This window comes from Ixodes scapularis, unplaced genomic scaffold (assembly GCF_016920785.2).
Source record: "Ixodes scapularis isolate PalLabHiFi unplaced genomic scaffold, ASM1692078v2 PGA_scaffold8__174_contigs__length_109621045, whole genome shotgun sequence".
NCBI lineage: Eukaryota > Metazoa > Arthropoda > Arachnida > Ixodida > Ixodidae > Ixodes > Ixodes scapularis.
The window spans coordinates 36680218-36752306 of record NW_024609883.1 but is presented as its reverse complement, the minus strand read 5'-3'; the positions used below and the strand labels follow the sequence as shown (position 1 = coordinate 36752306).

At 46.2% G+C, this 72089-nt stretch overlaps 2 protein-coding genes across 2 annotated transcripts in view; one reads left to right on the top strand and one right to left on the bottom strand.

The window, feature by feature from the left end:
• The first annotated feature begins 20721 nt into the window (after positions 1 to 20721).
• LOC121045875 lies at positions 20722 to 57037 on the top strand. Its single transcript, XM_040499280.2, has 6 exons — positions 20722 to 20907; positions 44300 to 44456; positions 46863 to 47004; positions 48289 to 48463; positions 51423 to 51547; positions 56914 to 57037. The coding sequence occupies exons 1-6, from the start codon at positions 20722 to 20724 to the stop codon at positions 57035 to 57037; spliced, it is 909 nt and encodes a 302-aa protein (XP_040355214.1).
• A 9462-nt stretch (positions 57038 to 66499) lies between these two features.
• LOC121833555 (SCY1-like protein 2) overlaps positions 66500 to 72089 on the bottom strand; it is a 97649-nt gene continuing 92059 nt past the window's right edge. The window contains exons 16-17 of the mRNA XM_042286958.1: positions 69301 to 69413; positions 66500 to 66590 (exon numbers count right to left, since the gene is read on the bottom strand). Coding sequence (XP_042142892.1) covers positions 66500 to 66590; positions 69301 to 69413 — 204 coding nt within the window. The remainder of the gene's footprint in view (positions 66591 to 69300; positions 69414 to 72089) is intronic.

The following is a 72089-nucleotide window of genomic DNA, read 5'->3' as shown; positions in this document are numbered from 1 at the left end:
TGTGCACATTACGTCTGCACCGTATCACCCGTCGACTAACGCATTGGCAGAGCGATTCATCCAGACCATGAAGAACCACTTAAAGAAGACAACGTCTGAGGCGTCTATTGACACCAAGGTTTCAAGGTTTCTTCTATCCTACAAAAACAAGACTCATCCAACAACCAAGAGTCTCCGGCCAATCTAATGATGCGGAGAAAGCTGCGAACTAGACTAGATCTTCTGAAACCCACCATTTCGGACACAGTGGCGAGGTCTCAGTTCAAACAACAAACGGCGAGGCCGGAACACGAATGCACGCTGACAGAGGGTGATGATGTCTACGCGAGGAACTATCGAGGATCGTCAAAGTGGACGCGTGGTACTGTCGTTTCTCAAACAGGACCGGTATCCTTTCAGGTACAAGTGTCCCCCGGCAGGATATGGAGACGCCATCAGGATCAGCTGATCCCGGCTCAGCCGCAACGAGAACAGTCACCAGACAGTACTCACATGTACAAACCGATGTGTGTCCCGACATCTTCGGAAGAGACTTCAGTGGCCAACAACCAACAAACGCGTCCTAATCCTGGAGCGTCAGCGGTCATTGTCGAGGCCGAGGACATCGAGACGCAGACTCCCACAACAAGGTCGGGGTCGAGCGATGTAACGGGAGAAATGACTGATGAACATCTCAAAGTGGGGCGGTATCCTACTCGAATCCGACACCCACCAAAGCGTTTTGCAACCAGTAACTACCTTTAGTGGTTGCTTAATTAAAGGGGGAAAAATGTGATGTTCGTGACATACGCACTCGTAAATAAAGAAGAAGTGTTAGCGGAGCTCGAGAGATCGAGGCAGGATCTCGGGGCACAACGCTTATGGAATGGCTATGGTTCTGGTCTCAATCATTGACGTCCTAACATAACACTTATATTGACGAGAAATGCTAAAATTTATGTGACAGGACCTTGGGCCCTCTAAGGCGCTTGTTCAGGTTGATCAAGGTGTTGCTCAGACATTGTTAGGGCGTCTCGTGCTCAACGTTTAAAAAACCTCCCGAAGAACGGCGTACAACTGACGTCCAAAAATGTCGATGACGTCAAGGCGTTGCTCAGGACATTGTTGGTACGTCTCGTGCTCCACGTTCAAAGAACTTCCCGGAGAAAACGTAGAACTGACGTCTATTAATGCCAATGACGTCAAGGTGTTGCTCAGACGTGATTGGGACGTCTGGAGCACAGCGTTCAAAGAACCTCCCGAAAAACAACGTTGAACTGACGTCGAATAATGTCGATGACCTCAAGGTGTTGCCCACGACATAGTTGGTACGTCTCGTACTCCACGTTAAAAGAACTTCCCGGTGAAAACGTAGAACTGACATCTATTAATGCCAATGACGTCAAGGTGTTGCTCAGACATTGTTGTGCCGTCTCGCGCTCAACGTTCGAAGAACCTCTCGAAAAAAACGTAGAACTGACGTCAAATAATGTCGATGACGTCAATGTGTTGCTCAAGACATTGTTGGGACGTCTCGTGCTCGACGTTCAAATAACTTCCCTAAAAAAACGTAGAGGTGGCGTCGATTAATGTCGAAGACATCAAGGTGTTGCTCAGGACACTGTTGTGACATCTCGTATTCGACGTTCAAAGAACTTCTGATACAAGACGTCGAACAGACTTCGACTCCTGTTTGAAGGCGTCGAGGTGGAGCTTATGACGTCGTCACTACGCAGCGTGTTTGACGTTGTCGGGACCTCTCATGTGGACGTACCAATGCCGTCGATAAAACGTTTGTTAAGGACTTCGACGTCGCCCAACGTCCAGGACCTTATTTCGACCTCATCTCAACGTCTTGTCCTACCTGGGTAGCGACCACATCTCATTGATGGCGCGCAGATTTGATCCAGCAAATACCGCAAGAATTTCAATCTATAAGCATGCGCGTATCGGAAGCGTTCTATTACTACTTGCAGTGATAAACTGCGCCAGTACGAGAGTGTGTTCTCAAGTGGTCGCAAGAGAACATAACGCACTCGGTTAAAAGTCCGCTCAAATAACTTGAGACAGGTTAGGACATGTGCCTCAAGAGCTCTTGCGACAAGACAATGACACGCTGGCGCCATGCACGCGGAGACTCTGTAAGTGCGCTGCACAAGAGCGAAGATTTGACAGTATTTTCGAGTGCAAATGTGCGTTATAGGTGTGAGAAATGATTGTTTCTATCATTTACGAACGTTAAATACTTTCGGCAGTTTGCATAACATTCAGTTAACCGTCCTGAAAATGTTCATTCCTTTTGCCTCTAAAAATGCCTTTACTAGCAGTGTTTCACTGTGCTATTAAAAAAAAAAAGAAATATAAATCCCAGGCCAGACCAATGCTATTTTAACACGTCTTAGTACGTCTTGTTCTGAGACTTTAGTGTATAAATGCTGGTTTTTCGGTGTTGACATCATATGTACGAAAAGAAAGCGACATGCAGACACTACTACCACTCTCAGGAAACCCAACAATGGTCCATCGCGCACACGTCAACTCGACTTTACAAAAACCTGGTAGGACATCAAACAGCTTGGTTTGTATCACCGTTCGAAGAAAAGTCCCGGACTGATTGCATATAAACATGAAACGAGAAACGACTTGACGAATAAATAAATGACAGAGTCCTACGCCGTCCGCTGTGGGCGGAAGAAAAACATTCCCTCGGCTTGTTCTTTCCAATCGAGAGGCCAAGGTAAACACTGGAACAAACGCGGTTGATACGTTGAATATTGACTCGCGAACAATGTGTCACTTGGAGCATATACCATAGATTTGATATAAAAAAAGAAATTACAGATTTCGCTCGAGCGAACATGGAAACATCCTTCCCCACATGCTGTTCAGCTGATGCTTTCAGTTTAACAGTTTCCTCCCGCCAATACCCAGCAGTATCGCGGTAATGTTCAAAGGGAACGCCCAGGTACTTGCGTGGCACAATAGACCATCAAACATTTGCAAAGAAACTTGGCGCAGTTGCCCACTTGCCGTGCCAAAGCCAGTAGCATTTAGACCAGCAGACGGCACACACAATGAGGTCGCAAAACCTCCTCGTTACTGCAACGGCTTTCGAAACGCTCTGGGCGTCTGAACAAAAATCGCTAAGTCATCTGCGCATGACAGAAGCTTAACTTCACTTTCATTGAGAATGAGGACTTTATGCCTGCACACTGATTGAAATATTGGCAATAAGGCTCCAAAATAGATTGCGAAAAGCAGTGAAGATAAGGGAACATTGCCACACCGATGAACGGCATTTATATGAGAACCAACCTCTTTATTAACAACAAGCTTTGTTGCGCAATTTAGGTGGGCCATCTTTACGCCACTGTGAATCGCTGTACCAACTCCAATGTATTATAAAATACAAAAAAAAAAGCAAAACAGATCATGGCCAACCCAGTCGAAAGCCTTTTCTAAACCTATCTGGTGCATTGCTATTTGCTTACACTCCGTGTCATAAACTTTAAGGATGCTTCTAGCAATCTTTATGTTTCTACAAAAACTTCGGCCCTTGATTCCTCAATTCTGATGCGGCCCTACAATTTCCCAAACTAAACACTCCGCAACCTCCCAGCTAACAATTTCAATAGAATTTTATAGTCGACATTGGCCAGGGTAATTGGCCTATAGTTGCTACTACAACGGAGCTCAGCAGAGTTATCCTTGGGGATCGGGACAGTATGTCTGGACAGAAACGATACGGGCAACTCATGGTCCTGATAAGACTGATGAAAAATGCGATGCAGCAAGGGCGCAATCTCCAACTTATTTTCTTTTTGTTTTTTATAAAAATGCTGTACTTAGCTTATCCGGTCCCGGCGACTTGTCGTGTCGATGCTGAGTTCATCTACCGCTCTCTCGATCTCAGTTACGCTAATTGGTTCTTCCAGAAACTGCAAGATGTCGCTAAGTGGCTTTGGTAAAATCGGCAAAACGTCTTCACCAAACCTTTTTTCCTTTGGTGCTTCTTTATCGTGTGATGCCTAATAATATTCAACAAATGCTTGCTGTATAAGAACGCGATTACCAGTCACTGCCCCTTGGTAGTCTATTTCCGGGATTTAACGGTAGCGTAATACTTTTCTAGGGCGAAGGCCCGCTTCGTGGGCGTTTCTCCGACCAGTAACTTCTCAGCGCGGCCACGGACAATCGCGCCCTTTTATTTTTCTTCATCAATTCTTTCAAGATTCGCCTTAATCATGCTGAGTTTACCTTTAAATACGCTCGGTGTATTTTCTTCTTCGACAAGAAGCCTTTGTAAATCAAGGCAGAGTCTGTTTTTTACTTTTCACTTTTCCCGCTTTTTGGACATGCCCTTTCTATTGCGTCTATTTTTACTTGTTGTGTAAACTATTCCCACTCTCCAAATATAGTTCTCACGCACGTTTTTCTTTTTTTGTGTTTTACTTTCCACCCTGTCAATTAGTTTCCTATCGTTCAGAAACTTTGCATTGAACTTCCACAAGTCCCACAAATAAACACCAGGCTTCTAGCGTCGACCCACGATAAACGCCACCAAACTATGGTAACAAAACGATACACCTTGAATGCCATAATCACTACACTGGGAAACTACCTCTCCTGAGATATAGGCCCTATCAAGACTCGCGTGACTGCTCCCTTGACGAGTGAAGATTACACGGTGCCCACTGAACAAGCACTGTGCAACATCTGCGAGCTCATTATTTTTAATTAATTAGCATAGCAATTTTCCGGTTTTATCTGTAGTTCGCGTTTGACGTGAATGATCCTCATTCGTAAAAAAACACAATTAAAATTCCCAAGTAGTATAAATAGTCTATCCATCTCGAGATAGTTCGAAATATACTCAAAAAACACTCACCACTCACTTTGCACATTTGGTGCGTAAATACATATCACCCTCCACTAGAAACTGAAAAGAAAAAGTCTCAGAGGACGAGCCGTCATTTTTTTAGGATATAACGCGTTCTTCAATGACTCCAGTTGCCTGGTTGAAAAATAAAAAAAACACCCCCTGACCTGCCGACAGAATGGATCACGTACATGAAGTACCGTAAAGTAAAAGGGTTTCACCATCTGGTCGGTTGGACTCTCGCTTTCCACTTTGATCTCCTGAACTGATAGAAGATCCAAACCGCTCTCTGTAAGAATGCGATTAAGCTGACACTGTCTGCGCTGAGCCGCGAGACCCCGAACGTTCAGAGTTCCTACGCAAATGCCAGAAGCTAGCAGTATCATGGAGTCGGTGTCATCAGTCCCGCCTGTAGTGGCTTACCTGTTACTCTTTCATGTGGAAGCACTAATCACGGGCAGGGGCTCACTGCATGTGGTAGACAGCGTTGTTCGAATCGGCGTCCCAAGAGACGGCGTTCCTGGAACGCGTTCTTTTTAGTAGGAACGAAGGAACGCCGCCGTTCCAGTTTGCATCCATGAAACTGGAACGGGAAAGCGTTACATTTTTACTAAAATGAAAAAGGAAATGGCGTTCCTTTTTCCGTTTTAGTAAAAATGTAACGCTTTCCCGTTCCAAGCACCCGATTGAGGGAAATTCTAAAAGTATAAAAAATATCCTTAAGAAGAGAAGGATCTCGATAACGTTTCTACTACTTATCAGAGGGTTCATTTTGTGTGGTCCTCGCTTGGTAACAGTCAGGTGCAAAAAAGCTAGTGGACATCGATTCTTTCTTCAGTGACCGAGACTGCGGTAAGATAAACAAACCTTTTAGTCGAAGGAAAACAAACAGAAAGACGGCGTTTCAAACTCAACTACTTTCTTTGCTTCCACGTAGCCTCATACAACCAGAAATCTGAGGCCGACTACATCATCACTGAACTTCCACAAAGAGACCTACAGTCGTGCGGAGAAAAACAAGCGAAGGACAAGGAATGTCAAATTCAGGATATAGAAAAATACCTTACTGTATCGAAGCGCCACCACACACGACTTCTCGCATTGATGTACGGGTCGGAAGGCGATCCCACCGTCATCTGTTGGTTCAGAATCACACTAACCAAGGGTGGGTTGCGCCGTAACAGCTCCGCTGTAAAAATGCAGTTTACGGTTGCAGCGTTCCGTTAAACATTCCTTTAGGTTTAATGTTTGTATTGCTTTCTTTCATAGCTTCCGCGAGCACATATGTTTCACTTTTTGTGATAGCGAAGCCGAAACTTGCAAAAGTACGTTCGCCTGAACGATGCTCGCACTGCACGAGCGCGCGTGCTTGGCTGACACACTGAAGGCTTGGAGCTTGCTCTTGTAGCCTCTGCTACGCTGGCAGTTTATGGAACGGAGTACGAAAAAACTGTAGTGGGTAAGCGTAATGACAAACCTTCGAAACACGAGCCGCACATACGCGCATATTCTATTTTGCTCGCTTGGAGCGCTGCTTAAAACTTGAGAGCTACGGCCTCTGGACACACGCCGGGATCTACGCCACGCCCCTTGCACGAGCCGTTCTGATCCCACGCTACCCCACGTTTGATATTTGGAGTCAGGGCTTTTCCTGGCTAATGAAGCCAAGCCTAGGGTTCCCGCGCGCTCACGCACATCGAGCTCCAATCGAATTCGTGCACGTGCGGTCTCCTCTTCTAAAAGGCCAAAGAAAAGTTGTCTCCGGAAATATTATACTGCAGTTTGACGGCTCATAGCAATACCGATGGATATAGATGAACGTATACTCGTCTTCAAGCGTCTCTGAAGGTTTATATTCACAGCATCAGATCAGTTGAACCCAGGGAGTGGAGAACGTTCCATCCAAAAGACACAAGCATCGCTAAAGGTGAGTAATTAGAATGATCCCAGAGCAGCGACAGCTCATTAATTCCACGTCAGCTCAGGTATTCTACGCTGAGTTGATGGCAGGCACAGAGGCGAGCGCGTGGCTCCAGAATATGCCGTGTTTGTGCTTTTGCGCGTGAAAACAAAATATTCGAATCTGTTTCGCGTTCTCACATCGATACCAATCATCCGTTGAACTCGTTCGGAACTACAATATTCTGGAAAGCGAAATAATGACAGCCGATATTTGACTAGAGGCACTGCCGCTTTGCTCATTTTGTTTTACGTCCGAAGGGCACCCTCGGTCCACGCGAAAAAAAAAAAAAGTGCCTGTGAATATGCTTAGCTACCGCAGATTAGTTTATTGCGCAAGTGTCGGCTGTTCTTATTGGGAAGAAGATCCAACCTTTGCTTCCCTAGTGGATAAATTGAAAACTACGTCGATAGGGAGAACAACAACATAGACTATTTGTGTTATTACGCGCGATTGGCCCACGGAGCCGAACGTTTCCTCAGCGCTAGGCTGGGATACTGCCCAATCAGTGAAGCCGAACGCGGACGCCGCACTCATCGGCATCATTAGATTAGATAAGTTAGGGAACTGCTCATAGACGCTGTTTGTACGAGCAGACGAGCAATGTCCGTCCCCATCGACTGCGAGTCCGCGCGGCTGGAGGACAAAATGGGCAACTTTGGGAAGGCTTAGCCACCGAGTGATTGGACACTAGAACTGCGTCACAGTTCGGAAAGGAGCTCGGACATTTGATCTCGACATCGGGTCCAATGATTGAGGCCGCGGGCCGTCTCAGAGTTACGAAAAGATGGCGCCGCCTGTCAATTCAAACTTCATTCCCGGGTGGGCTTTTCTTTGATGCTTTGGTAAATTGCAAAAGGGCTACTACCATGCTCAGTCACAATTTTCCGAGATATTAAGCTAAAGCTATATTGGCTATGTGGGCAGGTGTACTGAGCGCTCTGCAGTCGTAGGTAGTTCGACGTGCAGCCGCTTCATGACGACAAAAGTGGCACTGCAGTCGTGTCCCGATCAGAGCCGTTTATTGGGAGTTTGGCCACACATCGGTTTGAATAGGCGAGCATCTCGGGGCCAACTACAAGCCGCGAAACAGCCCCTATTGGTGGTCGTGTGCTCTAAATATGTGACACGACTAATGTAAGCCGTTTTAGCGTCGCTGGAGTGAAAAAGTTCAACTTTCGGTGACTGAAAACGTTGTGCATGTGAGGTTTTAGTCACGCCAATATTCAAAAGTAGAATAAACGAACGTGCGCTCCAAATCAGGGCCTACTTGCTAGAAACAGCGTATCAGCTGAGACGGGGAAAGAAAGCACTGCCAAGGCCAGCGCAGGAGCCGAGCGGGACTCCGCGTCTCAAGACGCTCGCGCGCCCCACCCTTTGCACTACCTTCTTTCAGCCAGTCTCAGGACGCTGTTCTAGCAAGCCAACATCAGCAGTGCAGACAAAGGCATGGGCACGAGCGCGTGGCTTTGGAAAGTGCCAAAGAAAAGCGTTTTGCTGAGCTAGGCTCACGCTGAGCTGAGCTAGGCTCAGCCCCCTCCCCCCACTCAAAAACAAGATGGTACGCCATTGTCAAGGCTAGACAACGTTCAACCTTAGCTAGACAACGCTTCCAGCTGCTCCTCGACAAGATGATGCGCATAACCCACGACAGTAGCCAGCGCCACTCAAACAATGCGCGCGCAAAAATGTAAGGCTTTATTTACTTTTTTTTAAAAATTGAATACTTACTTTAATTCAGCTTTTCAAATTTTAGTATAGACGCTTTGCAGCAGCTGTGCATGGACGCCGCCATAACTGACCTTCAGTTTTTGTTTCCTCTTATTTCGTTTATTTCACTTCATCATTACCATAGCAGGCCAGGTTATTGCCATATTAGATTCAACTGTGTCCTTTTCTGAAGCATCGGCCTTTGTTGAGATTCGTCAACTACCGTTTCAGTTGCTCGGCATCTCGGTAAGACAAGAGAAGGTCAGCAATGGCGGCTGTAATTTGGCGCGTGTGTAAAGCGTCTATATAGACTGTAGTGGTTAATTACGTCTTCGAGAAAAGTGTCAGCAGTGTGCATTATCAGGGCGATTCCTGTAACTTGCGGAACCGCAGTGCTTTTTCATCGCATCGGCAAAAAGCAACCGGGACCCTCCAGCATGGCGACATCGAAACGCGTCAGGAACAAGCGAAATGCAATCGATCTTCTGCTCTGCACACCTGAGCCTATGCGCCGAAAAACTTAGGTAGAGGAAGAGACGAGAGCGCGCGGGGACTTCAGAACGCCGAGCTCTGATTGGAGAGATTAGTGGGTAGACCGAAAGCTATAGTTGCCTTTGTCTCCAATGCACCCGTGGAACGCGTTCGAACGCCGAACGCAGGCGTCCGGCGTTTGTTCCTCGCATTCGGACGCGCTCGACGTGCGCGGTGGAGACAAAGCTTCAGGTCTGCCCACTCATCATTAAAACCACAACTTGGCGTTTTGACGTTCCCGCGGACTCGGGTATCCTCCTCTTCGTTGCTTTCACGGCCCATAGCCACCTTACGAAAGCTATGGGCGTTCGTGGACTCCCGTTTAGGAGTGTTGAGGCGCCAAGCATAGTTGTTCGGACGCGCGTTTTACTTTTTCCAAGATTCAGCAGAAAGTTTTGAGGGGATTCTGACCGCTCATATTTGCAGCGTTCGTGCATATAGCAAGTGACTTGCTTGCTTTCTTTACCGACAAACTCGCTCCTGTAGCGCTGCGGAGACTTCACGTTGGGCTGTGGAGTTGTAAAAGCTGAGGTACTCTTTTAACTCCATATATCCCTTATTAGGACAGAAAAACCTATTAAGAATGCGGAAAATAAACACCACCACGCAGCAGTCACGGCATGGGATCCCTCCGCGGATTAAAGGGATACTGAACCAAAGAATTTAGTGCCCATAATAAGTGGCACACGTTCTTTCCACGAGCCAGCAGCCGCCGGTGTGCGCAAGCACACGCAACGAGAATGACGTCAGAGACCTCCATTCGCGCTTGAGAGGAGAGGGAAATGCATGGGCTTCGGGCCAAAGGAGAATAAAGACAGGCTTTTCATCTCTACAAGTGAAAGCTACGTACTTGTTAGACCAATTAATCGCTTACCTTTTACACAAGACACCACTGTGTCGTTGAAAACTTGTCTTTATTTTCCTTTGGCCCCAAGCCCATAGATTTCACTGTCATCTTAACCGCGAATGGAGGTCTTTGACGTCATTTTAGCTGCGTGTGCTCGCGCACACCGGCGGCTGCTGGCTGGTGGAAAGAACGTGCGCCACTTATTATGGACACTAAATTTCTTGGTTCAGTATTCCTTTAAGCATAAAAGGCTGTAGCCATGAAGAGTTAAGTGACGCGTAAGCTTGTGCAAACAAATTGCCGCAGCCCAGAGTACGCGTGGGAAGCGTACTTAAAGGGGTACACCCTTTTGAGTATGCTTCCCTCCTTGTTGGTGAATGTTTGTATTGGATAAATGCGCTAAAAAGACGGACAATTAAACGGCGACCAACACTACAGGGCGTTTAAGACAACGGAATAAAGCAGCTCAATAGGATAAAAGCGCTCTATGGTTTTTGTCGTCCTTCAAAGAGGCGGTGCAACGATTTTCAACTGGAATGTCTTTTTTTTTTTTTTTTTACTTTACACGAGCCTACTGGCACTAGTGCCAGTAGGCTCGTTCTGGCCGAGAGTTCAGGGGTTGAACGCTGCTATTTATTCTTTAATTTTTTCTGCGACTTTGATTGCGTGTGGTCAAAAACGAATGCGTGTTTCACACGCCATGAATGCCGGCGATCCGTTCTAAGCAGTATTTGCGCAAAGTACAAAAAATCCTTGCATCACCTCTTTAACTTTTTCGTTTTTTTAGCGCTCTTATTTTATAGACATTGGCAAGCATGGTGCCCCGATTAGTGCCCCGTGATAGCAAGCTTCTGCAGCTTGCGAGTGAACATAGCTTTGCAATCTTGAAAATGCACGGGCTTTTCCGCACGAGCATGAGACATGATGACGGCCGGTGCCCTTGCTTGCAATCGTCTCTACAATGAAGTGTACTCAGTAGAACAATCTTACCGAGCGGTCGGCGCATACGTGGCGCCGCCATAACTTATTTCGCAGGAGGTGCACGAAAGGGCTCGTGCCGTCTCGTGCCCTGCTCGCGCATGAGCTCCAGCGAGGTTGCCGCACCTTCAGAAATGCGTTCCTTCGACACATTGCCGCAGTGTTTGAGCAACCAAATTGACTGGTGGGATCGGTCTATATGAAGTATTCACTGGCGGCCATATCCGTGTGCGCGACTGCCGAGCGCGTGCTGATGACGAGCTTTCACAGTTCTTTTGTAACGTGCATTTCGCACCCTCAAGATTGCCGATCTTTGGAGCCTATGAAGGTGGGCTCGTTCACAGCATGCGCTCTAGACATCACCCACAAGTATGGCGCCCAAGGAATACTCCTTATTCATTGAACCCCATATTTGTGGGTGCTGTTTAGAGCGCATGCTCAGAACGAGTTCAGATGAATAGGGTGTTAAGACCGGCACTCTCGATGGTGCGGAATGCACGTTGCAAATAGAGTGTGGAAGCTCGCCATCAGCACGCGCTCAAAATTCGCGCACACAGCTACGGCAGCCAGTGAATACTCCCTATTGCTGAGGATTTTCGGGTAAAGGTATTTTTTTTTTAGAGTGTGGAACCTGTTTATTAGTATATATATGAATTTTTTTTTTCTTTTGTGGTAAGCAGTTTGCGCTGATCTTCCCAGACATCATATTGACGTGCGCTTCGGTTGCAGATATATGCGCATTGCGCAAAAGCCTTGTTTGTTGTTACGGAGGGTGTGGGAGGATCGTCTGGCGCATTTTATAGCTTGTAACTTGTAACTTGCACCTAACTTGCGCACTACACAGCAGTGATGCACAACCGCACGCTGGTACGATGCTCATCTAGATCGGCGCTGGCAGGGGGGGGGGGGGGGGGAATTAAACTCTGGATACCTCTTGCCCCAAGTTGCGGTGCGCAAACATACTCTGTCACCAATCCCCGCTTTCAAGCTCCGATTCCTACGTTTCCCGCAGATGACGGATGATCAGGGCGTGAGCGCCAACATATCGTCCAGGATCGCAGCTTGGCGGTCAACGTTCGCGTCCTGCCTCGGCGACAGAGTCCACTGCACGAGGTCCCCTTGCGGCGGTGGCGGTAGCGCCCACTACGGCGTGTTCGTCAACAACTTGCCGCTGCACGTGAGCCGAGAGGAGCTGTGTCGGCTGTTCGAGCCGTACAGTCGAGTTCAGGAGCTGGTGATTGTACGACGACCCGAGTTCAAGACCCACTGTTTCGGCTACGTGCTCCTTGACTCAGACGACGACACGAAGCTAGCGATACAGCAACTCAACGGGACTCTGTTTGGGGGACTGAGGATCAAGGTGGAGGCAACCTTCGGCAAGGCGAGCCATATCTTCAGTTCAGGTGAGTCGCGCAGTCTAATAATGCTTCCTACTTGGTGCGTGATGGAAGAGTGATTTGACGGCATGAATACTAAAAACCTAAAAAAACAATAACTAGATATAAAAACAAAATGAACAGTGCGTTTTTAGTACTTGTGCTATGTCTGCCTTTCTAGTCCTTCTCTCCTGGGGAACAATAACGTGTCCTCGGTGAACAAGGACTTCTTGGTAGTCCTTGTTCCCCGTGAAACGAGAAGTACCCATCTTTGATTTTTCGCGATATTTCTCCACATTTTGAGACGGTTGCATTATGTCAGGTTAATGGAAGGTAAACAGGGTGGTTGGTTTACATAAAGCTGGTAATACTCTCTCTACCTTGAACCATAGCATCATATCATTGACTAGTGTATACTCGAATTCCTCGAATACATAGTTTCTTATCACCTTATTACTTTTCAAGAAACTAAATATTTTCACTAAATGTCAGCATAGGTATCGAAAGTTATTTTCGTGCGAAACACAGCTCATGTCATTTGCTAATGACCTGTTTTCTGCTACTAATGGCTAAGCTTACTGCTGATAGATTTTTTTTTTGCTGAAGAATTTGACTTTGTTTTACAGGATTTACTAATTTTTAAATTGAATAAAATTAACGGCATTCTCCGGCGATATCCCGAAGTTACTAAGTTTTTTCGCTGGTGACGTAGAGAGGGCCCAATTATAGTCAGAAGTGACTATTATTTTATTAAAGGACGCCCAATATTTGTGAAATCAATTGGGAACATCAATACAAAATTTCACGCCAAATTTCGCAAGTATGAATGCCTGGTCGTGTCGTGACATCATATCAGGCATGGCAACGTCAGAGGCGCGGGCGTTGACTTCGTTCTAGTTTTGATCAACATGGTTGATGGTAAGACTGCTGACTGGGCGAGTTGGTAGTTCATGTCGAATAACGTAACAGCGCACAACGAGAGAAACACTCGCAAACTCAGACACACCAAAAAAATATACACTCACTCGGCGCTGACTCATAACTCTTGCATTTGTATTGTCTTCTGCTTCTACGCAAAAGACCCACCTCCTCTTTTTCGAAACTCTAGGAAAGAGATGACGACCTCCAAATGCAGAATACAAAAATACCCAGTAAAATTTAGGAATTATTTAAAAATAATTATTAAAAATTCAAAAGTAAAGAACAATAAAAAATTCTTACTGCTGGTGCCTAGGAGAACTTTTGGTTAAATACTCCAGCTCCCTTAGTGAGAGAGTTAAAGAAGGCCTGCTGACACACTTGTCAATGTGTCCTTCGATGCTTGCTGCCTCGATAGTCTCCCTGGTTAGCTGATTGCGGCTCCTTCCCAGCACAGTGCAGTTGCTCAAACGAGCCGAACACCCACAGTCCCCACAGTGCACTCCCAAATGTCCAGAGTTGGCGTTGACGACGTTGTTGGCATGCTCCCGAAGGCGGTCGTTCACACACCTACTAGTCTGTCCTATGTACACTCGCCCACAGAAAAGTGGGAAGGAATAAATTACTCCTTCTACACAGGGAACATTCGACTTCAAATACCTCTGTAAGTTGCGCCAAAAAGCACCGAACCAACTATGTTGCCTGTGTAAAAGGAGTAATTTATTCCTTCCCTCTACTGAATGCAAAATCATGGCTGTCTCCCGACTTTTGAAAACCACTGGCCCTATTGCATACGTTTTTCATATGATGCCGTTAATATGTATGGCTTTCTACAAGTAGCTTGGGATTTGCATAACACATAACCTTTCATGGAACATACACATCGACTATCTACAGCGAGTTCCCGAGAAACGAGAACCGCCTTTATCGGCCCAGGTTAATAAACTATTTATCGCAGAAAGCTCAAACTCTGTGAAAACGTGGTGCTTGCGGTTCGGGTGGAACGCGAAAATTTGAGAACATGACGTAACCCGAATAAAAAGATAATTGAGAAAACTTAAATTTATTTTTGAGCCGACGTCTACCTAAGCCTAATATCGTCAAAACAGAACTCAGCATTGTGGAGGCTTGTGGAATTTATATCAGTGAAAACACTTGTCAGTAAAAAATAATATTGTCTTTTTTCTTTCTTACATTTTTTCTACATTGAAATAGATGCTACGGGCACTATAATGCAATTTATCATTTCGACAACATTAATTAGGCTTAGGTTGACGTCGGCTCATAGAAAAATGTCGATTTTTTCAGTTATTGTTTGATCCAGTTAACGTCATGTTATGAAAGGACGAAAATAATCCCCGGAGAAAGAGAACAGGAGGGACAACGGACAAATACAAATCTCCAAACCAGCTAGCTGACAGGTGCGCGACCGAAAAATTCTGCCTGGTCGGTCGCGCACCAGTCACCTAGCTGTGTTTGGAGAATTGTGTTTGTCCTTTGTCCCTCTTGTTCCCCTTCTCCAGCGATTATTTTCGACATTTCTCGCCAACTCACTTGTACCTTTGCATTTAATTGCATTATTAATCATAACGTTCTGAAACATTCGCGTTTTATCACGATCGCTAGCATCATATTCCCACGGGGTTTTAGCTTTCTGCGATGCATAGTTTTTTTACCCAGGCTGAGAAACGCGGCTTTCTTTTCTCGAGGACTCCTTGTATTTAAAAATACTAATCGCATGGTGAGATTTATACGCCGGAACTTTATTTCTACTACTGTCCCAGTCAAACTACAATTATATAAATCTCTAGTTAGGCCTAAACTTGAGTACGCGTGTTTATTGTAGTATCCCGGGCATGTAGCATTAACAACATTCTCGAATTCTTTAAAAACTGCCGTCACGCGTTTTATTCTATTCAATTATCTACATAATTCTAGCGTTTCATCAATGAAATCAACTTCTAATTTTACCTCACCTCACCTTAAGTGGAAAATAGTTTCGTCCAGGCAGCCACGTAGCCAGAATTTTGATACGGACTCGGGTTGGGAGAGGGGGGGGGGGGTCGCCCATGACAAAATGCTGTATGAGGGGGAGGGGGGAGAGAAAGCCCCAGCCAAATAGAAGATTTCGGGGAGGCGGGGCCGGGCCCCATGCCCCCCCCCCCCCCCCCCCCCCCTAGCTACGTGCCTGCGTCCGTCTTTTTCATAACCTTCAAACCCGGTTTTCAAATAGCAATTGTTTCTGCGCGCACCATATGTGTACTCTTGCACCAATCATCTTTTGGAACTCAAGCACATTGTGCGAACACATTGACCCCATCCCGAGAATATCATATGACTGGAATAACCCCTTTGCCGCCACTGCTACTATTCCTGAAGCCGCCTTTTTTTAGAAACACACCACTTTTATTATCTGAAAAAACAAAAAGAGTATTTCATCGCGAATAGAGATTTCTATCTAGATCTCGTTTCACAGGAAACGAGGGCTAGAAGGAAGACAAGTGCACCTTTATTATTCTTGCGATTTTCTAACTTAGGGATCTTTCCATAATACCGTAATTTGGGGGCCTATTTTTATACTGATGAACAGTCGGTAAATATAACTTTGTTCGTGCGGCCCCAATAAACCCCGATAAGTCGGCATACCTACACTGGTGACATCTCACAATCGATGTTGAAGTAGTACTTTAAAGCGGTATCTGCCTTAGGTGCACCCAAGTGGTACCAGCGGTCGGCGTGGCTTTGCTACAGATTAAAATAAAGTTTTACCCCATATACCCGATTCGTACAACAGTTTCATCGCTTCTGACGGTCTGTCAGATTGTTTTGAACCACAGCGAGCTGATGACAACGTATGAATAATTTGTTTTAAAAAAGAATCAACTCCGAGTTAATCGTCACTTGCATGCACGACTCCATCCCGCGCAACATTTTATCACCATACATAGAAATGTTTCGAAGGGGTATTAGGATTGGTTATTCACATGAGAAATTCTTTTGACAGGACATCAGAACTACAGGGTGTTCTCGAGCTGCTTTTTGGATGTAAAAAAGTATAAATAAGCAAATGAATGGGGTTCATTGAAACATTTTGCAAAAGTGTTTTTAGGCAGTTCATTTATTATATATAGATATGCTCAAATATTATGAGTGTAGGTTTAAAAAAAATTAAGCTTAAAAAAAATTGTTTTCTTTTATGCACATAAAGGAAAACAGCAAAAACCTTCTGTTTGATACTCCTACTCACAGATAATACCACACACGCTCGGATCTACATGATCTGTTTTCAGGTATTCATCTCAAAGAAGCTTTCACATTTTTGCTTTATGTTGTGCCATCAATAAGTAGCAGCGTCATGTAGAAGGTTTTTGCTGTTTTCTTCCCTTTAAATAAAATACAACACGTTTTTTCAAATCTTTTTCTAAGGTTAATGTTTTATCCTTAATAAAGTTTGAGTTTGATAACTGTACCCTCAATGATACCTTTGTTAAAACGTTTCAATGCACTTCCCTTATTGGTTTAGTTATAAGAATATTGTTTTAAGCACAAATAGCGCTTCAAAAAACCGTACAAACTCCGACAAAAAAAAATATAAGCACCCGCAAAAGTGTAAGCACTGTTACGTCGTTTATGTGCCTGCACTTTTACGCTTTAAAACATAAAACAATGAGAAAGAGAGAGAGACAGAGAGAGAGGAGAGAGAAAGAGAAATAGCGATTTTTTTTTAGCCGGCTATCTAATGCTTAGGCGATGCGAAGCAGGGCGGGGCACTTTGTTTGCTATTGAGAGCTTTATGCTCACAGCCGAAGGAGAGAATAAATAATATATATTTCGAATTGAACAGGTAACAAAAAAAAAAAAAAAACAGAAAAGAAGTGTAATTTGCTGCATATGTTAATTTTTTTGTCATTCGCGGATCAGCAATTACAATGTTTAAGAAGTGAGCTATATTGTTAGAGCGTTATCAAAGCTCGACAGGCGGTTGGTTTTCTAAAAATGTGAATGATTTATGATAGGGCGGCTTACGTGAATACCGACCTGAAAAAAAAGTAATTAAAATAGGCGTGGATAGACATGTAACAGAAGTTCAATTTCTTAAATGCAAACGTTTTTGCTTTGTCAAAACCAGGTGACAGCAGAGTGATGCCAGTCGGTCAAGACTACAAGCGCTTCCCACGTCGAGACAGCTGGGAACCGGATTATCGCGTTCCTAACATCAGCGGGAGCGGTCACTACGGAAATGGCAACGCCCACTTCCCGATCAATGGAGGTTACAGGCCTCAGCTTCAGGACAACGCGGAGAGCCACGCAAACGGGCGCAATTTCAATCCTAATTACGAGAGACGGTACGGCGGCTACAGAAACGACGACCCTTACAACCCAGGCATCTCAATAGACGCGGCTAGAGAGATAACTCAAAAGATGAGGTATTCGTGGGAGCGCCATCTAGCGTCCGTCCCAGAAGACGAAGAGTGGCCCGCGTTCAACGAGCTTTTGGAGAAAGTAAGGTTCGCACCTAATAGGGTGCCTTTTGTACGTTACCCTAGGGATTACTCCAGCCCGGATGAGTACCAGGTTGACCAGCCGACATTCTGGCCAATATCTGATGACGAGGAAGAAGGGTGCAACGATGCTGAACACCACCAGACAATCTTGGATGTGTTGCGGCGGCGACACGGCGACAAAGAAATTGATGACTTTCTCGCAGATGTGATGCCAGGTATGGATGCGAACAGGAGGGCTCAAGACGAACTAAAAGCAAACGACCGTGGAAACCTGCGTGCAGATTGCACCTTACCAAGCGGAAGTCTTGATACCCAAATCGGCTTCACTGGAAAACATCAGTATCTGCGCACTCGAGACGTAGGGGTTTCAGAATCGATTCCCGACGATGAAAAGTGGGCGGCATGTGATCATTCAAATCAAGTTTATGTGCCTGTTTTTGAAAAGCACGCGCATCCAAACGGTGAAATGAAAAATCTCTTCCACTCTCCGGACGCTAATTGTGAACGAAGCAGCCGAACCGAGAAGAGCTCACCGCTGAAGCTGTCAAACCAAAAAGAGAGTTTGCTGGCGCAACAGAAACGCATACTTGACGAAGTAGAGGAGCGAATTAGTCGTCTTTTGGCAGGACAGGCCAAAAAGTTGGCTGCACAGGATGATGAAGTTATTGGGGACCCTTTTTCGCACGTGGAAAACCAAGTATGCTCCCAAGAAGCGCTTTCTGGTGACGACTGCGGTCTTGAAAATGATGCAGGGTACCAAGCAGAAGATGGCAACAGTCAAGATTCAGGGTGTGACGAAGACTACAAGAATATGAACGCATTTGAAAACTCTTGTACCATGGAGGAAGTAAACCCGACCGGTGAATAAGTGAAACCAAGGGAGCTGCTTAGACGGCTCCCCCAAGAAGAGCCGGGGCATTTATCGCAAGCTTTTGATATAACCGCCAGTTGTCGGGATTGTCCCATGGAAAATGGGGGCTGTCCCGTGTACGAGGATGTCGCATATGACAGCCAAGCGGAGAAGGTAGTCGCCACGACTGAAATTAGGCAAGCAAGCCAGTGCTTGGGCAATGGCGAACTCTAATCTAACAACGGCCAGTTTTAAATCAATTTTGATTGGGAATGTCTGGACGTTACCACCCAGGACGACTTGTGAGTGGTTCAGTGAACTTACTTTAAAGTCGTGGCCGTTAAATCTAACCATAAAAAAATCATCCAACAGGAGAAGAGGGTATTCAAGGACACAGACTTTTCAAAGAATCAGGAATTAAGGGTGCAGATGACACCGTACCCCTGACATGAATAATACGCACTGCAAAGGCTGAAAAAGCTAGACATGTTAGGGGAAAGACATCGGGCTCTCTCCACGTCTACCGAAATGACTTATGACAACGAAAATATTAAGCAAATACGAGAGATTTTGGAAGCGATTACAGACCGCGTGCGTAACTTTACTCAGCATGCTTCATATGAGACCGCACCGATAGATTATTCTAAAGAACATGACCATTATCAAGGTATAAACGGGGGCGAGGAAAACGCCCAGAAGGAAAACAAGAGCGACCTGCTGTAAAGAGGAGATCTGTTATCAAGGAATAGCTGAGGATGCTGTTAATCTTGAAGGCTTTTTTACAAGTCTTGTGGAGCTTCAAGTGGTGTCTGTGCATCAAGATAGAGCCTCTAATTTATAGATAAGGCCAGATCTGATTAGATGAATAATGCATGCGACGTCTGCACGATGTATTTGACGCCTATTGAAAGCGAGCTGCCCGCTTTTGATCTCAACGACGAAAATTGTGTACTCGAGGCGAACCCAGTGACAAGTTAAAACGGCGCAAAAGAAAGCAACGCGTGAACCATTTGTTATGAGAACGAAGTAAAAACAAGGAACACAGTTCGCAACTTACGCACACATAAGTTCGTTTGTTCGTTGTAAAACTGTAATGTTCGAGGGTTAACCAACCTTTTCTTTTAAATTCTTGGGATGGTTTCAGATTTTTTGTTTATTCTTAATACCGAATTATATTTTTGTAGTTGGCCGAGCCTCATTGTTTTCGATTTTGCGTGATCATTCTTCTTTGTGTGTTTCTTTGGACCACTTTTATATTCGGATTGTGAGATATGGATTATAAATTGATTGAATAAAGAATATTCCCTGACTCGGGCGTGGGTAAGATTGTTTTTCTAATTAAAGACTACTGAATTTATAAGGTTATGGGATATCTTCTTATTGCGTTTTTTTGCCGCCTACTCGTTTTAAGAGTCATTGACTTCTACAATAAGCTGATATATGATTTCTGAATTACTTTATTTTTTGAACATTTACTGCGAGTTAATAACTCAGCGCACATGTAAAAGGTAAGGGACGTAATACTTAGTGAATAAAATACAGTAAACAGAGATGGTAAAATATTCGTAAGATCGCTGGTGATTAGGCGAAAAAAAAGCATAGAACATGCTATAACACCGCGCGTTCCTAGGTTTCAGATAGTGTCAGAAAAAAGAATAAAAACCTTGAAGAAGGAGAGGTGAATAAAAAGGGAGGACATGGGAGACAGCAAAGTGCGATTAATTGGAAAGAATTAACGCAACTTCTGTACACACTTGAGCACTTCATGTCACGACATTCACCCCAGCTCAGGTTATTATTGATCGTGTAGTTTTAGCAAGGCGAGAAGACAAACTTTGAGGCAACCCACCCGGCGGACGTAGTCCAACAAAAGATGCCCGATCAATTGAATCCGACGGCGCGTACGGAAAGCGGGAAAACATATTGACCACCGGCCGCGGAGTTTCCATGGAAAACGACGATGGTCAACAGATTGCCATCGACTGCTCCGGTATACAAACGGAGCTGTGGCGGCGTCGTTCATTCACAATCAATGCCGAACCACGAGGAGCCGCGGTTCACCGACTTGCCGCGTCCACTAGGCCTTGCGGGGACCACGGGCGAGCCATGGTAGTTTGAAGGAGGCCGGGCGAATGCCCAACCTAACCGAAAGTCGAGGGGTTTGAATCAAGGTTCACGTTTCTTGCTTATGGGTTGTGTTCCTTCGAAGAGGGTGCCATCGGGAGTGAATGAGGTGAAGAGCCTGATTGTTAACGATACCGGGTCTCTTCCAACGACTCCGGTACTCACCTCTCCAGTTAAGGCAGCTCAGAAGACTGCGTCTGCGCAGGAACTGGATGGTGACGCTTTGGATAGAACGGCTGAACCATTTCAGGTGAGAATAAAAATTATCAAGAATGGAACGCTTACACGCAACTTGGCAGGCGTTATGGTTAGTTTTTCAAGTATTTATATATACAACTGGGAAAAAGAAAACCTTGGTGAAAACAGCAACAACGGACGATTTATTCTTCGACATTTCGGCCGGAGTCCGGCCTTCGTCAGCAAGATTGACGAAGGCCGGACTCCGGCCGAAACATCGAAGAATAAATCGTCTGTTGCTGCTGTTTTCTCCAAGGGTTTTTTTCTTCCCAGTTATATGCCCACGCCTTCTGCCTCCCGCCACCAGGCCCGTTGTATATATATATATATATATAACGGGCATTGTGGTGGGGGGCCGAAGGCGTGGTTATAACTGAGAAAAAAAGAAAACCCTTGATGAAAACAGCAACGACGCAAGGTTTATTCTTCCATGTTTCGACTGGAGTCATGCCTTCGTCGAAGGCCGCATCCGGCCGAAATAGTCCCGTTTTTTTTTTATGAAACTGTCGGTACAGAGTGCCATTACTTATAATTGGTGGCAGGTTAAGAAGATGCTCCGCCTTGAACGTGGGCTTTTTTCCTTTCATAATCGCATTTGCCGCCAAAGTCCCGTGGAAGGAAGCGAGCTCCTGCCGGAGGCGGGGCTTATACTAGGTCTTTAACCTATCTCCGACTATACATAGCTTGCAAGTGTCGCCATCGCTGGGTACTGAAGTGACCGAGAAAAGGACGACTGGAGATTCTGGAGCGACTGCTAACTTGGAACGTATGATCTGCTACCCCTTGCCTTTTTTTCCCCGGCTGTCGTCTCATGGACACACGCGAACACCCGCGCTAAGCGTGTTGCAGGGACGTAGCATCTCGCTGTGTGCACGTCACACGCGCCGGTTACGATGACGTTGCAGGTGCTAACGGTTATTTCTACTTACTGGTTTCTTTGAACTACAACTCCACCGGTGTGAAACCACGGCGAAACGAACGCTTGCGGCGCATAAAACGCTGGCATGGCCGCGATTTACGTCACATGCAACCTATGTACACGTTATTTGCTGCGCTAATGGTTACTGAGTTCACGTAAAGATGTCATTTTGCCTTTTTTGGTATATATTTTATCTGCGAAGATATTTTGGGTTCTTTTGTTTGATGGGTCATCGTTAATATCGTGTGAACTCTTGTGAGGTTGAATTTTTTGCGATTGCTGCTGATGCAAACAGCTAAACTATTTAAGGGCACACTAATGAACTGTAAGTAAAAATTAACAACTTTTTAAAGTCTGACGTCGCACGACCAAGTCTTGTTATGTCATTATTATTTATCTCAGGTTTTGGTACGTGAAACAAATTGTGTACTGTCTTAGAACATTCATATCCCCAAGGTGCATTCACTGGGGGTCATGTTAGGGGGCGCTGTTTAGAGTGCATACTCAGAATGAGCTCACATTATCACGCTGCTAAGACCTGTGACCTTGATGTTGTAGAATGCACCTTTCAAAAGTACTGTGGACGCTTGCCATCAGCACGCGCTCAGCAGTCGCGCCCATAGCTATGGCCTCCAGTGTAGGAACCCAACTCCAGTGAATACCCCTTACACAAATACTGGAGCAGTAATACCAACAAAAGTGTATTAAAGGGGCGATGCAACGATTTTCCACTTTCAATAAATAAAACTTGCAATTATTCCTTGACATTTATGACCTGTGAAACACCCGTTGCTTTTTTTTCTCTGCGCAGTGACAGTCGCAGAAAAAATTTGAGAAAAACAAACATCTTTTACCCTTTCAACTCGCAGCCAGATAAGCGGCCACGTGATCTGGGGCCGATTACATGCTGCCAATGTTTTTAACATAGCCACGCGATGGGATCGGCAAAGCACAGGGCCCGTGCTGAGTTCCACTCATGGTTAAAGGGATCTTCCGGTCAAATTTCGTATTCAAGAAAACATTTAGGCCCCATTGTGAATGTCTGTCGGAGCATCTTTCATGACAAATCTGAATTTTTTGTGCTTTTCGGGACCAGTAACTGTATTTTAAACCAAGCGTAGATAAACGGCATGTTTTTTCCCGCCTTCAAAGCAGTGGAGGCTCTAGCGTAACATAACGGAAAGATCGCTCCCAACTAAAGCGGCCTTCGAATTGTACCTTCCGCATGAGTGCTACGACGAGGTTAACCCACGTTGTTGCGCCAAAAAAGTTTTGGTGAATGAAAGGGGACCCTCGCTGTGCCGTTGCCACGCTCAATACTTCTCCGCGAGATTTACAGTGACGAGAAAAATGGAACGCTGTGGTGCGTCGGGAGCACTGTGTAACCCACGGAGGAATGAGGCATTGAATCAGACAATTGCAAGTCTGGTGTGATGTCACATCAGTCATGGGAGCGCAGCCCTTGATACCTACGTTTCGTATAATTAGCAGCCGTTGATATTGTCACGGGTGGTGACCAAAAAAACAATAAATAAACAGAAAGAAATAAACGTTTAATGTGGCGAACTTGTGCCAAAAATAAAAGGGTACAAAAGAAAACAGCAGAGCGTCGCGGGCGTCGATGTCGGCGAAACCGCAGGATCGAGCGCAGGGGCGAGAATGACTGCAGATCGTCACGCGGAGACCCTTATGTACACGTGTGGGCTTCTGGAATAATCGGCGTAGAAGGTTCGGCGTGTAGAACATTCTGACCTCGAACAAGCTCCCCCCCCAACATGGTTCTCGAATTTACCAGAACATTACTTTACAGAGTCAACAAAAATGCGCCTCCACGGCCAGGAATCGAACCCTGGCTTTCAGCGTGGAAAGCAAGCGCGATAATTGTTAGGCCACGAGCGCGCTGTCTACTTGGCCAGCTGTGCGCGCGGCATTACTGCCCCCTTTAAAAAGTGCATCGTCCCGATGTAACTCAAAAACAAAACAAAACAAAGAACGGTAAACTAAAGAGTCATTTGGAACACATAAGGTCCACAGTCCTATCTATAGTCGGTTACAAGTCAAGAAGGTAGGAGAAGCTCCTCCCACAAGTGTGATGCGCCCGTTTCAAATCTCTCCGCAGTCGAAAGAAGAGTTCACTGGAAACACTCCTTGGTCCGCATCAATGGATTCCCACTTGTCTCCGATCCCACCTTTTAAGAAAGCGACCTTTGTATTCGTCGGAGAGGGAACCGAGCCCCTGATAGCAGCCTTTGTATCCATCGAGGGGGAAGCTAATCCCCGAAGGTCGCATTTGTTTCCGTCGGTGGGGCAGAACTCTAATCTCCCTCTCGTGGCTTCCACAGTGCTAAGTCAGATTCGAAAAATAAAGCAAATATGTACAGAAAGGCAAGACCCTCCTCGCGCGTTGGCCGCAACGTCACGGAAACGGTGGGACGCTATTGGATGCGGAGGTGGCGGTGGGATATGTGATTCCCTTTGAGGGGCATTTGCCGCTACCTTCTTGACCTGTAATTGACTATAGCGTAGTACGGCTTCAGTCGCACAACGTGGACGACTTCCGGTCGTGGAGGGCGGCGTGACGAAGTCCGTGTTCCGTCGGGCATCACCTCGTAGTTCGGATCCCCGAGTCGACGAAGCACTTTATAGGGTCCAAAGCAACGTTTCAGGAGTTTCTCGTTGAGACCGCGGTGGCGAATCGGTGTCCACACCCACACCCTGTCTCCGGGCTGGAAGTGGACGTTCCGACGACGAAGGTTGTAGCGGCCAGTGTCGACACGTTGTTGGGCTTGAATACGGTGTCTGGCGAGCTGGCGGACTTCTGCCCGTTGGGCAACCACTTGGGCGTCGTCGCTTACGTCGACAGCCGGTTCGTGGGGCAGCATAGCGTCCAACATTGTCGTTACCTTGCGCCCATGGACCAGTTGAAAGGGTGTCACTCCGGTGGTCTCTTGTACGGCCGTATTGTAGGCAAATGTGACGTAAGGCAACACCTCGTCCCATGTCTTTTGCTCCACGTCGACGTACATGGAGATCATGTCCGCGATGGTTTTGTTGAGTCTCTCTGTCAGCCCGTTTGTCTGCGGGTGGTACGCCGTTGTGCGCCGATGGCTGGTGTGGCTCAGACGAAGGATTACTTGAGTCAGCTGGGCCATGAACGATGATCCACGGTCTGAGATCAGAACTTCGAGAGCGCCGTGCCGGAGAACGATGGACTCGATAAAAAAAAGTGAAAGCCGTTTACAACTCCCTGTAACGCCGAATTGGAGCGCAGCTCTTGAGGAGGAGGAGTGAAGGGTACTGAGGGGAGGGTAGACCCCTCCTCCTTCTCCTCCTCCTCCCCTCATTCTTTAATATGCTCCGGGGGGGGGGGGTCACGTGACCTCGGGGGGGGGGGGAGGGTGTCACGTGACTTCGGGGAGGGGGGTCACGTGACCTCGGGGAGGCGTGACCTGGGGGTCACGTGACCTTGGGTGTCACATGGGGGTCACCTCAAGGTCACGTGACCCCAAGGTTACCACCACGTGACCTGGAGGGGTCACGTGACCTCGGGGGGTCACGTGACCTCAGAGGGGTCACGTGGGGTCACCTTGGGGTCACGTGACCTTGAAATGACCTTGGGAGGGATCACGTGACCTTGGGGAGGAGACCACGTGGCCTCGGGGGTCACGTGACCTGGGGTCACGTGACCTCAGGGGGGTCACGTGACTTGGGGTCACGTGACCTTGGGGGTCACGTGACCTTCAAAGGGTCACGTGGGGTCTTGGGGTCACGTGACCTTGGGATGGCCTTGGGAGGGGTCACGCGACCTCGAGGGGTCACGTGACCTTGGGGGTCACGTGACCTTCAGGGGGTCACGTGACCTTGAGATGACCTTTGGAGGGGTCACGTGACCTTGGGATGACCTTGGTTATGCCGACGCCGACGCCGACGGCGACGGCGACGCCGACGCCGCTCAAGCCGGGAACGGGCCCCTAAGAGCTGCGCTCTAAAACTTGGCGACTTCCACAGAAGTCCCTGCAGGAAGGGCTTTCGTTTCGGCGTATCCTGTGAGATAATTGGTGGCGACGATAATCCATCTGTTTCCTTCCGTCGATGGTGGGAAAGGACCAAGTAGATCCATTCCGATCTGCTGGAACGGTGCGGTCGGGGGAGCAATCGGCTGCAGGAGACCTGCCGGCTCCGTCGGCGGTTTCTTGCGTCGCTGGCACTCGTGGCACGACCGTGTGTAGAAGTGAACGGTCTTTGGCAGCTTAGGCCAGTAATACGTTTCACGAATTCGGGCCAGCGTACGGCTGTAACCAAGGTGTCCGGACGTCGGGTCGTCGTGGCAGGCTTGAAAGATCTCCGCTTTAAGGTCGGTGGGAATTACCAGCAACCATGGGGTGCTGTTGTCTCCGAAGTTCTCCTTGTAGAGTACACCTTGTCGGAGGACGAAAGTCGGCAAGGCTCTCGAGAAGACACGGGGGACAGCACACCCTCGTCCTTCGAGCTGTTCGATTAGCGCACGCAACTCAGGATCGTCTCTTTGACGTCGTGCCATGTCGTTAGAGTTCACTGCACCTAGGAAGCACTCGTCGTCATTGCCTTCGCTGCTGCCGGAAGTTGTTCCGACGGGGGCTCTGGACAGGCAGTCGGCGTCGCTGTGCTTGCGGCCTGACTTGTAGACCACACTCATGTTGAACTCTTGTAGTCGTAGACTCCATCGAGCGAGGCGTCCTGACGGGTCCTTGAGGTTCGCAAGCCAGCAGAGCGAGTGGTGGTCCGTGACTACGCGGAACGGGCTCCAGTACAAGTACGGACGAAACTTCGTGATTGCCCAGACGACCGCAAGGTATTCTTTCTCATTCGTGGAGTAATTTTTCTCCGCCTTGGACAGTGTCCGACTTGCGTAGGCGATAACTCGCTCGGTGCCTTCTTGGATTTGAACCAGTACCGCGCCAAGTCCAGCGTTACTTGCGTCCGTGTGAATTTCGGTTTCCGCATCTTGATCGAAATGCCCTAGTACAGGAGGAGTCTGCAGTCGTCGTTTCAGCTCGTCGAATGCCTGCTGCTGCTCCTCAGCCCATTCGAACTTCTCGGCGTCCTTCGTGAGGTTTGTGAGCGGTGCGGAAATCCTTGCGAAATCCCCGATGAAGCGCCGATAGTACGCACATAGTCCAAGGAATCTTCGCACGGCCTTCTTGTCTGTCGGCATCGGAAAGGCTGCGACGGCGCGAGTCTTCTCTGGGTAGGGGCGAACGCCTTCGTTACTAACCACGTGACCAAAGAACTTCAGTTCGTCATAGGCGAACCGACACTTTGACGGCTTCAGGGTGAGTCCGGCGGTCCGTATGGCTTGGAGAACTGCTTGGAGTCGTCGCAAGTGCTCATCGAAGTCACTGGAAAACACCACGACGTCGTCGAGGTAGACAAGACATCTTTGCCACTTCAGTCCTGCCAGTACGGTGTCCATGACACGCTGGAAAGTTGCTGGCGCCGTGCACAGTCCGAAGGGCATCACCTTGAACTCGTACAGCCCATCCGGCGTGATGAAAGCTGTCTTCTCTCGGTCCCGTTCGTCGACTTCGATCTGCCAGTAGCCGCTCTTCAGGTTCATCGATGAGAAGTATCGAGAGTGGCGCAGCCGGTCTTACGTGTTGTCGATGCGGAGGAGTGGATAGACGTCTTTCTTCATCACCGCGTTCAGCTGCCGGTAGTCCACGCAGAACCTAAGCGTTCCGTCCTTCTTCTTAACCAGTACGACTGGGGAGGCCCACGGACTGCTTGAAGGTTGGATTATGTCGTCGTTCAGCATCTCTTGAACTTGCTCCTGGATCACCTCCCTTTCTTTAACGGAGACTCTGTAAGGCGATCGATGCACAGGGCGCGCGTCGTCCTCGGTAACGATGCGGTGCTTCGCAACGTTGGTTTGGCGCACCTTCGACGACGTCGCAAAGCAATCCCGGTATTCGGCGAGAAGTTTAAACAGCTGCCGTCGTTTCGGGCCCGGAAGCTTCGGGTCAATGTCGAGCTGCGCTGGCGACGTACTGTTTTGCTGAGGTGGCGAGGATTCGTCAGTAATGGCGGCGATAGCGGCGGAGTTTCGAAGTTCCTCGACCTGGCCCACGGCTGCACCTTTTGTGAGGTGTTGCGCCTCATTTCGGAAGTTCGTAACGAGGACCCCAGTGCGGTCATCCTGAAGTTCAGCAACTCCTCTTGCGACGCCTATTCCTCTTCTAAGAAGCAAGTGGAGGCTTCCTTCGGGCAGAACTTCGCCGGAGGAAGCTTCGGTGGTCCCGACGGGTACGAAAACACTCGACCGCGGCGGTAAGTTCACGTAGCTGACGAGGACTTGGACCACAGATGACGTCGCTTTGGGTTCCTCCGGTGGTGAAGTAGGTTTTTGTAGCGTCAACCGGTTTTCTCCGAGGTCGATGACGGCGCCATACTCGCAGAGGAAGTCCATTCCGAGGATAACGTCCCTCGAACAGTCTTGCAGGACGACGAACTTCACAGGGCACGTCTCACCGTGGATCTCGACGCGAGCAGTGCATCGCCCGACTGGTGTGATGAGGTGCCCACCGGCGGTTCGTATTTGAGGGCCTTCCCACGGCGTTGTTACTTTTCGCAGGCGACGAGAGAGCCTCCCACTCAAGACTCAGTAGTCTGCTCCGGTGTCCACGAGTGCCGATGATGCGTTGTGGCCGTCGATAGTAATGTTTAGGTTGTTGGACACCGATGCAGGGACGTCATTGTGATGCGTAGCGTCGAGAGAGTGGGAGCGCTCCGGCGTTCTTGGAGGCTCTTTACTTCGGTCGACCTCGGCAACGCCACCTCCAGGCGTTGCCGCACTTAGTTTTCCCGGCGGCGGAAAGGAGACAGGCTCTCTCGGCGGGGTCGTGGCGCTGGAGACGCAGAACGTCTGGGCGACGGTGAGCGGGACTCACGGCGGAGCGACGTTGAGGATGGCGAACGTCGGAGGTACTCTTCGATGTCACGAGGGCGTTCGTCGTACCTTGGGCGCGGGTCGTTCGGGTTAAACCCGCGCAGTCCCAGTTGTTGGTAGGGGCATCGACGGTAAATGTGGCCGGCTTCACCGCAATGATAACACAACGGGCGTCGGTCGGCCGTCCTCCACACGTCGGTCTTTCGCGGCGCAGCTTGTTCTGGGCGGACGTACGCCCGATCTTCCTGGCGTCGGGAATACTGTGGCGCTAGAGGTTCACGTCGAGGTGGCGCCGTATACGGGTGAGCAGGGGGCGGTGGTCGTCGGGTAGCTGCGGCGTAGCTCAGCTTCGGTGGTTCAGGAGCGGCGCTGGCGAGAACGTCTGGCTGCAGCGCCTGCTGAAGTTCTTCCCGGACAATCTCGGCGACTGAGGGCGTAGCCGGGGTTGTGGCAGCAGGTAGCAGCTTCTTGATTTCCTCCCGCACGACGTCCCTGATAATCTCGCGGAGGTCCGGGCTGTTGCAGCTGGAAGTCGAGAGGGCCGCGACGCCGGGAAGTCGCTGGTAATGGGAGGCCCGTGCTTGAAGGGCACGTTCAATGTTTGTTGCCTCCGTGATGAATCCTTCGACTGTGGTAGGCGGGGCTCGCACAAGGCCGCCGAATATGTTTTCTTTGACGCCTCGCATCAGGATTCTGAGCTTTTTCGCTTCGGAGGCTTGAGGATCGGCGCGGTTGCTGAGTCGCAGGACATCCTCCACGAAGCTGATGATGCTCTCGTTAGTGCCTTGGATCCTCGCTTGAAGAAGCTCTTTCGCGCGTTCTCTTCGTTGTTGGTTCGTGAAAGTTCTTCGCAACTCAGCTTTGAGTTGCTCTCAGGAGGTGATCGATGCTTCGTGGTTCTCGAACCAGTTCCGAGCGGTTGCTTCCAAGGCGAAGTACGCATTCTGTAGACACTGTTCTGGTGTCCACCCGTTATGGCGGGCCAGTCGTTCGTACTGTTGGACCCAGTCGTCGATATCTTCGTGGCTTTCGCCGTGGAAGGGAGCCGGTGTCCGAGGAGCGACGGGTAGGTAGACGACGGCAGGAGCGGCGGGGTTCTGCGACTGGTTGACCATCGTCGTCGTCTTCGGCTTGGGCGTGTCCAGCAGTAAACCGTAGTCAGGATCTTCTCCCTTGGTGCGGTGGCTGGTCCGAGTTTCAGGTTCCGCGGTGAGTGGTCTTCTCACCGAGCTGGGAATCGGACTTGCACTGCGGGCCCTTGGAGGGGAACGCTGCACGGGCATGCGGTACCCAGCACCTCCACCAAAATGTCACGGGTGGTGACCAAAAAAACAATAAATAAACAGAAAGAAATAAACGTTTAATGCGGCGAACTTGTGCCAAAAATAAAAGAGAGAAAGGCTAGCGTCGCCGGCGTTGATGTCAGCGAAACAGCAGGATCGAGCGCAGGGGCAAGACTGACTGCAGATCGCCACGCGGAGCCCCTTATGTACACGTGTGGGCTTCTGGAATAATCGGCGTAGAAGGTTCGGCGTGTAGAACATTCTGACCTCGAACAAGCAACATGGTTCGCGAATTTACCAGAACATTACTTTACAGAGTCAACAAAAATGCGCCTCCACGGCCAGTAATCGAACCCTGGCTTTCAGCGTGGAAAGCAAGCGCGATAACCGTTAGGCCACGCGCGCGCTGCCTACTTGGCCAACTGTGCGCGCGGCAATATCACTAAGATGGGGTGACGTTTATTAGAATAAAGTGGCCTATGTTAGTCATTACGATCCCGCCAGGTAATTTTCAACGTATCATAAAATCTTCCGGTTTTCACCTGAAAATCCCTTTAAGGTTTGGTCACTTCCATCATCCCAGCGGTTGGGCAGGAGCCACAACTCCAAATGCATGTCGAGCCATTGATTGTCACGAGCCAAAATGAATGCCTACGCAGTTTGTGTGTTAACTGTAGCATTTAAATATCGCCACAGCGAGGATCGCAAAGCTTGATGACGCACTCCAGGGGATCGCATCGTTGGCATCGTCCGCACGGCTCCGTTATCGAGCTTTCCGAGGGAGAGACTGAAAGAAAACGCCCTCTTTCATCGAAAAAACAGTTAGGGTGCAAACGAGCTGGTGAAGGTTTAACTAAATTTTAGACAAACCCCCGAGACTGGGGAAAAGGCGAAGGACAACACAGAACACAGAGTCTCAAACACAGCTGTGGTTGCGGCTCTGTGTGTTGTGTAGTCCTTCGTCTTTTCCCCGCTCTCGGGGGGTTTGTCTCTTTCATCATTGGAATTCCATTGCGACGGAGCCTTTTCTTGGTCAGTGGCGTTGAGCTCGAGTATTCCTAGGTTCCACTAGCGCCAGTAGGCTGGTGTAAAGTGAGAAATGTTCCCACCGAATATCGTTGCACAGCCCTTTTAAATCGATGCCTGACGTCACAAGATCGATGGCGTGTGTCCTTCCTCTATTCGATTGGGGAGGACGTTGTACAGGTGCGTGTTTACGCACAGCTACTAGGAATAACGCTAGAAATGATGATTATTTCGATCGCGCTATATTAAGCGTATGAAACATTTATTTTATTTCGTCAAACACTGAATGAAATTAATCCCAGATTACACAAGACCAGGTCGTTTTTTTTACGCATCTCCCCTACAGAAACGTCCGTCCTCTAGACGTCGTGTTAGGTCCGATATAATTAAACTTATTTGTGAAAGATCTTATGCGAGCGCCTAATAGTGCCGAGATATTTCTGTGGCGCCCTCTTACGGTTTCCATTCGTGACGTCACGGCCAGGATTTGCCTCGTCGTGGACCGAGAGATGGGGCAGGCATTATCAGTAGATAGGAAGGCTATGTCCGACAAATGCTTCGCTTCTCCTAAAAATAAAAAGAAGAAAGATAAAAAGTGAAGTGACGAAATTGCGTTTGATTGGGGAAAGGCTCAAACGACGAAATTCCTTTATGAAAATGAGGGCGCAGACGGCTGAACCGAGCGCGTCGCTCCCAACGGACGTGTCAAAACATGGACGTTTTGTTTCCTTGTTGTTTCGTCTGAAAACGGAACGAATCTGAAAACGGGACAAGATCGATGGGCTCTTTCGGCTTGAGACCGATGGACTTTGTCTCTTTTTAGCGATGGGTGTTTTTTGGTTTCATTTTTTGTACCAAAACCAAGGTTGGTTGTGTTTATTAGTGTGTGTGAGAGATGCATTAAATATGCTTTACGAGTATCTGCCGCTGGCAAAAGACGCTTCAAAATGGACCGTGCTACCGCGTCGTTGAGAGCACAGTGGCGAGGTTGCGACGCTTGTGTCCTTCAGGGTCATGCTCGTTTTACGGTTGGCCCATATGCAAACAAAGCTGTGTTGTTGTCACGCTGTTACCGGATCGATTGTGCGTCCCAGCGAAACACCCAGTGTTGCGTTCACTTCTGTAGTGCGCGTACTACGCCGTTGCCGTGGGGAAACATCCGAGATCGCCGTGAACCGTGCACATGGGTTTCGTACTCGTGTTAACTTCTTCCACTTCTACAAATTAATTACCGGCAATGCAGTGGTACAACCACGGTACGGGAAATTCTTCTCCGTCGTTAGTGCTCTGTTTCTTGGGTGATTTAGCCGTGGGAAGAGATCATATCAAGATTAAGTTTCAAACTTGTCATGTTATTGCGATTTAGAGAGCGACGCATCCTTCGCCATACGTGTAGCCGAATATTTAAAATATTATTTATATAACACTGTTTGTTGATCTGCGATAATTGTCGCGTAACATGGAAGTTTTAGTGTTAGTAGTTTATCTTAAAATAGGTGGGACGCGGCTGTCGAGCTCGCACAAGGTTAGCTGTCGTTGCTCTGTTAAAAAGCGGAAATGCTCCTCCGGTTGCCGGAGAAACGGACGCTCGCGTAGGGAGTATGTACCACGTCGGTACGGCCGGAAAGGCGCAGGTACGGCAAGGGGACGGCGTAGCTCCTTCCGCTCTCCAGGGGTTGGCACTTGACGCCTTTCAATAGAGCGACAGACGCTAATCTCGCCATGTCGTCACGGCATCAAAGAGGGCAGTTTCGCCGTGCGCGCCGTTTTGGGTTACGTTCCTCTTACCGTTACGTGACTTCTGTTTCTAGTTTCTTGAAAGTCGGACATATCTACTCAGGAAGCTATGGTTTGTCCAATCGCCAATGCCGACCACAGCGATACTTTTTGTCGCACGCGCGTGCCGCTAATATATAGGCGCTTTTTTTAAATGGTTAACGATACTCTTATTTTATACGCCTAAAAAGGCCTATAAAATAAACGCAGAGGTAGAGAAACTCGAGGAATATCAAAGATGAAATAACTTTAAAATTAAAGGGAGTACGGTACCACCGATTTTGTTTATCAAATCTGCACTCGCTTAGACCAACCGGCACTTGACTCTCGCATTGGCGGCTGCCATCACGGGTCAACGTTTAAACAGGACACAAAAAACCACCATATGTATTGTTCTTGCAGGAAAAGGAACTAGGTTTAGCAAAAGACCAGAAAGCAAAGATTAACAACTGCGTCTCTGGATTTCGGAGAGACCGCCTGTATTATAGGCGCGAACGCGCACCTAAAGAACATCAACCAGACATTTTCTGGAGAGGCCATCGCACAGAACCGTAGAGCGGGTCAGCGTTCGTGTGGTCGACCGCCGGAAAGATTTACGCGCGCAAAAATGACAAAACTGACGCTGTAGAAATGAGGTGCTTGATTTCCATTGGAAATATTGCTAACGAAAAGGAAAAAAGAGTTGACATTTCAGTTAGAAATATTAGCCTCGATGCATCAATGGCTGTCCCTTCGACTAGATGCACTTTTGTTGATCGTTCATCTTTTAATGATGAATTCGAATGTACCAAACCAAACTTTTCTGTGATGCAGCCAAAACGCGAGAAACATAAATATTAAGAAAGCCAACCTTAATGACATTTTTTGTTTTTTCCCGTTGCCCAATTTTTGATGTTTCTCTTGATCACGGAAACATGGTTAAAAAAATTACATTGCAACAAATATTGAAAATTACGAGTATCAAGGTCTGGCGAGGGATAAAAAGGAAGGAGGAGGAGTGGAAATTTACATGAAACGTAGTATACCGTACGAAGTCATTGACGATTTTTGTAAACTCTAAGTATTGCATGCATGACACTAAAAACTAAAAACACAGTTATTGCTGTAGTGTACCTCCCACCCTCGGGCAGGGTGGTAGTTTTTTTTTTTAATTCACAGGTGAACTACTTCGTAATGTGGGTTTAAACTCTGCCTCATTTAAACTGTGCCTCACACAGCTAGTTGTCTGGTGTTCGACTGAGCGTCATTCTTTTCCAGCTCGCTTGCACCTTTGCATTAATTGCATTATCATCATAACCTTAGAATGCAGGCCGTTCATCCTTGTTGGTGTTAGACTGGTGGCAGCTGATGAAACTTATTTTGCTCTAGTGACGTTTTACGCCTGGTTAGCTCAGTTGGTAGAGGGTTCTTCTGAAATGGAGAGGTCCCTGGTTCGATATCAAAACCAGACGAATTTTTTAGCGCATCAGTTACCCAGTTGTGGTTGGAGATTCGTGTTTGTCCTTTGTCCTCCTGGTTCCACTTCCACAAGAATCCTTATCGTCATTCTTGTCCAGCTCGCATATACCTTTGTATTAATTGCTTTTTCATTAGAGAATAATCTTTGTTGGAAGATAAGTTTATAACCTGGAAAGAGGCCACAGATAAGATGAATCACAACTTCATAGATGTAGGCAAGTATCCACAAGAACAGGAAAACCGAAGTGGTGAAAACACAATTAAAAATTAGGTTTGGTATTAACGGCTGTTTCAATTTTTTTAAACTAATATATGAAATAGGCAAGCATGCTTTTTAATAAACACAGTTATAACGTCTTAGCATAAATTTTAAGAGTATAAATCTATGTAACAAACTGAAATCCTTCACACCAAAGACAAAATAATTGCGAACATTGAGAGTAAATTATGTACTCTCATAATTTTTGCACCATCAAAAAAGTTTGATACTGTGCAGTACGAAATATTATTACAGAAACTTGATAAATACGGCATACGAGGAATTGCACAAAACCTATTAAAGGGTTATTCGACAGATGGGCATCAGTACGTAATATAAATAAAATATCCTCTTCATAGTAAAATATACAGCTTGAAGTTCCACAAGGATCAGTCATATACCCTTTATTATTTTTATTTGTATACAAATGAGCTGACAAAAATAATTGGCCATCAGGAAGTAATCATGCACACTGATGATTGTAACATTCTTCAATGGGGAAAAATATTTTGAACTAGCTGCAAACTCTTATATCTTAACTGTCACAATGCTTACAAAAATAGATTGCAATTAAGCTCAAACAAGACAAACTACATATTTTCAAACAAGTAAGTAAACAAGACGACGATAGTATAACTATAAAATTTGAAGGCTTGAAACTGGAGCAAGTAAGCGGGTAAAAAAAGTCTTGGTATTTGGCTTAGTGAAGAATTGTCATAAAGTGCCAATATTACCAAGCTAATAGGTGACTTGTCCAAAACTATAGGCAGACTGTATAACTTCAATAATTTTATCTCGAGTTCGCTGCCTAAAAAATGTATTGCTATCTTGTTTTTAAACCTAACTACGCAATTATGGCGGAACGACAAAGTTCGGACGTTTATGAAGTCATTCAAAACTACCCATTTTAACGCGCAGTGGCCCGCACCGCACAAACGCGCCTTTGGAATTCGCTTTCATTTACTTCGGTTTGAATCACGAATGAAACTCAAGGAAAGATCTACGTAGAAACCACAAATCAGGTTCGCCTAAATGCAAGCTATTGCAATTTAATAATAGCAATATTACTAATATTGCTAATAATATCAATACTAATAATAATAATAATAAGACGAAGAAGAAGATGAAGAATAGTGTTTATTTTATGAGCCTAACAACCACGCGCGTTCGCATTGGCGCACACAAGAAGATCAAAATAAGAAACAAAACGCGTAGAGAATTAAATTCACAAATGATCATCTCTACAAATAAATAAAATACAAATAATACGTTATTTATTCGCACGTCTCTTAAAATGTAATGCATATTTAAAAAACTGAGCATGCTATTGGATAGTACCGGAACGCGATTTTTAGTTATCTTTCTCTCGTTCTTCTTCGCTGATTTATTAATTGTTACACTATTTGTGCAAGACTTAAAGGGGGGAAACCCACAATACGACCTATGTGATAGTGATATTTTGTTATTGTGACATGCCGAGCACGAGTTATCGCTTCTTCGTAACCCGAGATGACTGCGGGACAAAATGCGTTTTGATCTTTTGTGGTGAGGCGTCTACTGAATATCAGCCTGAGGAGTAACTTCCGGTCATTACGGTATTGTGTGCCGGTAACGTGCTCGTAAAACTAGCACGATATGTGAATACTGTAAAACCCTTTATTTTCGCGGCCCCTATTTTTCGCGAATCAGTCACAGATGACATAATCGCGACCACTAAATTTCGCGAATTCCAGATGCCTGCATTGAAAATCTTAAGGACCGAAATTTTCGCGCACCCTTAAATTTCGCGAATTCTTCAATTCGGGAAATTCGCGAAAATTGAGGGCTCGCGAACATTAAGGGTTTTACAGTAGTGTCATGCGGGAGTGAAACTTCGGCGAAGGCGTATTTTTGTATATTTTGTTCGAGGAGATGCCCCCTTTTAAGGCTCAAGCGTGTGCATATGCGAGTCGAAATTGTGGTTGCCCTATAGACGCACCTTGCGTCCCAAAGACTACGTCATTAAGACCTCCACCCTGGAATGATTCAGCCAGTTTTCATAAACTGATTGGCCTGTCTGCCACTAAACGTCAAGTTATATCACCTCGTTACTTGAACTCGAACTCAATTGGAGTTTAAGACACTTTGTGACTTGAACTCAGATTGAATTGAATTGCATCGAATCGACTTAACACAAGTTACGTTTAAGTCACTTTGCGACTTAAACACAACTCGTCTCGAAAACAGACACTAAAATGTCAATAAGCATAGCGGCAAGGTATGGTGTTGAGAGCCAACTGGTTCATCGTCTACTACTAGAAGAAGCGACAATATAATCAGAAAAAAATGAGCGAGAACAACAGGGCCAGGGGCACTGGCACCTAAGTTTATTGGAAATAAAATGAATAATTATATGCCCCCCCCCCCAAAAAAAAAAAATAATCAAGTTCATGGCTCGAACCTGTCTTTTTGTAAGAAATCAAACTCGAAGCTCGATAAGGGCTCGAAATACTACCTGACGGAGTCTTCCCCTAGTGTTCTTCCTACAAATGATTCGTGCTTGCTTTTTAGTAGATGCACTTCTTTACGGTCATTTCTTGATATCGATATCTTGGCAAGAGGAAAAGAAAGGACTCTTAGGGAAACATATATACGCCTGTACTATAAGAACGTAAGGGGATGACTACGTTCGCAAAGCACCCTTTGTCTTCCCCCCCCCCCCCCTTTTTTTTTTTTGTCTATTCGCTATGCTCCTCTTGTCCTATTGCGCCCCGGGTTTGATTTCTTGAGTAAAAAAGACATAAAAACACGACTCTGTTTTTTTTTTTTTTCATTTTTTCTTGTGAGTGCGTGTGCGTTTTTAATTTTAAATATACTTAGTTGCGAAAAATCACCTTCCGCCTTGGTTGCGTTGGGTTTTTATTTAGGCCGCTTTTTCTAGCACAGTAGACATATGTAGAACTGGTTTATTTAAAATTAAAACATTTTATGTTTATAGGTTATGCACAAAGTAACTTCCTGCAGCGTGATGTGCTCAACAGCACACAGCAATATGTGCGATGGCACAAAAAAAAAAAGGTTGATGTGGTAACTTTTAAATAAAACGATATTTTAAACACGAACGTAGAGAGCTATGCTGTGCACATGAAAGAATAATGGCCTTATTAACAGTTATGTTATTGCTAAAATATAGAAAATAGTGAGGACTGAAACTAACTGTTATCGGCCAATATCGTGTTTACATACAAACTCACAAACTTTAGGCACCCTTTTTTGACCAGCAATGCACGCTTGAAAACGCAACATTTTTTCTGCAGAATTAGACTCTCTTTATTGGCTTGTTTGGAGTCTGCGAGTTCAGCAGCGAATGCACGATTTGACAACAGAGTGAATGCTTCCTCATCGCTTCCACTATGGTTCAAATATTTTGTTCCTCTTTCGGGTCAAAATACTGGCAGTGCCCCGCGAGGCATCTTGCGCTGGAAAAGTCTAATAAAAATTCAGCGTAAAAATTTTGCTATGTATAAAACAACCATCACCTAAACGCTTGCCAAATATACTTTATGCAAGAAAGTGTCAGAATGCCATATTTGTTGTTTTTATGTAGAGCAACCGCACACCGAGCGATGCTCCATTATCACAAGGCTAGAATAATGATTAATGTTTTTTTAAACATATCGACATTACTTTCAGTCAACCTTCAGGAAGCTACTAAAACTAAGAAAAAAAAGTTTGCGCGATATATACATAACACTGCTACCATTCTGTTAAGGCACCTTACACTGAGTGTGAAGAAACTTGAAACAACCAAAAGTGGAAGAGACAGGGAAAGAAGTGAGTCAGACGGCGTCTCATGATAAACTTACACCAGCTGGCCTGCGTTCTCATTGTGTTTACGTACAACAGCTTTCTTGAAAATAAACCTGGTGGGAACAGGTGGGCAGTTACGACGCGGACGGCTAAGGAGTACGTCGCCACCTCGCGGAGCGCGAAGGAGTTTGCGCAATTACGCTCGTTCTGCTGAGGAACGAGCTGGATGGGATAACCCGTGAGGCGTTCGCGGGCGCCTCATCTCGGAGCCCATGCTCGGCGCCGCAGTATGTTCTTATTCTTTGCACTACGGTGGGTTAATCAAAGAGGGAGGTGTGGCGGTATAGCTTGCGTTTCGTAACGCCCGAGAGAGGTATCTCGCTTCATCCGCCAGTGTGACTTAATATCCTATATCACCATGGCATAATTTCAAAACGCTTCCTTATGATGGATTACTCTCCTCTGTATAAACCGAGCCGCCGGACCGTTCTGGCCCACGCAATTGTCACACATCCCCTTTTTAGTCTACCGTATTCACAGGGCCGAAGCTATGCCTCAGCACAGCCACGCGCGCACGCACGCGCCTTTGATAAACACGATCATTCTACGGGTAGATGTCAATTTGTCAGTGCTTGTTTACAACTGCCCTCGAGATAAGTTTTACTCGTTACTTTATTCGCATCTATGCTACCGTTGTTTTCAACTCGGCCTCCCGACATTATATTGCCGTCTTGATTAGTGTAATCGCACGAAGATCGAACGAAGCGAAATTAATATTTGTTTACATTCTTTGTCTTTTTGTATTCGGGGCTGCTTTTTCTCGGTTTCACGTCCGTGGTTTTGAGTGGGTTTGTTGAGGTGGCGAGCGAGGTCCGAGAAAGAACGACCTGAAAGCTTGCGTACCAGATCTCAACTGCTTTATTGTTCTTCCTCGTCGATCTCCATTTTCTGTCTCCCCAAGCGGGAGTGAAAATCAATCATCTCCAATGAAGAAGTGCGCATGGTCGTTCTCGCGTGCGGCGAGCTGTGTGGCATTGAGCCACTACAACACTCCCCCTCTGGTGAGTGCGCGAGCGATTTCACTGCGGAAAAGAAAGAAAAAAAAAATAGGTCAGAAATTTAGACGAAAAAGGAGGGGGGGGGGGGGGGGTTTGGTGCGCCGTTCACAGCGCGTGTGCTGCCCGATGCTAGTTGGCAGGGGCAGTGGGGGTCAGTTCGGGATCTCCGTAGATGGAGCCGGCGGTCTGGCGAGGGGCGTGTTCGCGGGGGGGGGGGGGGGGGGGGGGGGGGGCTGCCGTGGTTCCGACGGGGTCCATGTGGGTCGGTTTTAAACGGTCGACTGACACGACCTCCCGACGACCGCGCCTGTCGATTGTGAACATCTTATCCCCTCTACGCAAAACCTTGTACGGTCCATCGTACGGGGGCTGAAGTAATCGTCGCACCGCGTCGTGTCGAACAAACACGCGCGTGCAGGATGCGAGGTCTGTGCTCAGATGAATGGCTCGTGTCGTTGGCTGACGCGGGGGTGTAGCACGAAGCTTGCCCATGATGCTGCGGAGACGAGACGCGTAGTCGCAGGGGTTGATCTGGGCCTCCCTTTGGCTGGACAAAAAGAACTCGCCGGGGAGACGCATTGTCGTTCCGTAGACAAGCTCGGCTGCGCTGCAGCCGATGTCTGTTTTCAAGGCAGTCCTGATGCCCAGGAGGGCGAGAGGAAGCGCTTCCATCCAGGAGTGCTCCTCGTTCGCCATCAAGGCTGCCTTGAGTTGGCGATGCAATCTCTCCACCATGCCATTGCTCATCGGATGGTAGGCCGTGGTTCTTACACGGGTGGTGCCAATGACCTGAGTAAAGGCACTGAAGAGGGTGGATTCAAATTGGCTGCCTCGGTCCGTTGTGATGGTAGACGGCACGCCGAAACGAGAGAGCCAGTCATGGAGGAAGGCACGAGCGACTGTTTCGGCAGTGATATCGGGAATCGGAATTGCTTCCGCCCAACGCGTGAAACGGTCGACACTCGTCAACAGGTACGCCTGACCTTGACAGGGCGGCAGCGGTCCGACTATGTCCACATGGACATGGTCGAATCGAGCGTCCGGTGTTGGGAAATTTGCCAAGGGTGTCACTATGTGACGGTGTACTTTCGTTCGTTGACAGGAAAGGCACTCTCGAGTCCATTGCCGGACGTCTCTGTTCATCCCGTGCCAGACGAAACGGGAAGTTACCATCTTCTGTGTCGCACGGATTCCTGGGTGCGACAGCATGTGCAGCGATGTGAAGGCATCCCGGCGGAGACTGGAGGGCACAAAAGGGCGGGGGTTACCTGTGGAAACATCACAGCACAGTTTGCCTTGCGCTCCGGTGAGAGGCAACCACTGCAGCTTTAGTGCGTTTTTTTATAGATTGCAGTCGGCTCAAATCTGGATCGCCACGCTGAGCTAGCGACAGTTTTCTTAAGTCGAATTCCGGGGGCAAGTTGAGAGCGTTGATTGGGTTACGCGATAGCGCATCCGCCACGGCGTTGTCTGCCCCTCTGACGTGGCAAATGTCCGTTGTAAATTCCGAGATGTAAGCCATCTGACGCAGTTCACGCGCTGTGTGGGCGCTGCCATCTGAGGTGAGAGAACGGAGGGCGTAGGTCAAGGGCTTGTGGTCCGTTAGTATAAAAAAATCTACTCCTTCCAGGAAATGGCGAAAGTGCCTGATTGCCGCGTAGATGGCGAGTAGTTCGCGCCCGAATGTGCTGTAGCGTCGCTCAGTAGGTGTCAGCTTCCTGGAGAAGAATGAGGTTGGTCGCCATACTCCGTCGTTGAGCTGTTGCAAAACGGCTCCGACGGCTGTATCTGAAGCGTCGACCATGACACAGTGTGGCACCCCTGGCTGAGGGTAGGCGAGGAGTGCAGCATCTGCGAGACAGTTCTTGATTCTTCGAAAAGCGTCTGTCGCCTCATCGGTCCAGTCAAGTGCAGTGGTTGGACTCTCTGGTGCTGCCAAGAGGCTGTGAAGAGGGTGCAGGATGGCCGCACACTGGGGAACAAAGCGGCGATAGAAATTTACCGGGCCGAGAAACTCGCGAAGCTGACGTTTTGAGTTTGGCGGGGGGAACTGTCTAATGGCTTCGATCTTCTCTGGAGTTGGTAGAATTCCCGAGCTTGAGATGATGTGGCCGAGGAAAGCCAACTTCTGTACACCGAGTTCGCATTTCGCGGTGTTCACCACGATTCCGTGTTCGGTCAGCCGCCGGAAAACGGTGCGCATTTGTTCCTCGTGTTCTTCCGGCGAGCTACTTGCAACGAGTACATCGTCGAGGTAGGCGTGACAGAAGTCAAGGCCATGCAGGACGCCGTCGATGAAGCGCTGGAATGTCTGGGCTGCGTTGCATAGACCGAACGGCATCCGGAGGAATTCGAATAGACCAAACGGTGTTGATATGGCCGTCTTCGGAGTGTCTTCTGTTGCCACGGGGATTTGATGGTAGGCTCGAACCAGATCCCCTTTAGAGAAGATTGTGGCGCCGTGCAAGTTCGTGGTAATATCGTGAATGTGTGGAACCGGGTAGCGGTCAGGAACTGTCGCTCTGTTAAGTGCTCGGTAATCTCCGCACGGGCGCCAGTCTCCTGGTGTGGACTTCGGCACCATGTGCAGTGGGGATGCCCAGGGACAGGATGATGGGCGGATTATCCCAAGCTCGAGCATGTGGTCGAATTCCTGACGAGCTACCCGTAGCTTCTCCGGCGATAGACGACGGGGCCGTGCGTGGACGGGCGGGCCTGTGGTGGTAATGTGGTGACGGACTTCATGCTTCACAGCCGAGTCCGCTTGCGGAAGGGGCATCAAATCAGGGAATTTCTGTAAGATTGCCGTGAAGCGGGCAGGGCCCGACGGTCCCAATAGCGTGGGGCTCAATGGGGGGTGCCTAGAAAGCTTGCCTTGCACGGCCGTTTGCGAGACGGGATCTCGGAGCCGTCTGTTGCACACGTCCACTAAAAGGCCAAAGTTCCGAAGAAAGTCTGCTCCGAGGATCGCAAACTTTACGTCGGCCACTATAAACACCCAGCGGAACGTCTCGTTGAGGCCCAGGTCGATGGACAGAGAGCGGTTCCCGTAAGTGGCGATTGTCGTGTTGTTCACGGCTTGGAAGGGGGACGAGTTCGGGTGTTTCCGATCGGCAGACGACGCCGGGATCACGCTCACCTCTGCGCCCGTGTCAACAAGGAAACGGACGCCCTTGTCGCGGTCGGTGAGGAAAAAGACCGAGGGACGGCTCTCTGGCAAGGCGGAGGCACTGGTCGCCCTCAGTGCCGGCCCCGGCCGTTTCCCGACGAGTGCTCGCAGGGTGGTACGCAGTTGCGTGCGGCGTTACCGTACTTGCGGTGATACCAGCATACCTTCTGCTGCTGTTGTTGTCGCGGCTTGGTACTCTGGTTAGACGGGCGGGAAACAGACTCCTGCAGTACAGCTACTGTGGCGGTTAGGCGCGATATCTCGTCTCGAATGTCTTACAACTGGTCAGAAGTAGCTGGCTCTGGTTGCACGGCTGAGACAGAGGAGAGGGCACGGCCATTAGTCTGTCGGCGAGCTCAGCCAACTTGGAGAGGTTCGTTTCCCCGGCGGAGATGAGTACCATCCGCACGTTTGTAGGAAGCCGCTGGAGGAAGAGTTCTCGGAGCATTATGCTGTCGAGATCCGTCGTCCTGGTCCCGAGCAGTTGTTGCATTTGACGGAGTAGCTGACTCGGTGTGCGGTCTCCGAGCTCAGTTTCGCGAAGTAGTTGCTGAAACCTCTGGGGTTCTGAAGGGGTAACCCTTCGAATGAAGGTCTCTTTGAGCGTCTTCTACGCATCTTCCGCGGGTGGAGCAAACAGCAAATCGCGGATCTCACACGCTGTAGCGGGCGGCAGACTACTCACCACATGGTGGTATTTTGTGAGATCTGCCGTGATGCGTCGTGCAGCGAATTGTGATTCCACTTGAATAAACCACAATTCTGGATCAGAGGTCCAGAAGGGCGGTAACTTGATGTTGACGGTGGAAACCGACAGGGGATCGTGCTCTTGTGGCGAGATCATGGCACTGCTGCCAAGTTCCGGGTCACCAATGTTGAGGTAGCGAGCGAGGTCCGAGAAAGAACGACCTGAAAGCTTGCGTACTAGATCTCAACTGCTTTATTCTTCTTCCTCGTCGATTTCCTTTTTCTGTCTCCCCTAGCGGGAGTGAAAATCAATCATCTCCAATGAAGAAGTGCGCATGGTCGTTCTCGCGTGCGGCGAGCTGTGTTGCATTGAGCCACTACAGGTTGTACGTTTTCCCACACCTTGGGTGCTTTTTCGGCGTAAATTTTGCGATTTCGGAGAAACAACCACGCGGCTTTTTAAAAGACGAAAGGGAAATAGAGGGCTCGGCCTTATGAATTTTCCACCTTCAGGAAAAGCGCCCGCGACAGGCATACTGGTAAAGTTCTCGCTATCAATAAGAAACGAAAACGACATAAGGTTTATGGGTTTCGAAAAAAAAAAAAAAAAAAAAAAACAGCCTCAGAGACAGTTTAGTGAGGGCTGTTACCGGGCAAACACAGAGCAGAGCTGTGTTCCAAGATTTGGTTCCATGAAGCCTGGGTGTTCGTTATCCAAGGACAGCTCTAATTCGGGGCTGTTCGTCTTCCCCGATCTTCGTGAACGACCAGCTGGGTGGCCACTTGTCGGGGGTTCATCCCTATTATACCTAAAATTACGGATCCCTAGATATTACCGAAGCGACACGTCACGAATGAACCAGTACTCAGTTTACAAACAACTCGGAGCCTGTCCACGCCAAGCGTGCGCAGGCAACAGATTCGCATGGAGGGAAGAGTCCGCGCAAGCGCCGTGGCGACAGAAGCTTCACCCCCGGAAGCGCAATGACAGAGTCGCGCGTTAGTTTACATTCGATGTCGTCGATTTTTTTTTCTTTTCTTTTTTTTATCTCGCAGCGCACCTCAACGCCCAGGCCTGTGACTGGCCAAACTCAAAGTGAAGACTCGGGTGTGCACGAGCTTTATGAAGAGTACGCCGATGTCATCACCGAGTTTTCAGACCCGGAAAAAGTCCGGGCCGTTGAACTCGACTTCAATCCCCTGAAAGACATCGGTAAGGAAGCGGAGCCGTAAACAACTGTTGGCCCGCTGCTGTTTTGCTAAGTTACAAGCATGCGCTTTTAAAACGGGTCGAAGAAAAGACGGGGCCTTTGAATCCATTAGTGAATATGTACCTGAAACCCAAGTAGAAGGCATTATGTATTCGAGACTAACGGTATGGTATAGAATTTCCCATGTTTGAGACCGTCGTCTGAAATATTTGCCGGCAACAGAAACGTATAAGGAAACGTATAAGGATATTTTCTGTTTTTATAATGAGCACATTTATGCATTAGCACAGCTTGGCATGACATTGGTTTGGAAATGATCTATTGAGCCCAATGTGTTGCTATATGGTAAACGGTAAAATAACTTACCCGGTATTAGTCTGTCACAACTCTGCTTAGTCGTATGGAATATTTCTGTCCCACCTATGTCTCTCTTCTTTTGGCTTTCATACACAGTGTGTGTGAATGTCGCATTCAGCAGCCGGTCTGATTCGTTAATGGAGTGAAAAACACGTTATTGAGTGCACAAAAAAGAAACGTTTCGTCGCCAGCTTGTTGGAAAAGATGCCAGGAAGGCAGTGGGAAGATGCACTATCTACATTGTAATAGAGCTATATAATCTGCTGGCTCTCAGCAACAAACTAAACCGCTGGACATGCATTTCCTCGCCCTTTGCCCCAAAAACGTTCAGTTGTACAAATATGTTGTTTCTGCATTTTCAGGGTTTCTAAGTACTAAAAAAGAACGCAAGATTGGTTCAAAGTATTCTGGCTGATTACAGCGTGGGGCAAACCAGTTTTGCTTTGACAGCTCAACTGTGCTGCAGCGAATTAGCAATATTCAAGTAAATGCTAGCCGGCACATTTGCTTCTGAGTGCGCCCGAGTGCGTTGCATTCACTTGTAACCGCTTACCACCGGTACACCATCAATTAGATGGCCCTAGAAAACTTTCAGCCTCCAAATATATTGTCATATTTTTTACTTATCGTTACTTAACGGTGCGCCTCACATTACACCAACAATGGGTTAAGCGACTATTTGACACAGATAGTGCCCAACGTTTCAGGTTAGGATCAGTTGGGGAACTCCCGGGAGGCAGCGGCGTCATTCTGTAGTGCTTCCGAGAGGCGGCGCTGGCGCCCCGTTGTGATTTGAGTGCGCGCCCCGCGGTCGTGGTATTTATTACCTTGGCGCGCTCTTAAAAGCGTGATTCGAAGGCTCCGATAGTGCACTACGCGGAACACGGTAACAGTTTACTAAACGTCCCTAGTATTTCTTTTCTGCGGCCTACTTTACTTACCGGACGCGCTAAATTGCTCATGGCGAAATTGCTCATCTACAGCTGGGAGACAAGTCGCCCGTTGAGGCGACTTGGCTCCCAGCTGAATCCCAAAGGTTATATGAACATGCACACAACCTAATTTTTCTTTTAACCGGACGTGCCTGCAGAAACTTCCGTTATATGACAGATGCTTTCAGACGTGCCCCAAAGAAAAGAGCTAAGACCACGGATATGTGCACTTCGTGGTGAGAAAACATTGTGCAATATACTAGGATTTTACTTTTTGCTTTGGTGCCCACATCCTCTTTAAATACACTTGGTTCAGCGGTAATTAGTTTCATTTTTTCTACAAGTTGTACGGCGGTTTGGTTGGCCACGGGCCAACACCCTTCAGAGCAGGAGGCTATCAGACGACGCGCAAGGGACCGATCGTAGTGGAACCGGAGCACCACCGCTTCGCCATCTACGGCTCGGATCCGCTCCGGCGCACCCCCGGTCTTTCCCAACTGGCCCTAATCTAAACCCGCTGATAGTGCGTAAATTTTATTTAAAAATAATTCAGCATTCTTAGCCTAGTTGTACTCAGCTCGGAAGTGCCCCAGGGGTACCCAATGGATGGCGCCTATGTACCATGTGTTCAGCAGTGAAACGCTTTCGGCACAGGAAATAATTTCTGTTGGGCCCAGCATTTGCTGAACAGTAGCGGAGATTTCCCCTCTACTTCATGTGCACTTTGGGACGTTCTTTGGTGGTGCTTTCGAACGTTGTTCGTACTTATAGCGCAAGGCAGGACACAGTCGCTCACACTCTGCTGGCTATCGTCAAGGCCCCCGCTGTTGTTATCATCAAAACCTCCCCGAAAAAAAAAAGGAAGAGGAGGCGAGGAGGAAAGCCGTGTTTTTTGTGAGGTTGATGTGTTTACTGAAAACGTAGACGCCCGCCGAAATGGTCACGCTTTTTTGGCGTTAACTGCACAAAGCGTGTAAACTGTTTGTACATCCCATTACTGGGGAACGCAGTGGCACTCGAGCACATTCTAAGGAAAATGTCTGAGCACGACTTATAGTTTAGATAACATTATGCGGAGTTTTCGTGTTGTTGTTAGCCAGAATGTTGTTCGTTTGACAGATTTAGTCGTGGAAGGCAAGCAGTGTCCTCGTCGACTCAGCGGCAAGGACAGGGATCGCCACGAACAGGAAGTCATTCTGGAGAAACTGAGGACTGAAGGACTCGTACTGCGACCAGAAAGCAAGGCGTCCGGAGGAGTAGCGTACGTGGTTTTTTGTTTCTTCACTACCAGGGACAATCATGCTAGATACCAGGAGAAATCGCAGCTAACATACTTTAGAAATGCGAAGAGGGCAGGTCGGTTTTTTTTTTTTTTTGGGGGGGGGGGGGGGGGGAGGGGCGGGAGAATGCCAGAGTTTATGCGTGAAGGGAGAGGGAGACGAGAGCGATAACCATTGTGCATTGAAAAGACGCGTATTTCTAAACAGTTTTTTTACAGCGGAGCTGTTAAAGGCTTGTTTCCCCAGGATCGTGTCCGGTTCCAAACACATGTCGACACCCGTGGCTAACACAACACTCTTGTTGCTGCCGTCGCTCATAGATGGCGATAGCCGTCCAGAGTGTTGTGCTTGCCGATTGTCTGCTTGCCGCAGTCGCTCATAAATGACGGCAACATTTCTTCGGAGGAAGAAGAGCGGGAACGGAACGAGCGGCGATGTGCGCAGCAGCGCGAATGGTTCCGCAACCGCCGTGAGGTCGCTATCGTCTAAAGTTATACTGCGTCAAGCAAATTAGATTCGCTTGCGAAAGAAGAGCAGATCGCTCGCCTGGAAAGCCACCGCCGAGAACAAAAGCGGCAGCTCCGCTGCTCTTCCTTCTTCACCAGAGTGGAAAGGCTGGAAATGGTTTTTATTGGAGTTTTGTGTATATTGTGGTACACCAATGTACACAAAACTCAAAATTTATGAGTCACGTTCCAGTAAGCGTTTCGTTTGAAGCCCAAAAACGAATGAGAGCAACTGAAAAAAAAAATCCGAAGGTTGCCTCGACATTTCTGTCGATGTTGTTATGACATTGGATGGGCACAAAGTGAACGACGGAAAAGGAGACTTGCAGTTAACGCAGGGACTACGACATATTTTAGAGTGTTCAATTACGTAACTTTACGAGGGCAAGAAAAGGCATCATGGGTGGTTGGTGGAGTGGGCATTAGATGAAATTAACATGTGTTAGTGGTCGAGCGTAAAAAGCTGGCGTGGTTTTCATTGTTTCAAAAGATACTCTGTAGGTTACAAGAACCCAACTAACTTCGTACTGTTTAGGAGTTACCTTCGTACCTCTCCATTGTGCCATTTGCAACAGGACAATACATACGCGCCACTAGCCTTCTCAGCAGACATCCGGATCTTAGATCAGGTTGCCGATAACATTGTGGAATAGAAAAATGGATCTACAAAAAACTTCCTATTCTGCCGTAGCAGACTAAATAAACCCGTAATAGAACCAAGCTATAGCTCAACACTTAATGACTATCCTTTTATTCCAGGTTCGAGCTCGTTTCCGCCAGCGCCGCGTCCGACACCGGAGGACTGCGGTCGCAGACGCGACAACTTCCTCCTTTGCTCCAAAAACGGAAGAAGACAACGAAAGGATCTGTCGAACCCGACGTCACAGAGAGAAGCATTCGTGACAAGCTAAAGAGGGCCGAAGACCGCAGAAAGGTATAGGCAACGTATATTCTCCCAGCAGCCGGGATAATGATTTCCCGTAATTCTATCGGCAGCCTCTTCCCATTGGCAGTCTGAAATCACGTGACAACTGCGGGCAGAAGGCTGACTTTCTTGTCAACCCGGCATTTCGTGTAAACACGTTTCATGGACAACTTGTTGTGGATATAGGTTTAATGGATGCAAGTTTCGTTTTCACTAACGTTTCATCAATACTCGTTACGCGAATTACGCGCTGTAGGGACATTTTGTTCCGCGCACGTCACTGGGGCGCGTGTTAACCTACCCTGCCCACCCGTTCACGCCGCTTCGCGGCGACAGTCTGCGGCGGCTAATTAGAAAAAAAAATGTTAACCCACCTGGCCCACCCGTTAACGCCACCTCGCGGCGAAAGTCTGGATCGGCTCCTTACCGAAAAAAGCTAACCTGAGCTGTGGATGCGCCAAGGGGAGGCGACTGCAGGAAGAATTTCGGGGAAATTATTCTCCCTGCTGCCGGAAAAATAGACACTACCAAGGTATATACGCTCGAGCCACACTCCCTTATACACTTTTTCCAGAAATGCGCAGCCGTTTTGAATATCGTAACGGCTGCGGCAAAACATCTTTATAATTTCTCCACGCTGCTGGAACGTGTTTATAAAGAATGCGTGATACTAGCTCATTCTTGTTTCGCCTCACCTATATATTCTCGCTTATCCAGGTTGAAAAGTTTTGTTATTTTTTCGTCGCGCTTACCACATACAGAATCCACGTGAACGAAAGAAAACCGAAAACATCTATTGTTCATATTCACCTCAAGAACCGAAGTAATACAAGTCCAAAACCTCGCGGAACGTAACTCATTTCCTCCCTAATATAATAGAGTTTGAAGGTGGGCGAATCGGTGCATATTGGTAACAAAACAAAAGAGACGAAAAACCAAAAAGAAAAAAATGGGACATGGAATAGAGGAAGAAATACGCAAATACAGCGTTGACTCACAACTTCGGTTACTTTCTCATCTTCCTCAGTAAATAGAATCAATGAAGTGTGCTTTTATTGATTACTATTCCAACTTTATTGCTTCTGAGTATTAAAGCAGATGAGAGAGAAAACGAACTCGTGAGTCAGGGCTGTTTGTGTCTTTCGTCTCTCCCTGTGTTCTGGTTGTTCGGGCTGTTTTCTCCTGTCCCTAGTCATGTGGTGAATTAAGATATTAGTAGGTAGAACTTAGATTATTTTTGTGAAACTTTATCGAGACGTACTATTCGGTTCTAATGAAATGCGAGCACTGTAACGCGTTGCCGTCGAAATATGCTGCGCCTTCAGAAGCGAAACTGAAAGAAACAAAACAAAAAAACTGCGGGGTGGAAAGTAGGGTGCTACGAGGGTGTGCGTCCTACTCCGATGTGTTTGAACCTGGCCCAGCTCATCCCAAGATTCGACGCTTTGCCGGTAGTGCCCTGGAAGCTCCGTCACGATTCGCATTTCATTCGAGCCCCGTGGCAACTCTTTTCGAAGGCCAAAGAGCACTGTTTCTTCTTTCGCCAAGCAAGTAATGTAAGCACTACTTCCCGCAGCGCATAAAGAATGCGTTAAAAAAAAGGTATTTTCTTTGATGTGACAGCGAGCATAGATAACATGTAGGGTTTATATTTTTCATCACATACCGCAGGTCGGCGGGGCAAAGATTGAACACGAATGGTGCGTCAACGTTTGGGAGGGACTCGTGTTCTCTACGATTGGGCACGAGTGCCAGCCGAACGGTGGCGCGGCGCTCGTGTCCGATCGGTAGTTGGTGTTCGCTTACCGTGGGTGGCGGAAAATCCAGCACCACGGCCTGGTTATGTCGTAGATGTTGGACCCAGCCGCCGGAAACGCGCCCGTTGTTTACATGGGAATTCGACTATATGAGTCTCGGTGTTGGTTGTCTTAGGGTGGAAAGTTGGGCGAGTTGGTGGTACATAATTAACAAAAGAAAAATAGCGAAAAAAACAACAACGGAGGACAAGACGACGAAGTGTACAAACCGAGCGCTGACTCTCAACTGATTTATTGGAAGAAAGCAAAAATCGACAAGCTTCACGGATCATCAAAAACATCAAGCCACCGCCGTACCGCAGGCGTCAGACTTGCTCAAGGATGCCAACTCTTTGTCAAATAATGCGATGGAAGGCGAACTGACGCGCCTATCTTTTTGTTTGGAAATATAAACGGCCTCTAAAATTTCTCTAGTCCTCTGTTGACCATGTCGTCCTAAGATACTGGTTTTATCAAGAACCGGCGTGCAGCAGTTGCCTGCTGGCGCTGATCTAACCGATAGAGGTTAAAACCTCAATAGAGCTTGCTCTCTTAGCCTCTCGTGTACATGAATAACAAAAATGAAAACAGCAAAAAAAAAAAAAAGACAAAGTGAACCAACAGAGCACTGACTCTCAACTGAGAAACTTTAGAGGCCTTTTATATTTTTAAGCTAAAAGACAGGTGCATCAGTTCGCCTTCAATCCCATTTTCTTTTTGGACAGAGTTGGCATTTTTGAGCAGGTTTTACACGTGCGGGGAGGCGGTGACTTGATGTTTTTGATGCTTCGTGATTCTTTTCGATTTGTTTTTTCCGCCAATGAATCTGTTGAGAGTCAGCGCTCTATTTGTACACTTCGTCTTCTTGACGTCCGCTGCTGTTTTTTTTGCGCTGTTTTATTTTTTGTTAATCAGTTGTCTCATCTTAAAGTCAGGGAATGGTGCAGTCTTGCTTTGATTGGATCCGAGATTCGATGACACATTTATTCTGAAATAAAGAAGACGTTGCTAGATTGTTGGAAGATAGCCGTAAGGTTGTACCTACATTGTTGGAAGATAGCCTTAAGATTGTTTTTAGATTGTTGGAAGATAACTTTAAGATTGTCTTTCAAGAGGTCTTTATTACTAGGCTAGATCGAAAGTTTTTTTGTCCTTGTATGTTTTTCGTGCAGAAACAAGAACGAGAGAAAGTGAAGAAAACACAAGTATCCAAGGACAAATCCACGCCACTAAAGCCCGTCGAAGAGACAAAGCTTTTGAAGCAAGCGGTCAGGATGGCTGCAACTCTGGAAAGCAGGTAAGCAACGTACCGTTGGTTATTTAAGCTACCCTGCTAATAAAATTAATAAAACAAAATTAACAAAAATACATACAATACCATCCAGGAACAAACTAGAAGCCGTCCGTGATTGATGTAGCTACCTCAATGGTACGTTTGTTACCACGCTGTGGCTTCCAAATTACTCCTTTCCGAGTTTTGTTTACAGTCGCCAAAAAATTATTTCCAGAAAGACAGGAAATGTGGACAAACGATATATTATAACCGCACAAACCTAGAAGAAAAAGCGAGGTATACAAAGAGAATTGAACAAAAGTTGGATTGATAGGGTTTCCGATGTTTGGCATTTATTCGTCAAAAGATTCGGCGTCAACAAGGAACGGATATTTCACAAGAGTAAAAGCTGCATTTTGACTAGTGTTCACGCTACATATACACATTGGTCACGACGCCAGAAGATGCACAAAAGCCGAGCGCAAGAAACGCGGCATTGCGAATAAAAACAAAACTCTCTTTGATTACGTTTAACTGGTCTTTCATGATTTGATAGCCATCATTATTACAAACGGACGCCGCATTACATGAACAGAAATAAGTAAAATAAAACGCCGAAAGGTATCTTTCATATCTGGTGAATAATTGCGCCGCTTATTTGTCTAAAACATTGACGCCATTTTATTACTCTTTTTAATATAAATACTGAAATCAATAAACTGGTGTGTATGATCTACCGCTTTACTTCCGCTAGATGACCAAAGCTATCGGTGTGTCATGAGGAAATTGAAAGTAAGCCGCTTACCTGTGTCACAGCAGAATTGTTAAGTTCACCATGTAGTGTCTGGCTTATTTTCCGCGCATGAGCGACATAAATTGTATTTGCATAGTGGCATACTACCTCAGCATTTTCAGCAAAAGTAAAGTTAATTCTGTACTCTTTTGAAGATAGTAAAACCACTGCATTTTCTCCATAACCCTATTTCTTCAGTCTTGCCGGCCATGGATATTTCGGCTTGAGAAATAGAAGGTTAGTCATGTTGCGTTGATTAGATTGGTATCTACCATGTAAATATTAATTCACCGTATTTTTGCATTTAACTGAAACAATGGCTCCTCCGTTCTTTTGGCATGTTAGTTTCTCACTCACTTTCATCATGGTAGTATCCAAAAAATTGATCACATAAAATAATTTGGTACTCTAAAGTAAATTTGCAGAGCATTAAATTGGGCTTTTAAAGCCGCATAATTCTAACTGAACGCATACACGTGGCCCAAAAAATTGAAATATCAAAGAAAATGATGCGCCCCTTGATTCTCGATCTTTTATGCTAGCAAGGCGACCTGGGCCAAAAGCTGCATTTTACTGTTTCAAATTGTTAGAAAGAAAACTACGTTGTTGGTTGCATAGGCGTTAACGAAAAAGAACTGGAATGATGTTCATTCCTAGTGCATTATAAAAAAAAGCAGTTGCAATTCCAGCCTTCCGATTATACCAGGTATCTTCGGTTAGGTATCTTATAAACGACACTGCCTTTTAGCTGGCTCTAAGAAAATACAACTTTTTTTTTGCAAAATTTATTAGAGCCATTTTTGTTTTGTTCTTGACATATGTCGACGTGCCATTGTATTTAGATTCAGAGTAATGCCTCTATGTGAATTAGAATAAAGTTTTGTTACCGTTCATCAAAAGTGTGTGTTCTCTTAAGTTTCAGTGGGTAATGTTGCCCCCCTGTCAGACCATCACCTTCTGTATAATCTATGCCTGTCGGACGGTGTAAAGTACAACGTGGGGCCGCCGTCCGAGAAGTTGCGTGGCGCCGCCGTTGCTTCAGGGTGGGGGCGCCTCTTCGTTGCAGCAGGATAAAGAGCCTAGATGGAAGAGAGGGTCCATCTCGAACCAGGGGCAGCGTTTGCAATATATTGGCTGACACCTCCTAAGGCGAGAGGTCGCAGGTGGGTATGTGCAACATTTTCGCGTGGCGAAGAGGAGAGCAGGTAAAAAGGCGAATGCGTATGCAGACGATCAAAGCTTTTGTTACCTCTTCGTGCGGATTGTATTGCAAAGACGGCCCGTAAACCACTTGATCGCAGTGGAGGAGCTATAAACTCTCTCTCATACAGGCTCTCAAGAGGCTAACGTTAAGGCTTTGGGCGCGACGCGTCATCAGCGTGTGCCCTAGGGAGCTTGTATTACAGAGCTTTTAACTGGTCAACAGGGGTCACGTGGTTTATGGGCCACATTTGTAATACGAGTTGCCAGTAGGTGACGAAAGGGTTGATCGTCTGCAAAGGCCTACACCTTTCCTCCTGCTTTCCTCCTCGCCACGCCAAAACGCAGCGCATGCGCACTTCCGACACACCTTCGCAGGTTGCGTCCGTCATTATATTTGCAAACGCTCCCCATGAATTGAGATAGAGACTTTAAGTGAGCTGTGCTTAGAGTATTGGCACTCCGTTTTCCGATCTGCTAATGGGAGCCCCCATCTTGGTGCTTAGAGCAGAGCCGACGCAACTGACGATCGTCAGAACTAAAAAATGCGACTCTCTCAGCTTTACACAGGGTGGTAGGAAGCTCAAGCACAAGTGATATCGTTTGCTCCGTCGCGGACGGTTCCAACATTTCTTTAGGACCAAAAAACGTTTCCTGAGATTTTAGGTAAAGTTTAAGAAAACTGGCAACCATGATATTGTCACGAATGACAGACGATGACACAGGAGAAAACAGAATATACTAAAGATTTAATGGCGGCGAACTAAAGTCCCCAGATAACAGCTTGCTACAACTATCGACATTCTTTGAAGTGCCGACTGCGTGACGATGCAGGTTTTAGGAAGTGAATGGCATCGCACAGGTGGAGGTCTAAACTGAGTCACACCATTTTGATCCAGCGGAACGTGCTTTGTCATTTGCATTGGTTGTGGTTGTCGTTACTTGTAAAAGAAGTGTCAAGGGACTTTAAAGCAAACTTGTGACAGAAACGAAAACACACACACACACATAGAGAAAGCAACAGCGAGCGTCGACGGCGGCAGCAGCAAACGGCGATGCGTCGGTGTAACAGCTGGTTCTCGCGAGAGAAAATCAGCGAATGAATCGGCATTACGGCATTCGGCTCTTTATCAACTAGGGTTCGACCTACCTATACTCCGCGACAACTTTTCTTGGCAATGCAGTGGAAGGTACAGGCCCGCACCTTCCAATGCATTGCCAAGAAAAGTTGTCGCGGAGTATAGATGGCTCGGGAAAGAGCTAGGCCGAGACTGATTATACTTCGTTTCACCTTACGTCCGAGTGCAGCGTACGCTACGAAACGACAGAGCCAATCAAATAGCGGCAAGGGTGCAACGTCACGGAGTGCATCGTCGGGTGACCCAATCAGGTGCAAAAAGTGCGCTTTTGTCGCTGCTTGTTTGGCCCTATCATCTCGTAGCGTCCGCTGCGCTCGGACCTAGAGTGAAACGGAGTATAGACAAGGTCAATCTGGCCTCCTTATCCTTTATGCTCGGTGTAAGGGTGTACGCGAATCTTCTAGATGAACGGAGGAGCGTATCTTCTCGATCATGCACGCGGAAATATTTAAGCGCCAAGATGGCTAAAGTGTCATTACTCGGAAGCCTAGCTCAATTAGGGGCTCAAGTTCGAGGTAGACCCTCTCTTCAACCAGCTTTCTATAGCTTCCCAACGTAGGCAGCACCATCTTGCGGCGCACGCAGGCCTTAAAAGAGGAGGATGAATAAGTAAACACGACTGCCTCGGGAAGCACTTCCAACAGGGATAGTGTATAGAAACGGCGTTGGTCAGACATACGCAATGTTTTTTTTTTTTCCTTGACAAATGTAACCACATTAGCGAATTTTGATTCTCTACAGCTTGAATGTAAATAACAAAAAAAAAACAATACTGCTGACATCTGGTATATTGGCTATGAACCAGAATGATTATATTGATGTTGGCGTCGAAGCAGGATTGCTTTATTTTTTTTTAAAGAATACTGCGGCTCACATCTGAAAGCCATAACAGGGGTGCATACATGGTGATTTGGTGTGATGTACTTAAGAGCCCTTTCCTCGTGGCAGAAAAGATTGCCGAAACAAAAATATAAAGTGACCGAAGGTTTGCCATCTCGTTAAACAAGGAAATCCAATCGTTAATTGCCCGAGGAAAAAAAATTTGAAGACATTGTGCCTAATTTTATATTGTTTAATAGCGCTTATATGATTTTGTCTAGCTAAACCTCTTATTGAGAATTCAATGTATCTTTCACTATTGACGTTAAAGGTTACATTTAATAAAACATATATAAATTTCTCAATCTTTTTATTTTCGCTCTAACCTCCAATGGCTGGATGTTTGCTTGTCCCAGTAAACTTGACGCAAACACAGTACATAAGAAGTTATTAAATATTAATCGCCCTGCCAGTTTTCGGCCGCTTTCAAGTTTATTATTCCTGTCTGCTGTGTGCGGGTATACCAAACCGTGTGAGCGTATTCCAGTATAGGTCGTATGGGTGATTGGTAAGCAGTCTTTTTTGTTTCGGTGTCCGCGAGTTTTAAGGTGCGTCTAAGTGTGTACGATTTTCCCCTGGCTTTATTTTCTGTGTCGTCTATATGCTGATTCCAAAGTAGTTTAAACGTTTTTGTCACTCGAAGGCATTTGTATTGGTCAACACGTTTAACGGGGTTCGCATTTATTTTAGTAGCTATATTTCAAAAGATTCTGCTTCCTGTTTATTGTTTTTGCCACGGTTTTATCGTAGTTCATTTTTATTTGCCATTTGTTTTATCATTTCTTAAAATTTATTAATGCCTCGTTACGTATTACCTGATCTTGGGTGATTTTATTTGAGAGTAAATCACACAGTCATCAGCGAATAATTTAACGCGAACATGAATATCTTAAACGATATCATTAATATAAGTTAAGAATAAAAGAGGCCCCAACACGAAACCTTGTGGCACCCCCGATGTTACTGGAAGTAGTGAGGAAATCTTGTCATCGAGATGTATATGTTCCGTTCTGTTAGACAGAAAATAGACCACCCAAGTAAGTAATTGATAATTTTTTAGAATATCGGAATGGCTCAGGAGAAGTTTAGGATACGATACGTGATCGAACGCCTTTAAAAGGTCATGACAAGTTAGGCCTCTCTGACTCCTAGCATTTATTGAAAATGACAGCTCATGAAATAGCTCAATCAGCTGAGTACCCGTTGATAATGATATTTAAAAACCGTGCTGGAATGGAGTTAGAATACTATTATCATCATTATATTGAATCATGTCGGAAGATATTATGTGTTGAAGACGCTCGCAAGACGTACTAGTTAAAGATACAGGCCTATAGTTTGATGGGCCTGTATAAGTACACGTTTCAATTTATTTGCAGAGAGAAGCGACTGGAAGATATGGTCCAGAAATTAAAGGAGAAAGAACTTCATGCCAACGCAGTACGCCGAAGAAAATTTCTCCTCAGCGATCCCCACGTGTCCTCAACCGACGTCTCCTACTGATTCAGAAACTCCACGTCTTCAATTTTTCGTCTTTATGACCGTTCTAGGTACGCCTAGAACATGTGTTTACCTGCAAACTAGGTTCCGAAGAACCAATGTGTGCTATGAGCACCGAAAAATTATATTCTTTGACTGAAAGTACGAGCGGTGTTTGAGAATAAGTTAGCCTACCTTGGAATGAATTGGAGGATTAGAACGAAACTTCGCCAGTTTGCATCCTATCGCAAAAATGTGGGGCCACCATTGCTGAGAAGCGTTCTAAAAAACTTTAAGGTGGCTTGATTTTGCTCCAGGATAACGCGCTCCATGAAAACTACTGTGCCTCCTTGCATCAGATACATGAATGCGACTTTGAACTCCTATCCCACCCTGTATACTCGCCAGATTTGGCATTGTCTTTTCAGACTTTTATCTTTTCTCTGCCAGCAAACGACATTTGAACGAAGAGCGTCTTTACAGTGACGCCGCCGTCATGGACGATCTCCGTGAGTCATGTGAGGACAGAGACCAACATTTGTTTTCTTCCGGTTGGCTGCACTGGAGCACCGCTGGAAAAAGTGCATCACACTCAAGGGAGAACTCCGTAGCAAAGTTATAAAATGTCCTTAGCCTGGAAACAACTCCTTTATATTAAGACCGATTATTTCTCAAACATCCCTCGTAACCACTTTAAATTGATTCAAGGAAACTAAGCGAAGCGCTTTGAAATGTTTGTAGCTGACTGTTACCCCAATATACTCACTTTGGTTGTTCATTATGCTCTTATGTAGTTAGCATCATTATTAACAGACCTTCCCACTTGGACTGTGGTGCATCGATGGTATTACTTATTAGAAGATAGAACTAGATCATTCCGATGTCAGCTACACACGCTGTGAGGTATACTTGATAAATGGTGCCTCTTTTTTCTGCCCGGCTTATAAATTGTTCCCGTAGCTGCGCAGTAGCTTCGCAATGGGATTGAATGAAGCCGTTAGAATGCTAATGCGAGCTTGTGATACATTGAGTTCCTGAGCTCGAATTTGAGGTTGTGATCCCTTCAGTTTGCACACACGACTGTCCTTGCCGCTTGAGAGCAGTGATGTCTTGGACTACAATTCGTACATTCCAAAAGTTATTTTGATAAAACCTCCACAACACGGTTTGACTCATTTCATGAAATTTAGTGGTGGTTACGATGACGACTGAACCAACGTTGGGACAACGATTCTCTCCAAGCTCCGACATTGGCATGGTGCTGTTATTTTTTTCCAGGGTAGTATAGTGTACATATTTTTCTGCTTAATATGTTAAGCGCTGGCCGACTCAAATATACTTATGTGATTAGATACTCGCTCGCTGCAAATAAACGATTTTCGATCATCTTCCTGTTTTTAGCGTCAAAATGCGAGGTCAATATAAAGAGCGTGTCTCACTATTGAAACATAGAAGTTCTGTCTCACTTCTCGTGTCTAGAATATCTAGTATAATAATGTGATGTACATGGCGAAAACATTCAATAGACGTGTTCCCAAACAATGAGCTGCAACTCTAGATCCAACATTTTGCTACGCCTGTGGTTCCGCAAGCTTTTCTATGTCTCGATTTGTCAAGAAAATGAGACACTGTACGTAAACTTTTTACACTCAATTTAATGTTTAGCGTACAACACTGTCAAAGCTGCTCGCTCTCGCCTTTAAATGAATATAGCTTTTCGCTTACACGAGAACGCGTGCAAATCAGACTCAAGACACTGCAGCTTTGACAGCGTTATGCACTAGGGAGGAATCAGAGCATAAGATTTCTCCAAAAAAGGGGGAAAAAACTCCCAGTTCTCATGAACGGTTTTTCACGCTCTTATTATCAGGGATAGTATAGTAGCTCAAGTGTTTGATAATATTAAGCGAGCGTGGACCGCCATGCCAGCCAGCGCCGTGCCGCGGAGAGGTACGACGATACTGGCGAGATTAGGCGCTTGCGCACAAATCTCCTTCCGCTGCAAGCGTCGTCTGCTAGGTTATTCCGTTGACCGCACACAACCCCTTTTCCTTACCTGCTGGCAGAGATAACCACCTTTAAGCAAAGAACTTAACGCTTGCTTGAGTGATAGTGCTCAGGCGTAACATAAATCGCGCGCCACTGTTTATACCGTGCAGACATTTTATCTACCAACAGATAAGAGTACCAGAGAGTGAGAGAAGGAAAGAGAAGCAGGCGGGGAATAAACGATTATATCAATTAGCGCACTGGGCTTCTTTTCTACAGAGCAGGGGCTCTGTGCGGTCAGCGGAATAACCTAGCAGATGACGCCCGCACCGTAAAGAGCATTGTGCGCACGCGCCTAATTTCTCCCGTATCACCGCACCCCTCCGCGGCACGGCGCTGGCCGGCCCGGCCATCGACGCTCGCTTGATATAATTAAAAATTGGGCCACTGTACGTCAGATGTCTTAACAACGTCTTAGTGCTGAAATGAAAAGTCAATTCAAAAGTCGATACGTCGGGTATGTGTGCGAATTATATATCCATGAATAACACGCTAAAATAAATGAAGCAGTAGGCAAGGTTCAGTTCGAAACCCTTTACTGAACCGCTGGATTCGTAACAGGCGCATAGCCACTCATAAGTTTATTCATTACATCGATACTTTGAAAACACTCCAGTTTTATCTTTCGTTTTTTTCTTCTCGTGGGCCAAATTAAACTCTAACAGAAAAGCGAGGTATACATTTGGAGAAATGGTCTCTGGGCCTTTTAGGATATACACAGGAGCAGGAACAGAAACATGAACATAAACACAGGAGAGAAGCACTGATATATCATTAGGAGTGGGCCGCGCTCAGGAACACAGCAGAACACACACGCACACACAGCTGTCTTTGTATATCTTTTCCTGTTCTTCTTCATCTTCTTCTGGGGCAATAGTAAATCTCTTTCGCTAGTGTATGTAGGATAGAAGCAACAACAGTCGGCGTTAGCGGGCCGAGGTATGTACAGGTTTGTCTCTCCGGATAGGCCTTCCAGAGAAGCGCAGGCGAGTGCGAAAGCGGAACAGTCGGTTCGGAACACTCGGGTAGTTTATGAGAAAGAATGATAAATGGCGGAAGAGAGAGAGAGAGAGAGGAGATAGATTAAATAGATAGAGATAGAGAAAGAAAACATCGAGTGGTACCCGAGAATGCAGCATCTTCGCGTTTTGAGAGCGCAGCCTTTCCGCTCAAGCAAACAAAGGATGCCACTATGGTTACCTAAACGCGACAGAATGGGGCGACGGGAGCTGCATCATTAAACTCCCTCGACCTCAAAAAACAACACAAGACAATTACTAGCATAATGTACAGTTCCGTTTTTTGGATTTAAATTCACTTCGTTTGAATCGTTACCCATATTATGTTGCCGCGATACATTCATGTATCTTTACCGTAACATTTTAACTCTGTTCAACGGACGTTGAGCAGTAAAAGTATTGAAAGTCAGCGCGAATAATAATCTCGAGTGAACGTAAAAATAACTGCTACAAAACGTTTCACACTCAAGCGTTCGGTAACACACAACATCTCGGATGTTCCTGTCAATGCTTCGAGATCAGGGAATGCAGAAAGAAATGCCAACTGTATAGACATTAAAACACTCAAGCTGTCTTCTAAGCCTGCTGAAATTAATAGTGCCATCACCGTCTACTCGATCATCAACGCGCGCGCATCAACAAAACCGCGACAGATGCTGGTTTCTCGAAGATCCACTTCTCAACCGCAGACAAAGTAACACACCACTCATGTCGACATGGTTTCTTCAGCATAAATCTGACAGGAGACCACATGCCCTCTGCCTGGCAGAAGGAAAACAAGCAACGTCATCTGGGCAAGGAAATTGTGTTTTTGCATGGCTCACAGTTTCACTTCACTTTCCGCAGAAGGTGTGTGCTAAATCCTGCGAAGAGAAGAATACATCTTGAAGAGTTTGTTGAGCAGAGGAGGGTATCACCGCACGACGGGTGCGCACGGTTGGTTGAACTCTTCACCATCTTGTGTGCGTCGACTTCACCGTACCGTGGCTCACGTTTGGCGATGGTGTGGCTGTCGTAGTCGGATGGTGCGTAGCGAGGTGGGTGCATCGGTCACACTTGAGGGTATTTTTGCTCTTGGGCAAAAGCAAAGTACTGTTTGGTTTACGTAAGTGCAGGCGTTGTGGAAAATACAGTTGCATTGTTTGATATGGGTGGAAGAGGCTTAACTTGCGTCATCACAATTCCGTGTGCTTCTGTGGGCGCGAGGGCTGTGACGGTGCTGAAGGCGGTACACGGGCTAGAATATACATCCTCAGGTACGCAAAAATAAACGATAAAAAAACACCTATGGGATATTGTGCACAACCTCGGTGCAGTTTCTTAGTGCGCAAAAGAGAAACAAGGGACGAAGTGTAGATATGGCGTTCGCAAGGCGAAAAACAAGAGAACTAATTAGTAGTTCCAAATATTTCTCACATCTCGGTAAGAAAACTTGGTGTGTGAAATGAAGCACAGGTCGTTGGAAATAAGGTTCAAAGAAGCTTCGAATTACACTATAGGTGAAAGTAGGAAAACTTATCAGGCTAACTTTATATTTCCCATACCCCCCCCCCCCCCCCCCCCCCAAGCTGAAACAATCATTTTACTACTACTCGGGCCACGACACAAAGACAAACATTGTTTCTAAATGCAAGCAAAGTACTAAACCAAGATTAAAAGATGAATCAAAAAGTTTTAAGCCAGTAAGTCGCATTATTTATACAACACAGTGCACAGGTTCGCAAACACTGACGTTACTTACACACATTGTTGAAAACACAGAAAGTTACGCAGTCTACATACTTTGCGCAGAAAACCGCATAGGATATGATGGGTGTGCTGGACTTGTAGTGAATGGCGGCAGTGGCGGCTCTCCCGTAGTATTCTGCATTAAAACTGAAGGTGTGTGGATTTGTGAGAATCCAACGTGTTTAGAAAGGCACCACCTCTGTGGCTTATGTACTAAACAGTGAATTCAGCAGACACTTGAATAACAAAAGTGCATTACTTCTCTTTTTAATTTGGAAGGAAACCCTTCATATAGAGAAGGATTTTTAACACTTTAAGATTTCATTTTCTAATGATATATATGTCAAGTATTCGATAACACTGCTTATAATAATAATTACTAACGAACATATAAAATGCTCGTCCAGAGCAGACAACGAATACTGTTGTTAATTCAAACAAGTTTCAGCTTAAGACTCCATAAAGATGAGTATACATTCCCTTCATATATGATGCACAAAATAGTTGAGTTTAGACATGAAAATGAAATGTCGTAATTTTCGAAAGCTGAAGCAGCCGCCATTGCTACTATTCCAAAAGCCCACCTAACATGTGTGATATGTGGCTCCGCGGCTAGCAAAAAGCTGCAGCCGCATAACTCGGCGAGACTGATATGCATCTTGAAGTTCCTGGTTTTTGGTTCTTGGCGGTCAACAAAACAGACACCTTTGGACGCGACGTACACAACGCAGTGGGAAAACATTAGGGTGCCATCACGCACACACACATGACGGATGCAACACCTTTCTGGGCTCACACCCATAATGCGGGGGTTACATACTCTGACGTGAACCCGCGAGAGTGCAAAGGTGTCCACCGGAATCGGGTAACAAGAGAGACGTGCACAAGTCAGCGTAGCATATAGTACATGAAGTGCTCTGTACCTGAGGGTATTCCCAGTGTATCTAAGAAGGGACAAATACGCATTATGCGAGTTTCTTTAAATGAAGGAGGTGATTGGAATATTTTTGTATAATACCATGACGGTTTAGATTCCGCTATCTGAAGTTTGGTTCAAATATGTAAATAAAACTGTGACATGTGCATAACTGAGGCCGGCTATATGATGGTATTTTGAAATATCAACTACTTTTATTTCATTTCTGTATCATTTACAATATAAGTATATTATCCTGGACATTGGTCGGATTTGTGTGAAAGCTAGCAGCTTATAGTGTATCTTTTTTATTTTACTTACTTTCTCGAAATGGGAAGTTATGACGAACAGCATGGTTTTGTGAAATAAACGTTATTTTAAACCAAGCACTTGGAGCTTTCGAAGTTGCGTTGTTATCTGTCTCCCTCTTTTCGACATTTGTTTAACTTTCATATTTTCTTCTCCATGCTAAATAAAAAAAAGAGCTTGTATAATCTAAAGAAGCTCCTAATACATATTACATTCGAAGTCTTTCCGGTAATAATTTAATTACCTTTATCATGAACATTACAGGCCACCATAGAGGTGCCTAAGTATTGGCACTGATTACCCTGAGAACTGTGAACCCTGTATCTTAATTCCAGTAGGCTACGCGCAATCGGGAACCGGTCTTCAAACAAGGTTCAGATTTAGATAATGTTAATTCATGTTGAACAATACTTTGCAAATACTCTTCATATATACGGCAGAAACACCTTCACCGCAATCAAATTGAGTGAAAGCAAAACAAAAATGTTAATGAAACCAATATTTGGAGGCATCACAATCTTTTTGAATTAGGCCCTTTAAAACTTTCGTAATTAAAAGGGCAGGCTTTCTAAAGCTGCCTATTTCAAAATTGAATTAAAGAAGAACGTGTAGCTAGATATAATGTAATTGTATGATATACGAATCTTGCCGATGTGTAATTTGCGTTTATTTAGTTGTGTTTTATAATTGGTTGTGCCTACACAATATGTACAAAAAGGTACCATAATTGTCGCCAAGAAACTGTATACCGTGTTATAACTTAAACGACGGACAAAAAGAGTTACATGAGTACAAGTGGTGTGAAGTAATATCTTTATGCACCGCTTAGGCAGCATTGTGTCGGGAAAGAGGGGTGATTAAAAAAACTATTGTGACAAGGATAGATTATGAACGCACGTTGATATTTTTAATGAATATTATAGTCAGCCAGCCCCAGGAATAAGTATAATGAACATAGCTCAGATGAGTAATATGCGACACTGAAAACCCCTTCAATGTTGTGCCGAACAAATGTAAACTAACTTTAAAAGTGATATGCGCAATATGTCACAATCTTGATATGCCTATCGAAACTTTTCGCCTATGCTTCCGGCGTACTATTTCAGTCCAGACGCTAATGCATAGTTTAGGTACGGTCATAAAAGATAATTCCCTCCTTTGAAACAACAATGAGGGCCAAGCTAGGCCAATATCAGTCCGTTCTGGTGCTTTTTCTACGAAGAGGCTATGCTTAATTAAATGTTTGAAGCATACTGCTGCCCACTAGGCTTTCCGCCTGAATCTGTGTGTGACACGGGTGTAGTTTTATGATATGTTTGACATATTCGCGTTTCAGGGCAAATTTGTTTGGTTTTTGTGGCGAAATAGCTGCGACATGACTGCTGCCGTAGGCCGAAAAAGCTAGTTTGTGTGAAAGAGTGGAATTTCCGCAGGCAGCAGCTTTTACCCGTATGCGTTTTAAAACAAGTGGCCAAACGTTTCAGGCGTGAGTAGAGCTTGTCTTCAGAAAGACGATCAAATTTCAGGACGATTTATGCAAAAGTAGTTTAGGAGGGACAAGGTTTCGTTCATTAATGACGGCTGTCTGTTTCTTGTACAACGCTCAGGTTTGCCTGTGATAGGGTTAGACACACAAGGTCGACAAACACTATACACGAATTTACAAACAAGGTTTGAGGTGTTCCTTGCAAGCCTGGATATTCACCTGCTTTGTCATATGAACACTTAGGATTTTGTACACGGTACTAATATAGTTTCAGTGCAATGTTAAGCAACAACATCGACCTATTTGGAGCGCGTAACAGAGGACAAATGACAAACTGGCCACCATTAAACACTTTTTTCTCAGGTTGTACGGTGAGACTGGTATAATAACAATGAGCGAGTCATAATTTCACCTGATAACGTTCCAAAAAGCTTTCAATGCAAACGTAACGAAGGTTACGTAGGGTTGATGATGCCGCTTTTACCACTCAGCAACGCTAAACATTTGAAGTTAGCAACATCCGTAACAATTTAGTGGCCTAACGGTAGGTTGTGGTAACATCGGCATAGAATAAAATGGTTGGTCAACAGCAAAACACACCCACGCGATAACATGGGACGTAAGACACACCATGTACAAATGGCGAACGCTAAGTCTTATGGCGGCGAGGCGCCTGAGGTTAGCGCCTTTTCGAGTTTATATGGCTGCTTCTGATGCGCGAACAAATCCACTCAGAACGGTCCACCTCGTCAGAAGCTTGAAGAGACAGATCAGCAGATGGATTGTCAGAAATCAACGACAGCAATACGGGGACTGCGACACACAGAAAAACGTCATGGCACGGGACTCGGGGCTTTGTCGGAAAGCGTACAACTACACTTTGGGCATACTAGATGTCGCTTGCCAACGCACAATTCAAAAGAAGGAGAAAAGAAGGTGCCGTGCGCCCCACGTGTCAGAGGTGAAAGTAACGCACGCACATGATTTGTACAAGAATCGCGCTTGCATAGACCTTGACAGTGGTGAACACTCATAAGCTGGCGTTTCCATAGGGATGAAAGTGCCGTGGAAGGAACAACGCGGGAGTCGGGTTGGGCGAAGCCGACGGTAGTTGAAGAAAGGGCAAACGCTACGCTCAGCAAATTCATTGCCTGCACGTCGAGTAATGGAGAGCGGAGTGTGGAACAGGAATTTTTAAAGTTGTGTGTGATTGTTCCTCATTTGCTACACATGACCCGACTTAGGAGTTTTCTTCACTATGCAAGGTTGTCAGGGATGTTGTCTTGTACGGTTCGGGTTCTTGACATGTGGAAAGAGTTGGTTTAGTGACGACGGCTGGTGGAAAGGTAGGTCTAATGTTGTCTTCTACCATGTCATCGCAATTGAATCCGACTGAGCGGTGATCGGAAGGATAAAATAGCTAAATTGCGTACATTGATAACCTTGGACGCGCTCGGGGCCCTGTCAGGTCTTCAAGTTCGATGATCGGGAACCTGATACGTTCGATTCACTTCTTAGTTTTCGATTCTTCTCCGTGCGGGTTTTAGCTAATGTACAAAAAAAGAGAAAGAAACAACAACTAATATGTGGTGTTCTTCACATTCACTAGGCGTAAACTTACATTTTTGTTATCGACATATGTTATCGTTTAATTAACATGGCATTTATTGTTCTGGAATCAGTTGTTCAGCACCTGATTTCTTAATGTTTATGTCCAAATGACGCTAAAAATTTCCTTTAGCATGTGAACTATGCTACAAGCCGTCAGCCGTATATCATGCGGCTCCTCAGAGGAACGATTTATCTGCCCAACAATCAACAAATTATATTTTTAGTCCCAACATACAAGTTCCTATTCACATTTAATGACATTCATAACTTTCCGTAATCCCGAAGGTGTACAATAGGATTTTTTTTAAGCGTGAGTAACTCAAAGTGTTCCGTCACAGTGAAATCAAACAGAGCAAACAGCAGGTGCTTTAGTTGTCTTTGAAAGTTATTTGTCTTTGTAAAGACAAAACGGTCAGCATGTTCAATGTTGTCACAGTCGATGCCACTCCTATGGGCTGTCTGGGGGTAGAGCTGAGATTCACAAGGTACTGCAGCTTTTAGCCTCGGTACAGGAGTCAGTGCAGCCATCAAACTGTTAAGTTAATAGCTTGGTAACGCTGAGGAGATAGCACAGACTTGCGTGAAGGATAAATCATTTACGGGTTTACATTGTATTGCTGGTGACAGGATGGAGTTTGCAACAAGGTTTTTTTATGGAAAGGCTGGAAGTGGGGCCTCGGCCACTCTGGGTCACATGAAGGTAGAAGACGCCCCGAATAAGATTATTTTACACAAACAACTCAAGCTCAGAACTGTCTGTTTCCTGATATACTTGTAATGGTGCTATATTCAAGTTTTGTATCCCTTTATACTTATAAGCTCTCGATATACTTCATTAAACATCTTAATTAATATATAGATTTGAAAACCCATCTTGACAATTTGGGAACAGTAAACTCCTCCACTTGCATTTTTGCAATATATAACAATTATAATAAATAAATGATAAAAAGTGTAATGGACCTACCGCGTAAGTTTTCGTTTATTTGTTGAGGCAATGCAGTAAGTGCGCTTATTGAAACCAACCTCTTACTTTTCAGTGCATATTTTTATTAACTCGGTATAAGCGAGCAGCAACTGAAAGAAATAATAATTTTAGTAGATATCCAAAAAATACTTTTTAAAGCAACATCCGTGCGTCGAAAACCCAATAAGAGAAAGTAAATATTGCAGAAATAGAGTTAAAAAAAGAAGAAACATGTTTGCGACTTTCTGTAATACTGAATTAGTGCGCAGCTCTCGAGGAGGAAAATAAGAGGGGAAGGTATGCCCGTGTGACGTCACGAGTGTGACGTCACTCGTGAACCTCGTAACGACATGCGTGACGTCACTCGTGGCCCTCGTGACATCACACGAGACATCACTCGTGAGCCTCGAGATGTCACTCGTGACCCTCGTGATGTCACACATGACTCTCGTGGTGTCACACCTGACGTCACGTGTGATTACACGCGGTTACGCCGAAGGCGACGGCGATGGCGCTCAACTCGGAAACGGGCGCCTAAGAGCTACGCTCTAAGAAAAACAAATGCCAGGTGAAGTGTTAGAGAAAAAAAAAAGGCGATGCCGGACTGATTAAGCTTAGTCAGGTCCAAACTCATATTCTTAACTTCCACTCAGCACATTACAAACCTACTTCAGGATAGCTCAGTTTCAATTTAGCTTGAAATAATCCTGTTTCAAAGTGAGCATATACGCAAATCAAGGCTGGCCAAGCTATTTAATACTATTATAACATACGTTATGACCCAATGGCCCCTCATCGGGTGAGTTATCTTAGGCTTCGCTAAGATAAACCGCACAATGAACCGGAAGCCGCCTTTTGAAGTCGGGCCAGGTATTTAAACTTCCACTGGTTTGAGCCCGCCGCCGTTCTGTTCCAGTGGCATTACCCGTCATTGGCTTAAAGAATATTCATTGAATATTATTCTCGCTATTGCTATTCTTGTACTAAATTCAGTGCTCCCTTCCATGCTGTTTGTAAGTTTACGTGTTCATAATTTATTTGTTGTACCCCTTTCCCTTTTGATCGAAGTCTTTACGACTGAGGTAAATAAATCAACAAACTAGTAGGTTATTAAATAAACAAACAACTTCATAAAGCCCAAAGGCTCGGAATTTTGCAAGACCCACTCTAAACCAGGGAACATCTTCTGCTCTCGTGTCACCAGATCAGTGCCAGCTGTGAGCAGTATCCCAACTTCCAGCCTCGCCTAAATCCCAAACCACACAGAACCGTCGCATCGGGTCCGGCATCCACCTTGCGCCAAATTTGCCGAGTAATAATACACTTCTCTCGAACTCCTGGAATCCACGAAAATGTGGCTGAGGGCGCGTGTCGGGCACCGCACGACGGGACCTGTGCGGATGGCGCCTAAGCAACAGCATTTGGACAGAACTGCGTAGTGCTGAATTTTCCACGTCGTCTACGAAAGGAGATGGTGGAAATACAGATTGAACTCGAGTGCATTGTTATCGTTCGGCTGGAACTCGTGCTTAATCAGTGAGAACATGAGACCCAGCCGTATGTTAAATCAGCACTCGAGTCTGTGCCCGCGGTCTTCTTTCTGGAACACTAGAAACACAAGAGAACAATTTGAAAAGGAAGGCTAACGATGCACTGTTTTTTCTTTTTTTTTTCCTTCTAGTTCTTGTTCAATGGCGCTTTTAGTAATCCTGCAATGTAGCAACTGGTCCGTCTTTCGATTCTGCTGCGGTCTTTTGGACTTACCATCAAAAATCAAGAATAGGAAACAGCAGCGCAAAAAGAGCAGAACAAAAGAGGATTCACACAAAAAAGACAAAGAAGGGAGTTTTTTTGTTTTTTCTTTGTCTCCCCTGTTGTCATTGTCCTTTAGCGCTGTTGCCTCCAATAGTGAATTACCAACTCGCTGAAGCCTCCATCTTAATAACCCCGCGCTCGCTTCTTGTAGGAGGCGTGGAAACTCTAGCACTACGCTCCTTGTGCTCTACGAGGTGTTGGCTTGTACACGGAAACCTTCAGGGGCGCGGCATTCACGCTATGGTCGCGTTACTAACGGTCGGTCGCGGCTGGGGCAGAAGACGACGGGTATGCCCTCGTGGCGACGGCGACCTCGAAGAAGGCGACCGCGAGGGCGGCGACCTGGACGACGGCGACCTCAAGGAGGGCGACCGAGAGGAAGGTGACCTGGGAGACCTCGGGGACGACCTCGGGGACAGGGATCTGGGCGACAGCGACCCCGGCGAGAGCGACCTTGGTGAGTGTGATCTTGGAGACGCAGGCGGCGGCACTGGCAAATGCTGAAGAGGAGGAGAGAGATCGCAGATAGGTCGGCATCGAGCTTTTTTCTTCGCATTCTCGGCGGCTCGGGATGCTGTCGTGTGTCCCCTTGTCTGTCTGCTCCCGAACCCTGGCCTGGGCGCGGGGGCACCGCGGCTCCTGACGCGAGCTATTTTCCGGAAAACAGCTGCGACTGGAAGCAGGAAAGAAAAAGAGAGAGAGAGGCACGCGCTATGCGGCTCAGCCGTCCCTCTGGGTCCGCGCGGGGGACGAACAGACAACAGAGGGGGGGAGGCCGGTCTTTGTTCTTTTGATTCGGAGTGTGGTTGCGGACGTCTGAATTCTGCTTTTGGAATGAGGGACGCGGAGGCTAGAGACTGGTTCCCAATGGGCAATCAATCCGTTTGGCAGACTCTCAATGGGACCGAAAGAGGAGCCTGGGCCCCTGCTCTTGGTCTTAGCGCATTTAATGGCCTTGACGCTGTTCTTGGTCCTAGCGCCAAACAGGAGTAGCTAAAGAGCGGCTTACAGCTTCAGCAACCCCGTGTAATGAAGAAATATTGACATAAAGATTAAGCACCTAGCTTTGCAGTCCTACGAACAGCTTGGAGAATACGACAGATAAAGAACTGGCTCAGAGTTGCGTTTTCTCTTGTTCAAGCGCACTCTCTGCAATGGTGAAGAATGGGAAATAAAAATATGGTAAAGGCTTAGCTTTACTTGAGTAAGAGGTTTTTGACTCGGCGATCATCCACGAAAGAATACTAGGATGCATAGGACAAACATCGTTGTGCACATAACCGGATATGTTAAGAATTTCATGATACTATTGTGAAACACAATGAGGGTACGGTGAAAAGAGCAGGTAAGTTTTTGCTTAAATATTTACGTTCAATGTGTGAGTGCGGTTAGACCTTAATTCCCTTACTTTAGAGCAAAGGAAACTTCGAACAATTTGCATAGGTCTTCAACGTAGCACTTACGTAAGTTCTAGCCTAGTACAACGACTATATAACTACCATAATATCTGCTTTTAGCCACCTGCCCTTACGCAAACCTCAAACCAAGCCAAGGTAGTACTTTTCTTCGGAACCACTGAGTGCTGCTTGACGATTTAGAGGCGTTCTGGGGACCAGTCAGTGAAACCTTCGTCATGTATACGGAATTCCCGCAGTAATTTAGACATGCATGAAACGATTGGGTACATACGATTACGGTTTAAGGCTAGTCTCACAAAATGAGGGGATATCGTAGCTAATGTGCTTAAATGTTAATTATGTTCTCTCTCTCCCAATACACTCTAAAAATCTCCAGATGATAAAACTGTTGGCCGAATTAGCTCGTAGTTTGCTCCATGTTAGCTTACTCCGAATACCAGGAACAATCGTGCATTGACACTCATGGCATCTTGAACAGGTAGTCCTGACACAAACCAACAGTCTGTTGTTGGTAGCTCAGAGGCGTGAGCCTGATCGTAATGGCGCTTTTTAGAGTGTAGCGTGCTTACCAAAGCCAGAGCAAGAAAACACAGGACAGCACAAAAACGAGCACAAACTACCCAACTACTAACAGCCGTTCTGCATTCCTTTGTTTGAAAGCATTCGCGAACGTAATAGTCCATTCAAAGCTTGCCACCCTTGAAGAAGCCATATTATTGACGACAATCAGGCACATTGGAAACTTTGGAAGACTTTTAGTGTACGAAGTTATCGGCTGCGTCAAAAATATTTGTCGTGCTATAAGAACATTGAAAAATCTGAAACTGTTCCTCGAAATGTCTGAGGCTGATTCTTCAGATATTTAGGCAAGAGGTGAACTGTTGTTTATGACAAAATAAATAGGTTGCATGTCGAACTAACGGAAAAATGTCATGGTGACAATATAAAAAAACACATGGGGTGCTTTCTGAACCGATATCATCCAAATGATCTCATGTTCACATTACGAAAACTTCAATTGTCTCTGTTGAAAGCTTCTCTAGGAAGGGTTTTCTGGCTTGCTTGTGTCATAAAATGATGGAATAGTGGAAGCAAGCTTTGAATGACTTTTAGGTATAACGAAGGCTTCCAAAGCAAACGCGTACATACTGTTATCATTCCCTTGCGGCAGTCTCTAGACATGTCTTACGCGCACTAAAACAGGCACCTACCATATCAGCCCGAACGAAGAAAATGGCCGTTTCTGCAGCAAACACTGCCACAAGCGCTTTTATGTCGCGAACTGTTAAGGTAGAGCGACTGAAAGATTGACCGAGTTCACACCATGCTCATTGTTTACAAGTGTAATAATTCGTCAAAACGTCATAATTTTCCTTTACTTGTGTTTTATGAAAGTAACTGGGAGTACCTTTTGGTGCAATGGCTTCGCAGGAGATACGGATGCGCGCACGTAACGGTGCTTTTATACTGTGAAATATTTTAAAGAATAATAGTATAGCTACAAATAAAAATAAAATAAACCAACCTAAAGATTACTCACACAGAAAGTAATCCTTAAACATATGAGGCAAGCTAGCAGATTTGTAATTTAAAACATTGCAAGCTTATATATTTACACCGGATTTGAAAAGAAAGTTTATTAAAATATCAAAAAGTCTATAACCATTTTTGTTAAGAAAATAAATTCCAGCTAACCCTTACTTAAAACGAAAAGGAAGAACGTTGTGTGTTACTCCACTCAATTAATTAAGTCCCACT

What these genes read in the sequence shown, in the direction of transcription:
- LOC121045875 (XM_040499280.2), top strand. Translation starts at nt 20,722, where the DNA reads ATGGGTTGTGTTCCTTCGAAGAGGGTGCCATCGGGAGTGAATGAGGTG. An exon ending in GAACGGCTGAACCATTTCAG is followed by an intron (nt 20,908 to 44,299) that starts GTGAGAATAAAA and finishes TTTATCTCGCAG; the next exon opens with CGCACCTCAACGCCCAGGCC. An exon ending in CAATCCCCTGAAAGACATCG is followed by an intron (nt 44,457 to 46,862) that starts GTAAGGAAGCGG and finishes TTCGTTTGACAG; the next exon opens with ATTTAGTCGTGGAAGGCAAG.